Source organism: Electrophorus electricus, chromosome 24, assembly GCF_013358815.1.
Source record: "Electrophorus electricus isolate fEleEle1 chromosome 24, fEleEle1.pri, whole genome shotgun sequence".
NCBI classification, from domain to species: Eukaryota; Metazoa; Chordata; class Actinopteri; order Gymnotiformes; family Gymnotidae; genus Electrophorus; species Electrophorus electricus.
In genome coordinates this window covers 514607-585473 of record NC_049558.1, presented here as the reverse complement: position 1 = coordinate 585473, position 70867 = coordinate 514607, and the positions used below count along the sequence as shown (strand labels likewise).

At 44.8% G+C, this 70867-nt stretch overlaps 4 protein-coding genes and 1 long non-coding RNA gene across 9 annotated transcripts; 2 read left to right on the top strand and 3 right to left on the bottom strand.

Moving 5' to 3' along the window:
* The first annotated feature begins 13316 nt into the window (after positions 1 to 13316).
* Positions 13317 to 28254, top strand: LOC113572317 (solute carrier family 41 member 3). 5 transcript variants are annotated; one of them, XM_035522375.1, is made up of 11 exons: positions 13317 to 13388; positions 14744 to 15041; positions 20410 to 20517; positions 20656 to 20727; positions 21253 to 21397; positions 21812 to 21958; positions 22325 to 22469; positions 23081 to 23160; positions 26160 to 26294; positions 26483 to 26631; positions 26890 to 28254. In XM_035522375.1, exons 2-11 carry the CDS (start codon positions 14769 to 14771, stop codon positions 27061 to 27063), a joined length of 1428 nt encoding a protein of 475 aa, XP_035378268.1. In that variant the 5' UTR covers positions 13317 to 13388; positions 14744 to 14768; the 3' UTR covers positions 27064 to 28254. The 5 variants fall into 5 exon arrangements, with proteins under 5 accessions (XP_035378268.1, XP_035378267.1, XP_035378265.1 ...); XM_035522374.1 differs by lacking the exon at positions 13317 to 13388 and adding an exon at positions 13787 to 13973; XM_035522372.1 differs by lacking the exon at positions 13317 to 13388 and adding an exon at positions 13985 to 14124 and having other exon boundaries at positions 14779 to 15041.
* On the bottom strand, positions 27074 to 42161 carry si:ch211-236h17.3 (carbohydrate sulfotransferase 11). Its single transcript, XM_027001737.2, has 3 exons — positions 41662 to 42161; positions 32234 to 32316; positions 27074 to 30619 (listed from the first exon to the last, which is right to left on the bottom strand). The coding sequence occupies exons 1-3, from the start codon at positions 41753 to 41755 to the stop codon at positions 29774 to 29776; spliced, it is 1023 nt and encodes a 340-aa protein (XP_026857538.2). The 5' UTR covers positions 41756 to 42161; the 3' UTR covers positions 27074 to 29773.
* A 10528-nt stretch (positions 42162 to 52689) lies between these two features.
* Positions 52690 to 56343, bottom strand: ndnl2 (necdin-like 2). The gene is made up of 11 exons (XM_027001790.2): positions 56301 to 56343; positions 56106 to 56186; positions 55733 to 55843; positions 55160 to 55223; positions 54775 to 54854; positions 54588 to 54682; positions 54421 to 54500; positions 54260 to 54302; positions 53965 to 54027; positions 53271 to 53385; positions 52690 to 52932 (listed from the first exon to the last, which is right to left on the bottom strand). Exons 2-11 carry the CDS (start codon positions 56151 to 56153, stop codon positions 52858 to 52860), a joined length of 774 nt encoding a protein of 257 aa, XP_026857591.1. The 5' UTR covers positions 56154 to 56186; positions 56301 to 56343; the 3' UTR covers positions 52690 to 52857.
* Positions 56344 to 58503: 2160 nt separating this feature from the next.
* Positions 58504 to 60203, bottom strand: LOC113572338 (DNA-binding protein inhibitor ID-1). Its single transcript, XM_027001791.2, has 2 exons — positions 59675 to 60203; positions 58504 to 59458 (listed from the first exon to the last, which is right to left on the bottom strand). The coding sequence occupies exons 1-2, from the start codon at positions 60032 to 60034 to the stop codon at positions 59423 to 59425; spliced, it is 396 nt and encodes a 131-aa protein (XP_026857592.1). The 5' UTR covers positions 60035 to 60203; the 3' UTR covers positions 58504 to 59422.
* A 2390-nt stretch (positions 60204 to 62593) lies between these two features.
* Positions 62594 to 64781, top strand: LOC118240717. Its single transcript, XR_004775596.1, has 2 exons — positions 62594 to 63111; positions 64514 to 64781. It is a non-coding gene; the product is annotated as an uncharacterized LOC118240717 (long non-coding RNA).
* Positions 64782 to 70867: the final 6086 nt, after the last annotated feature.

Here is a 70867-nt window from a genome sequence, read left to right as displayed (position 1 = left end):
GGGTAAAAAGTATTTTTATTCAAATCATACTGTGATATATGCAAAAGTATACCTTAAAGTACTAAAACCGGTTATAATAATCCTAACTTACACCAAGGAAAATATCATTTCCTCTAGGAAGGAAAAAAAAAGCATTTTAATGTTCCACACATTATGCCCACACTAAAAATGACTTCTTAAATTACTATGGAGTCTCTTAGACTACATATGTATTGCAGTTTTATTTCACGGATGTCATATGAGAGAAGCTAAACTGCTACTCAGTCATCTTCTTTGATATACAGATTTTTTCCACTCTGAACTTTGTAACAGGGATCTGAATGGCCATTGCAGAGTTGTGGATATGAAAAGAGAATATTGTCTGTGAAGAAGAATAAAGAAAAGAACCAGTGAGAGTAGAATAGGAGACTGGCAACTCTGAACACTTACAGTGCAAAAAGTGTCCCAGAAGAATGTCCACGGAGTGAGGAAAACCAATGATCACACACACGCACGCACACTCACTCATACACGCACGCATGCACGCACACACACACGCACACTCATACACACACACACACACACACACACACACACACACACACACACACACACACATACACACACGCACACTCACACACACACACATTCACACGCACACACAATCACACTCACACACACACACACACACTCACACACACAGACACACACACACACGCACTCACACTCGCACACGCACACACACTCACGCACACACATACGCACGCACACTCATACACACACACACACACACTCACACACACACAGATATACACACATGCGCAAACACACATGGAAATATACACAAGAATAAACAAACACACACACTCGCTCATGCACACACATACGTGAATTTCAGCTTGCTTGCTTTCTCAAACACCAGTTCGTTTGTAGAGGAATCTGGAAACTGTCCAAATGTACAGCACTCAGGTTTCAAGGCCAAGGCAGAGCGGCAAGAAGACAAGTGAAGGAGAAAAAACATTATATCCCCCAGGAGACACAATCCATCACACAGATGACTGAACCAGTGAAAGCATGAACAAGCAAACACGCATAATCGATGATGTTAACTAACTAACCAGCTAATGAACACAGAACAAGGATGCTTTGGAGTCACTGAACAGGATCTAAAGCTTTTTAGCCCTCATTCTTCACAGCAGAAATGACACACAGTGTTGCCCAGAGGTCAGGGAATCTCACCAAACCCTCTAAACCCTATAAACAGAGAAAACCCATTATATTGTAATCATCTGCCACATTACGCTACAAAGGAATTGTTTTTCTATTACAAAACCAATGCATGTCATATATAAGATGAAATCCCTAACAAATTATAATCATAAAAACTTCTATGTGTTATCACATGACCTACTTTATATGGCTTTAATGGTATGTTGCAGTACAAGCTATTCAGACAAGATATTTATTGACTGGATATGTTACAGAATCAAATCAGATTTGGGTTTTTTTGTCCATGGTATATCCTGTTCGGTATGTTTTTTAGTATTGGCCTAGTCATGTGTGTACAATATAGGCCACTGGGATGCAGTGTGGACCTGGTTAACAGTGAGGTCATGGGTGCTCATAACCAGTGGTGTCTCCTGTTTCTGCAACTACACTGTCCTCTCTGTGTCTGTAAGAGTCATTTTTACATTTACATTTACATTTACGGAATTTAGCAGATGCTGTTATCCAGTGCAACTTACAAAAGTGCTTTGTCATTTAATCATAGAATATATCCTAGTACAGTACAGTAGGTTAGAATCAGACATATGAATGAACTAGAATACTGTAGAATACAGGGATGAATGCTGATACGTAGAAGTACAAACTACATAAGGTCTATCTCAAACAATGATAAGTGCTATAAACAATAAGTGCTAGAGTTTATTAACCAACATAAACAGTGCCCTACAATAAGTACTAATTTAGTCAGTTAATATGGGAGCAGTGTCAGTTGTCCTTTAAATATTCTGCAAATAGATGAGTCTTCAGTCTGCATTTGAAGACTGCAAGGGACTCTGCTGTCTGGACAGCAAGTGGGAGTTCATTCCACCATCTGGGAGCCAGGACAGAAAATAGTCTCCATGCTTGTCATCCATGAGACCTGAAGCAAGGTATTTCAAGCCGAGCTGTACTTGAGGTTCGAAGTACTCGAGGTACGGATCGGGTTTTGACCTTTGACCTCATGTATGAAGAGGCTGGTCCATTTTTGGCATTGTAGTCATGGCTTCAGAGGACGCACACTCATTATCATACATCACCAAGCATCAGAAAACTAATTTAGCAGAATAAGCATTTGGAAAGGGTAACTGTTCGAATATAAATAATTATTTTTAATGTAGCCTGAACAGCTAAGAGTGTGCTATTGTAATTATGGTAAATGCACAGAAGCATAGCTTTCACAAGTGTAAAAAACCCTCTATGTTCACTATGCACTATGCACAAGGATTTCAATATCGATGCACTGCTCACGCAAGTCAATTTGACAGAAAAATGTCAAAACTTTCATTTTAGGCCAGTTTCTTAAATAGTTTGTAACCCCCCCTCCTCCCTACCCCACCACTCAAAGGTCCAAGACTCCCAAATCCACTCAAAGCTCTAATGATGGAATCCTTCTCTCTTCTTCTATGCACTTGGCTGTAGTTGTCCACCACTCAGATCTGGCACGCTGCACACGTGAGAGTTTTTTTACGCCTCTGGGCCCTGCCATGCAGCGTTTATGAAGCCGTTGAGGCCTTTAGAGAACTAATGAATAACATCTGTTACTTTTCCTCCTCTAAGCAGAAACATTTACAATTTTGAGGCTTGCAGCCTCTTTTGGAAGACGATAATCTAGCCTCTAAGAGCTCAGGAAGCCATTTGATCTTTTTATTTGTTTCCTTTTTGTCTCTTGCTTCCATACTTAATTTCCTCCTGTCCTCTGCCAATACAAGTGACATTGGCTGACGTCTTCAGCTTAATGGAGGGTTTTGCCTACGTAGAAAACCTATTTCAGACATACAGCATGTTTGAACTGAACTCTGCGGGTGTGTTAATTGCTTTAATAACATGCTACTTTTTATTTCAGCTGTTTTCTGCTCAAATGCCTCTACATTCTGTATTTTCCTTCATGCTGTAGCCTTGGATGTAACACTTACGCTGTTTAGTCCATTGCTGACATGAGTCGGATTCCAGTTCTAAATTTGCTTACTTGTGGCTTATTTTGTCATTGTTTTTAAGTGCTAATCAAATTTTGGACATTTTGCAGTCTGGTTTTAGAACTGGTCACAGTACTAAAACTGCACTCTTAAGAGTGACAAATTCTGTACTACTTGCAGCTGATGCTGGGTGTGGAGTAGTTCTTATTTTACTGGGTTTAAGTGCTGTCTTTGATATCATGGATCATGCCTTATTAACTGAACACATGGAACACTGTGCGGGTATTAAAGAGACAGCATTGAAATGGTTTATGGAATGGAATAGAGCTTTTTCGGTGAAAGTTGGCAAATGCTTTTCTCCATCTGCTACAGCTAGTTTTGGGGTTCCCCAAGGATCAATTGTGGGATCAATTTTGTTTTCTCTATATGTTGCCTCTGGGGCAAATCATTAGGAAGCATAACCTATCATCTCCTTGCTATACTGATGATACTCAGATTATTCCTCTGGGGTTTTTGTTTCTTCACAGTTAGAGTATTGCAACTTTGTAATTTATTAAAGGAAGCCAATCATTCATGTTAAGTCTGCAATTGGTGCAAAATGCTGCAACACATCTACTTAGTGGCCACCAGTTCATTATATATATATATGTATGTCACGGAATGCTCGCCTCCCCCAAGTCACGTGGTTGGGCCCGTCATGTACAGCGGGACCTTAGAAGACAGTAAACTGATCATAAACGGACTCAGAAAGTCAGCAACAATACTCACATACTCAGAGTATAACCTGAGATTGAGCAGAGTATGACAAAGAGTGAGCAGGGTATGACAAAGAGTGAGCAGAGTATGACAAAGAGTGAGCAGAGTAGAACCAGAGATTGAGCTCACTACAAAAGGGACACTGTGCAGCTCTTCTAATCAAGCTCATTTATTGAGGTTACCAGTAGAGAACTAACAACTATTTACAGTCCTGGGTGAAAGATGAACATATCCAAACATTTAGTGACTCCAGCAATCAGTCCAGTAGCAGCACCAGAGAGAAGCCTGACACACCACACACCAGTACTGTGCTTTTATACATGTAACCCTGCCCTCAATTAGGATCTGGGTCTCACCATTCTACAAGAATGAATTCAATTTTTTCTATGGTAAAAGCCTTTCAATATTGACCACACATACCATTATATCACCATAGTTTCTTTAAACACTGTTAACAGGTAAGTATTTTCTCAAGTATTTTAACATTTCTTTCCTTAAAGGTTTCAATACCCCCCTCCAGGTGTCCTGTGGGTCCTTCTGGCCCATAGAAGGACTTTTCCCACACTCCTGTTCCTACAGGCAATCAATTACGTGAATAAATCTTTCATACATTAGTATGCATATCTCAACATGTATGCAGGCATTCAATGCCTTGACTTGACTGATGTCTTAAACTGTCTTGGTGGTGAGACAGGTTGATGTCATCATGACACTGTGGCATTCAATCTAAGATGTACCGGTGTTTGGGGCCAAGTGTGTGCCAAGAAAACATTCCTTACAGCACTACACTACCACCATCCTAAACTGTTGACAAGACAGTTTGGGTCCATGGATTCAGGCCAGTTAAACCAATTTTTGATTCTGCCATTTGCATGTCACAGCAGGAATCAAGATTTCTCAGACTAGGCAGCAGTTTTCCAATTTTGGTTTATCCAGATTCGGTCAGCTTCTGCCCACTGTAGTCTCGGATTCCTGTACTTGGCTGACAGGAATGAAACCTATTGTAGTTGTCTGCTGACGTAGCCCATGCGCCTTAAGCTTCAATGTATTATGTGTTCTGAAATATTATTCTGTTTACTATGGCTGTATAAAGTGTTTATTTGAGTTTCTGTAGACTTCCTCTCAGCTGGAACAAAAAATGGTTATTTGAGATACCATAGACTTCCTGTCAGTTTGAACCAGCCTGGCCTTTCTGCTGACCTCTCTCAGCAACGAGGCATTTCCGCCCACAGAGCTGCTGTTTGCTGACCATTTTTTGGTTGTTGCACCATTCTGGCTGAATTCTGAGACAGATGCCTATGAAATCCAAGACATCAGGAGTTTGTGAAATACTCAAGCCAGCCTGTCTGCCACCAACAACATGCCATGGTCAGTCACTCAGATCACACCCCCCACTCTGATTTAGAATGTGAACCTTAACTGAAGTGATCAACCTGTTTTATCGACTGAGTTCATGTCACCTGATTAGCCGACTGGATACCTACACGGATGAGCAGGTATACAGGTGTTCTTAATATTGTGTCTGGTGATGTATAGTATATATATATATATATATATATATATATATATATATATATATATATATATATGGTATAGTGTGTGTGTGTGTGTGTGTGTGTGTGTGTGTGCGTGTATACTCTATAAAATATTTTTAAAAGCTGACATGTTATTTTGACTCTTAACATTGAAAATAGAGTGAGGCAATGTTAGCTAGTGAGGCAGTATTAACTAGTGAAGGCAGTATTATTATAGAGTGAGGCAGCATTAGCTAGTGAGGCAGTATTAGCTAGTGAGGCAGTATTAGCTAGTGAGGCAGTATTATTATAGAGTGAGGTAGTATTTGCTAGTGAGGCAGTATTATTATAAAGAGAGGCAGCATTAGCTAGTGATGTAGTATTTGCCAGTGAGGCAGTGTTATTATAGAGTGAGGCAGTATTTACTAGTGAGGCAGTATTAGCTAGTGAATTAGTATTTTTATTGAGTGAGGCGGTATTAGCTAGAGAGGCAGTATTATTATAGAGTGAGGCAGTATTTGCTAGTAAGGTAGTATTTGCTAGTGGGGCAGTATTTGCTAGTGAGGCAGCATTAGCTAGTTGTCTGACAATGTGAGCCTGAGGTGCCTTTCAAACATGCTGGCAAGTCCACAATTTACTGTCTGGGTAATAAGTAAAGGAAGTTCATCAGTAACAATGGCTGATGATCAGACGTGTTGTGTGAGCTGACCCACTGCTGCTGGGGTGGTGGCTGCATAACATTATTCACAGTCAGACTGGAGCAAATGATCTGCCTGTTGTTGACATACTCATTTTACTCATTACAGTGTAATCAGTCAAACTCATAGATGAGTGTTTATTTTTATGCTGTGATTTGGGTTCACTTGCTTGATTTGTGACAGAGACTCCATGTGATCTGCTTGGCCTCTGAGTCGACCGGCTTGATTGCTTACGTTTCTTAAGACTTGACATGACACTTCTTTGTGACGCTATGTGTGTTTCTAACTCCCACCTCTGCTGCCATTCTAAATTATTCTAAGCTTTAGCATAGACAAACATGTATTATGTTAACAGTTGTGAGACTCAACAAGGTCTTTTGGTTGGGTGTATAAATGGTACATTGTCATTGCAAATATTCATGTATGTCACAATACGACATCAGCACTGACCATCAGCATTCAGCAGCCATTTGACCCTGAATACTCAACAACCATTTCAAATTTTCCCTTTGATTGTCCACTTCACCAGGCTGCAACAGCTTTGGAGGGGACGTTGCATCAGAGTCATCAGATCTTTGGGTAAACGTCTTAAACACCATGACACAGTATCTGGTAGCAGGATGTTGCAAATAACAAGCCAGTGGAGGATATCATCTCCACTTTTACTTAACAGCTAGGACACGAGCCGCCCACCTGATGCAGGAACTGGCGTGGGGAGACCACCTTGATGAATGCTGGATATGGGAAGACCCAAAAGGGCACGTTATGTTGTATGTGCTGGGAGGGGTGTAAACACTACCACATGAGTAACATAAGCCCATGATGGAAGCCACATGTTGTGTGAGCAGAGAGCTGGCTGGCTGGCGGCTCTTGGACAGACACTGTGCTGTAATTTTGTTGTCCACCACTGATGGTTTGGCCCCATTACAGTTTGGCTGCAATTCTATTGAGTGAGAATGCAGGGTACATGAATCTAATGACTGTACACAATTTGTTGAACCCAAAGCCAAACCTAACATCATACTTAAAATAATAACCAAACACACACACACACACACACACACACACACACACACACACACACACACACACACACACACACACACACACACACACACACACGTATGTTTATGTGTGGCAAAACTGTACAATTCTTGAATCTACCATCAGTATGTAAACAGTTTTTGGTATTAATGCAACTGACAGCACAGTATCCCAGTGTACAAATAAATGTTTTTTCTAAATGTTATTCTGAAATAATATCAGCTTGAGAGGTGTTTCACCCATACCACAACATAACATTCTGTGCACTGTGTACTGTGTGTAGGAGAACTTTTCTTTCACGGATGAATGACCTCCATCTGAAATGCTGTTTCTCTGGATACCTTATGTACTTTACTGCAGTTTTGACTACCAATACATCTTTTACTTCAATACACTGGACGCACGTAAAAGCTTTTAGTCGCCCAATATGTAAAGCTAGTCAGCTGGAACTCTCAGTCAGCCGGAGGTCCTGTCACCAGTGTGGTTAGTTTTTTGCGCAGAGGTAATGACTGGGAGGAAACACTTATGTAACAGGTGGAGAATGGCTCCAGATACACTGTGCTCTGGGAATGTTCTCCGGTTTCACAGTATCAGAGTGTGACTGTGCTGCTTCCAAGAAGGCCTGTAACCAATACCGCAGTGTACTCTAATGCCATAATGACTTTAGCAAATCGCGAGCAGACAACCCAGAGGCGCAATGCATTCACCCATTATCAGCATCCCAGTGTACATACTACTGCGTGTGTGTTTTCTTTTCACGCTTTGGCAAAACTTGAAAAAGTCCAGTAATAAATTCTTAGTACATGGTGTAATAAGATCATATTAATTTAAGAGTTCTAGAAGGAAAAAAAATCTTAAAATCAGCAAATTTTTAACACATGTAGCTCAGAAACACAAAGACATCATTTTTTATACAAGTAGCTGTTTTCACAAAGAAAGCAGGTTATCAGAGCAGACATTTCATAAGCAATCTGATAATGCAAGTCGCAAAGAAAACCGCACGAGATCTCACGGCGTGCCAATGACCAAGCACTCCAAGAAGACTTGTGTTGGAGTACTGATGTTTAGGAAGACAAACTCACTGTGGATCAACAGAGTGACATGGTGAAATCTCGTGGGTCACCCTATGAGCGTGTTTCAACAGGGTCAAAGCCACTGCGGCGTGTGTCATTGTCTTTTCCACCCGTGCGTTTAATCTCTGACTCTTGGTATGATTTGGTGATAGGCAAGCAGGTTTAATGAACAACAGGTTGGATGTGCTTTTCTGCTGGCCTTGGAGACTGCCCCGTTCCACAAGTCTAATAAACAGCCTGCCAATATACGATGATGATGGCAGTGTGTTAGATCAACTCTCCGTATAGATACATGTGTACTAACACAGGGCCTCTGCTTCATCTTCTATTTTGGTTGCTGTTCTTTTTGGATGAATAGAAATATCCCTGACTACAGCCACCCAGAGGGCTTGTGTTTCACTGCTCAAAGCAGCAAATGTTACGAAAACCCTTTTGTCATACACTGACATCATAAATTCTCATTATAGGTCTTAGTTTTTGTCATTTACTCACTTTACCTTTACATAACGGGTCCAGTGACAATTGAAACAAGCTCTTCCACACTACCATGTAAAAGTTTTGCCCCTGACGATTCAAAATCAAAAAGATGCAAACAGCGGATTTTTATTTTATTTTTTCTGTTGGAACACAACACTATGTGTCATCAGAAGATTTTAACGAAGCGCTACACCCTTGCAAAATGGTTCTGAATGGAACCATTTCAAAAAGCAAAACATCATCATCAGTGTGGTTGTTGGAGGTTTGGTAGAAGCAGGGGCTATGGACCGGAAGGAGAGGCGTGCAAGTTCGTAGTGGCACACCTACAGGTGTGAGTGCCTGGCACACCAAGAGACACAAGACTCTCTGAGAGGTTGTGAAATCCACTGTGTTCTGTCACGGCACACTTTAGCCCTTCCTTGGATTTTACACAGCATTACTGCTGACATAATAAGGAAAACAGGGAAAATCTGAACCTTTCAGTCAGTGTGTTTGTTTTTTAAAACAATAATAAATATAAATAAATCATTGTACTTACTGCATTACAGTCTCCTGTAATAGCAATGGACAGAAACAATAGAAACATTCAGTATTGGAGAATCAAATTTTGGTAATCATATATAATGACTACTTCCACAGAGTATCAACCACAGACCCCCAATAAACCATCCACAGGCATGGACAATAGCAAGACAAAATGGGAGATCAATCAACTCTATCTGATATAACGACAAAAAAAATCACACGACTAAGCATACAATGATGTTTGCACTGATGATGTCACCTCGATTGTTGATTAAATGTTTGCCACCAAAATATCAATCTCAGAGAACTCTACAACACCAAACCATCCCCATTGTTCGCTTAAGACCTGGGGGTCATATCTGGTTGGCATTTGCCTTCCTCCCAGGACCAAAGCAGGATCAGCACATTCAGAATTGCTGTGTGAAGAACTGAGGCTCAGGCTTGGGCATGGGTTTAGTGGATCAGTCTGGGATTCCTTCACCCAAAGATCATATGGTGTCAGCTCAGTGAGCGCTGGCAGGACGTTCTGCTGAAACGAGATGCCGCGAGTCAAAACGTGAATGACCAGCGTCTGTTCATTTCTGGACTGGGTGTCGCTTACACCATGTCATCAGCCATCATTACCTCCTGGACTACTGCCTTCCTCTCCAACACACAGACGTGAAGAGAAGCAAAGTGTTTATGTAGGATAAAGAAGGAGTGAGTGAACAGAGTGAAAGAGAGAATTAGCAAAGAGAGAGAGAGGGGCGGAAAGGGAGAGAGAGAGAGAGAGAGAGAGAGAGAGAGAGAGAGAGAGAGAGAGAGAGAGAGAGAGTTGGCACTGGAACCCAGTGCAGCTCGCTGGTCCTCATGTTATGTAATGGAATGTGCGGGAGGCCCCCTAGAACAGCTGCTGGTTCTGAGCATGCTCAGTGACACTCAGCATACTGTACAGCTGAAAAACATGGAAATGTGGTAGAAAACTGTACAGTCCTACACTGAACATGCTTCAAATTTACAAGTACAGAATCAGTAAAGTGTACAGAGGCTGGATTTACAAAAACATGGATATATGTTCTTGCTTTGAACCTTATTTTCCCAGCAGAAATCTTTATCTTAACTACAGCAGAATCAGACATACATGTGATCCAAGTTGACTGTCATATCAGAGTTTGCTGCCAGTTATTTATGAACTACTGCAGAAAAACAGGTCTTCACAGACTAGATCCTGTTTGGCAGACTGTTTGACAGAAGCAGTCATGTGCCAAAGTGATATTCATTCACAGGGAAGCCTGGCACAAGTCCGGGCAGAGCTACCCTTTGGGAGCACACACACACAAACCACACACACACACACACACACAAACCACACACACACACACACACACACACACACACACACACACACACACAAACCACACACACACACACACAAACCACACACAAACACAAACACACACACACACACACACACACACAAACCACACACACACACACACACAAACCACACACAAACACACACACACACACACACAAACCACACACACACACACAAACCACACACACACACACACACACACACACACAAACCACACACACACACAAACCACACACAAACCACACACACACACAAACACACACAGACACACACAAACCACACACACACACACTCAAACCACACACAAACACACACACACGCACACACACAAACCACACACACGCACACACAAACCACACACAAACACACACACACACGCACGCACACAAACCACACACACACACACACAAACCACACACAAACACACACACGCACGCACACACACAAACCACACACAAACACACACACACACACACACACAAACCACACACACACACACATAAACACACAAACCACACACACACAAACCATACACACATACACACACACAAACCACACACACACACACACAAACCACACACACACACCCAGACACACAGACAAAAAAGCCAGAGAAAGCAGTCAATAGAGCATTGCTTTTCATGTACTGCTGGGCTTTTAGGGGATATTCTACTATATTAACCAAGTTCTATCAATTTTCACCAGAGAGTGCTCAAGATCATAGCTGTGCTTTCAGTAATAATCTCTGTAACAATGCTTCTACCAAGGTTAGGGTTATCTACGTTCCTATAGTAGGGTTAGGGTTATCCACGTTCCTATACTAGGGTTAGGGTTATCTACGTTCATATACTAGGGTTAGGGTTATCTACGTTCCTATACCAGGGTTAGGGTTATCTACGTTCCTATACTAGGGTTAGGGTTATCTACATTCCTATACTAGGGTTAGGGTTATCTACGTTCCTATACCAGGGTTAGGGTTATCTACGTTCCTATACTAGGGTTAGGGTTATCTACGTTCCTATACCAGGGTTAGGGTTATCTACGTTCCTATACTAGGGTTAGGGTTATCTACGTTCCTATACCAGGGTTAGGGTTATCTACATTCCTATACCAGGGTTAGGGTTATCTATGTTCCTATACTAGGGTTAGGGTTATCTACGTGCCTATACCAGGGTTAGGGTTATCTACGTTCCTATACTAGGGTTAGGGTTATCTACGTTCCTATACTAGGGTTAGGGTTATGTACATCCTTCTACTATGGTTATGTATGTCCTGATGGGCCCAGATGTGCGTCCGGTGCTGTGCTTGGCCTGTATTAAGACACTGACTACTGCCATTTTGGGGAAAGGTTAGTGTTAGTGTTCTTCTTGACTCTTACCAGGTTTCTGGAAAAGACTGCAGTAGCCTGATACACAATTTGTAGCTTCTTCCTGGTTCTTACTGAACCAATCAGAGCTAAGCCATGCTGTCTGGTAGCTGTTAGAAGCATGCTTTGTGCTGGGCTTACATCTGTAACTTCTTTTGATGTGACAGTTTTATTAGGTAAGCCGGCACTGATGTGTGTGGTGGAAGCAATTAGGCATCGGATCTTTTCTGCAAAAACACACATAATGACAGGATGAACTTTCTGAGCAGTTAGAACAGGGTCACAAGACACTAGTCAACTTTTGCACCTCCGTCTTTGATGGAGCAACGCACCCTTACATGTGTGCATGTAAATGACACATACATATAACTGCAATGTGTTAGAGGAGGGTATCTTATATAAAAGGACATGATGCAGTGGGCTGCAGTAGACTGGATCCAGGGATGGTGCTGAATGAATGAATGAATGAATGAATGAATGGATTAATGAATGAATGAATGTATAATGGTGGCGTTCCACTGTGCGAGTACGCTCACAGAGGAGTGGAATCTAAATCTGTTATTTTTCAGGGTGACATTTTGTACATTTCCTATATTGTTTTATCATCTTTCCAAGTTTCATGTCTTTCCTAAAATAGAACCTACAATAGAAGACTTTTTATAGGGTTTGGAATGTGATTTCCAACAGCCATACAGCGTATTAACTAATTATCAATCTCACAGCCAATCAGAACAAGTAAACCATTTTTTTTTTTTTTTTTTTTTTCTGGTATGCTGAATCTATTTCTCTGTTTTATAAAATTTTATGCTGGAGCAGATTGTGTTTAATAATCACTTCTGTAAGGGTCTCCTTAGTACCACAGAACAAATACTGTAGGTTTCTACTGCCATCTAGTGGACGGTGCGAACCATTGCACCAGTCTGAGACATCCTTTAGCTATATTTGATGTTCAAGCAGGCTTAACACAGAGCAACAGTATAATTAGTGCAGACATGATCAGACCACAGTCAGTATAGACAGACACGTAAGGGATGTGCCCTGTAAGTATGAGGCACTCAGTAGTACCATCAACTGAACAACATATAAACAAAGGGCTGGAAAAAATCTGAAAGGAATTTGTGTGTTAGGGGGCTCTTTTTTTTTCTTTCTTGTTAAACATATAATACTATAACAACTCTGGCTGTTACTTGATCCTGTAAATGAAAACTTTCGAGAGTCCAAACGAGCATTAAAAGAGTTATTATACAACTATAGGCATCTATAGCACAACCCCAAGAAGCCCGCCTGGTAGAGACCAGTCAGGCAGGCCGGGGAGCTCCAGTCTGACAACGGGTTGAAATTTAAGATCCCCAGTCGCCTCCTCTCCCCTCCCCACTCAGACCCGTTATTCTGGGAGCTCGAGGTTGAGGCAGCTCCATAGGTAAGAAGCGTGCGCATTTTCTGCGGACGGAGTGGTATAGTTAATTAGCTCAATTTTTTTATTTGGTTTCAAGCATGATTTTTGTTGCTAGTTTTGGGGTTGCAGGGAATAGTTCAGTGTGGTGATTTAGTGTAAGATGGCAGCGTGCTGCATGGGCTGGTCTTTAAGGATCAGTGCTACTAAAGTCAGTGGGAATCCTCGACAGATCCCGAGGGGCTGTTCTTAGTCCTTAAGAAAATGTGATTTGCTTGCGCACGTCGTGTCTTCACGTTTTAAGCTTGCACGTGCAGAGAAATAAAAAGTCAAACCTAAACTACACCGTCATCACCTCCGCGCGCGACCCGCTGATGACAAAGATGCGCACGCGCAGGCCTACCCCCTTTCGAACAGTTACACAAAAAACATCAAGAACCGCAGATTCGTGTACTAAAAGACCTCCTGTCTCTTATATATTGCGGATGTGTAATAATTGATCAGTGATGTTTGTTGGTCGATTCACGTCTTCCCATAGCTCGCGAGAAAGAAAGCACGTGTTTAGTTTGTAGTAAAAATACCCGTGCTGCATTCTCGAGGCTATACACGGAAGTAAGTGCTGTGGTTCGCGCGATAGCTTCACACGTCTGCGCGCTTCTGCCGGTGATGGCCTGATGTTGGACGGCCACTTGGCCGTCGTGCTTTTAACTCATAATGAAGGCTAATCGTAATATAAGCACACATGCATCTGTGATGTTAAACGGTAGGATATTCTGTAGTACCTGAGTCTGCATGCTATCACACAGCCCCGTGTCTCTGTAGGGTTGATCACTGTAAGCGTTATGCGTAGTAAATTACAAAGCTTAAAGGCCACGTTAATCGTTATGTTTGTAGAATAGCTCCACTACATTACTGACTACCGGAGTCTAATGGGCCGCACGGCTGGTGACGCTGCCTGCTTCCCAAGTCATACTTTATTTAGTGAATCATGTTTATTTCGCAGTAGGCCTGGATGTGACTACTAAACGGTTAAGTCTGGTTGGTCACTGCTAAGCACGAGGTTATAGTACTGTAACGTAGCTACGAATCCAAAACGTTACTGATGTGCATCAGTCGGTAGGTACCGTGCTGGAGTAACGCAGGGTGCCATCAGCTTCAATAAGAGCAAGCCGTATCCATATCGGCTTATAACACGTTCTGTAATCGTAGCTTTATGCGTAATCAGGAGTCACTAACATCAGGTCAGTGTCTTGTGTGGTGAAGCCTTGGCAGCAGAGTAAGATGCACCTTAGATTAAGATAACTGGACTAAAAGATTAATTCGTAAGAACTAGAGAAGCCTGGACTACTGTTGCACAGCTGGCCGTGTTCCCTGTTGCCCAGGACAGGGAGCTAAAGGGGCGTCACCATGCCTGCAGATGAGGTCTACCAGAGGAAGGGTGGAGCGCACAAGAAGTCCAAGAAGGGCAGGGGCAAACGGCAGGTCAATGAGCGGGCCGGCCACCAGGAGGCGCTGCTGCCCCCTCTGCTCCCGATGCCAGCAAAGCCCGCGGAGGAGAAGAGAAGACCCTCGCGAGCCGAGGAGGAGTCGGTGCTGTCTGTCGGCCTGCAGGTGCTCTGCCCCTACCTGCTGGCCGGTGTGGGCCTGGTGCTGGCCGGCACGGCGCTGCACAGGGTGCAGGTGAGATGCCGCTCTGCTGCTCGAGAATATTGTTGTAACCCACACGCAAGAATATTGAACATGCTCTTCAGCTTTAGGTTCTAAAATGATGGTTTTAGAGTTCAGGTGTGTGTGTCGAACACACGTGTCTGCCAACTGGTGAACTGAACTGGTAGTGGTTGTAACATATGGCTGAGTTTACCCAGGGTTGATTGTCCAGTCAGTCAAATAGATTTGCTGTTTGTATAGAGTCTGTTCCTCACAACACTAACCAGAAACTGATTTGGTTGACTTGATCGCGCAAGAACATTTTTACTGTCTTTGTAGAAAAGTCTTAAAAGATTTGAGCAATGAAAAGCATGTGTCTATGAAACAGGAAGAGCACCTGAAATGCACTGTGCAATGGCTGTAATGTGGTGAGGGAGTGTCACACTCTTTGGCTTTCGGCTGCTTGTGGCTGGACACGTGCTTCTCTGGAGCTGCCACCCAGGACTCTGGGAGCTGTTCATTTCACTCTGCAGTGAACATATTATTTGATGCAAAGTAGATCAAGCAGGGGACCATAGGCTTTGTTCTAGATAAGAGAAGAGCAGTAAAATAATTCATTTCTATGCATCTGTTTAACATGTATTGATATGTTTTTATTTGCCATTCAAAGCACATTAAATAAAATAAAGAAACGATAGAAAATCACTGACCATCTGGCACATTAGATCAACTTTCCACTTAAAAGTGCTGAAGTCTGATTCACTGCCATTGAATCCTTTCTATTAAATAACTGATGTAGACTCTAGAACGGCTCGTATAACAGTGGTGAAACTGCGAGGTATTCATGTCACCTGTTCACTCCTATAACATGCATATGGAGCTGAACTACTAATGCAGGTTCCTCAACGCGCCGCGTGTCCGCTGTCAATCAGCGCTCTTGATTAGAGGAACCGCCCGTGTGAGTGTACAGGTTAGTGACGGACACCGAGCATGAGCTGCACGCGTTTGCATGGCTGTCTTTGGTCCTTGCGCGCTACCCAAGAGAACAGTTACAGAAATGAAAGCAACCATCTTCAAGAAAAACAGTTGATATTGTCTGAAGAATCACGATATAAAGAAAAATCGACTAATTTCGACAGAAGCAAGGAAAGGACTCAGCTGAAGTGCAGGCATAAATCGGTTAGCTTCTCCAGATCGCCTTCTCAGCATGCACGGCCCTGCAATTTGTCAAACTTTGCGAGAACATTGATAATGAGAACAGTGAGAATTAAATTTTCATGTAAACACAGTAACACTACACTGGTCGTTTGCCGCTTGTCCTTTTAGCTTTGTTTAAATTTTGGATCAAACATGGTCACAATTCTGTAAGAGATGAGGAATCCAGAAAGATGTTATTGTCCAGAAATACAATCTGGGTTGGTAGCGTGTGTGTGTAAAAGCCTCCTTCTGGACAGTCATACTCACATCCACAAACATGCCACTGAGTGAAGACAAGTCAGGGTATAGAAACAACAATGCTCCCACCTTGAATAGTTTCAAATCCAACCATTGTTTCTGAATCCATATCGGGCATTTACGTTGTTCAGCTGTTAAGAACACAAGTTTTGATGTGAACTCTGAAAATCCTTGAACTGCCACTTTAACCCTTAGCCCGTACCAAACAGTTCTGTCAGGGTCTTTTAAAGCCATCCGTGATTCAATTCACGTCTGCGGATCTGAGGGGCGTTGCATCCTGACATGGGCGTGTTACGGGCTCCAGCAGGAGGCGTGGTGTTGTGGAATGGTGGCGACACAGACTGCAGGGAGAAATTGCTGCGTCACTGTGATGTGCTCGTCTCAGGGCTCCCAGTCTCAGGCTGATGTCTCTCCATCGTGCTCTCTCTCTCTCTCTCTCATCACTCCCCCCTCCACTCTGCGTGGAATCGGTCCGTTTGCTGCCGATAAGACAGAGCTGCAGGTGGGCGGAGATATGCGCATCAGCATGGGCTGACACCTGGCAGGGGGCGGGGCAGGGCTGAGACCAAGCTCAGGACGTGAGGGACAGCCGGACACTAACCGCATATCCAGCAGAGGGAAGGCAATGAACGAAGAAGAGGATGAAGGATGAGGGATGAAGAGGAGCTTCAGTGTGGTTGTCAGGGGGTGGGGTGTGCTTATGTCACGTGGAGGGGGCAGGGCTGCAGGGAGGGAGGAAGGAGCTCAACATGTTTGTTACTACTCCTGACTCCCACACCTGGCGTGAGGCCAGAGCCTTTTGCAGTGGATGACTAGCTGTGAGTGTGTGTCAGGAGCCGGAGTGAAGTGTGTGTTGCGATGGTGGTGAGTCACGACACTGGTGACGAGGCAGGGACACCACGAGCGTGAGCACATACTCGTAACACACACACACACCTGCATCTCTATGGTAGAACGCTGACAAAAATAGATGTGCTGTCTTGATCCCGCAGCGGTTCGAGTAAGGCGGGTGTGTCGGGCTGTTGGGGAACTGCTCAGGACATTACCCCGTCTCACCAAACGCGCTCTGCCAGCGAGACACGTGCTAGTGGAGTGGAACCTGTCCAAAACGAGACAACTCTGGAGGATCTATTGACTGCCATGGACCGAGGGAAAGTGTATGTGGACGCTAAAGATATCCACTAGCTTGGACACATTTTCTGTTGTTTTTTGGGATGTTGAAAAGTAACGATTATGACCATGAAAAGTAGCTTTACCATTTCTCAAGTATCAACAAGTCATCTGTAGGACCTCTGTGTGGGACAGAGTGGAACAGACTGGCTTTTTAATGGTTTAGCGGGACAGGGCACAGAGCAGTCTGGGCTACGCAGCGTCCTGACATTGCTGATTTCCGTTCCTGCCCTGTGGAATACTAAGAAGGCAAAGATTAGGAGTTAATTTCTTCAGACTTCTGATGTCTTCTTATGTCATTTGAACCCTGTAAATCATTTTTATCCAACTGAAGTTTTGACATTCAGAATTCTTTGGTTATTTTTCACTGGGATTCAAGAATTTCCTGCTTCAGCATGAAGAGCCAGTCAGGGGGGCGCTGAAGCTCCATCTGTGGCATCCAGCAAGACTTCCAGGAACTGTCCCCTGACCCAGCAGACCTCTGAAAGGCACCTCGGCTGGTGGATGCAGGAGCAGAGATGGTGGTGACACAGTTGGAACTGGAGTTGTTCTACCAGGGGAAGAAGCTTCGAGGTTTCACCTGTAAGCTGACCCGGTCGGCATGTGGCTTCCTGCCCGAGAACTCCTGCCTCATTGCTGCTCAGGTCCTGGTCCCGTACCTGCTCTCTGGACTGGGCATGGTGGCAACTGGAATCCTCATGGATGCCATTCAAGTAGGACCACATCTCACAGTGGTCTGCATGTCTGTCGTTGAGTTAGTTGGCAGAATACTTGCTGAAATTGATGAGAAGTTGTAGCTCATTCTAAATCGTTACATTTTCACATGACCTTCCAAACAATGTTCATTCTTCATACTATTTTCATCTTTTACATATATTTTTTCATATATTGTAGTTTTTTATATATATTGCAGATTTTTTTGTTGTTTTTTTTTTTTTAAATCACACATCAGTTTATTTACAAGAGGTTTCCTTCTAAGGTCATGCTTGGTGAGCTTTGTGCAGTGCTTGTCTCCTGGGTCTCTCCAGCAGGTCACTTCCTTTTGTCACTGTTAACTGTGAATTTTCATTAAGTATTTAATTTCCAAGTGTTTTGATCTAATCACAGGTTGTCTAAAAAGTGTGTCTCAGCATCAGAAAAATGCTGCTGTCAGCATAACCCTTATTTGTTTTCTGCTTAATATCGTTTAAGAAGGTTGTTTTCCTGCTGCCTCATTACAATGCTAACAAGCCCAGCCAGGTTGCCTGTGTTCTCCCTGGTGCTTGGAGTCTGTGAGATAAGGCCAGGTGCCCTGGGTGCCAGTCTGAGCTGTTTAACTGATGGGGTGGGAGGGTTGAGAGATGGGCAGCATGCACTGATGAGCCAGTGTGTGAGTGCTGGTGATATAGTGAGCTGCACAGCCAAGCCAGCTTTCAGAATGAGGTTCTGACATGACAGCTGGGATGTCACACGGTTTATAAATACACACGCTATCTTACTAGGCACTGCGCCTGTCTGCTTATTTAAACACTGGCCTTATTTTTAGTTACTGGGTTGTGGGAGGACTCTCACCTGCTAACACTCTAAAAATGGCCGTGACTTACAGTGGATCGTTTTTGTTCACGTGTTTATTTTTTAAAATCTAACGTGTGGAATTGCTTTTCTGTCATCCACACACACTAGCACAAACATTGAAATGATTGCTAACTGTCGACATTTCAGCAGCTGCTAGACATGTGACTGACTGTGATGGTGATTTGTAATGTTCGAGGGTGATGACAGCTAGTGTTTCACATCTGACCATAAAAGCCGTGTAATGTATAAGGCAGTTTATGGCAGTTTATACACACTAACCTCATCCTCAGTAAATACTACTAAACTGAGAACCCTGGTACACTGGGACTGTTTCTGAATTTGTATATGGAAGGAAGGTTGCTGGTTCAAGCCGCAAGTTGGCAAGTTGCCACTGTTGGGCCTCTGAGCAAGAACCTTAACCCTCAATTGCTCAAGTTGTATTCAGTCATAATTTTAAGTTGCTTTGAATGAAAAAGTGTCAGCTAAATGCCACTGCATATTGGGAACACCCCACAAAACCTGCTGTCACAGAGCCGCTCCTGTACTGCAGAAGACGCATCCTGCTGTCATCTCTGGGCTGTCACGCACCACGGAAGGAAGAGGCTGTCGGTGGATAAAAAAACAAAAGTGAAAAACTTAATCGTTACTAATTACAATTATAAGAAAACAGAGCCTCATATTTCCATATTCACTGAGTATGTATGAATTTAATCCAAATAAGTTTGGGGTAGTTCATATTTTAAATGTGCCAGCTAACTGGCCTGACGTTTGAATGCCTTTGCACATACTTTATAGTGATGTTCCTAAATCACTCATACTTCAGAGATTAGTGAGGAGTGTATATACGCGTGAGAAAGTGAGCAGATTTCAGACACAGCGTAGGTGTTTTCTGTGTTTCAAACTCAATCAAAAGTTATCCACAATATTTGATGAGTTCTAAGCCACCAGTTGGCCTCTACAGGCTTCAGTGCACTAATCTTTTGTTTGTAAAAGTGGGTGTTTGTTTGTTTGTTTGGCTTTCTTTAGCACAGTGGCATTAGTGTATGTTTAATTACGTTGCTCTTAATAATTCAACATTACCTGTTCTACATTACACTTAACTCGTGTGTGTGTGTGTGTGTGTGTGTGTGTGTGTGTGTGTGTGTGTGTGTGTGTGTGTGTGTGTGTGTGTGTGTGTGTGTGTGTGTGTGTGTGTGTGTGTGTGTGTGTTTGTTTGTTTCAGCACTGGGACGTATTTAAAGTCATCACCGAGGTGTTTATCCTGGTGCCTGCTCTAGTCGGCCTAAAGGGAAATCTGGAGATGACCCTGGCCTCTCGCCTGTCCACTGCAGTAAGTCCTCTCTGTCCACTGCTTCACTTCTGTTGTTATTTCTCTCATGCTTCATGCCACAGCCAGTGCCTCATATCTGCTTAATGGACAAAAAAATGTTTTCCTGTTAACGGACACCTGCTTCTCCTTCTCCTGCAGGCGAACACCGGGCAGATGGATGAGCCCAGCCAGAAGTGGTTAATGGTGTCCAGTAACCTGGCCCTCATTCAGGTCCGCTTCCACTCACGGAACTGCAGTGTCTAAGAACGCGGTAACAGGAAGAAAATAAAGCGGCACTGGACTGTGTGCCTCTGAGATCCTTGACCCCCTCTACTGTGTCATGGAATTAATTTTGTATGGGCTGGAAACAGGAACTACTGTACCAGAAGCTCCTGGTTTATTACAGCATATAGTCTAGCAAGACATTTTCAAAGGAGTGACATTTATTAAACAGTTCATCATTGTTTTAGTAAATAAACTATTTAACGGTTACATTGTAACACTTCAGCATTCCAGCATTTACATTCCATGCTGACAAGCAGGAAGTGGGGTTTGTGCTCTGCTCGGGCTCGGAGAAGCTGTATGTGGCTCTTGACTTCAGCTTGGTCTTCACATCCTCTACCAGCACAGCCAGGCTTTGTTCTTCAAATAACAGAAAGGGTTGACACAGGCGAGCTGTATTAAATACCAATGCTCACCACTAGAGGGCTATCTGAGCCCAGGGCACACAAGGCTGAGCTGCTTCTTCCCCCCCAGGTGCAGGCCACCGTGGTGGGCTTCCTGGCGGCTCTGTCAGCCGTGGCCCTGGGCGCCGTGTCCAGGGGCGGCGTGGAGCTGGACCAGGCTGCTGTCCTCTGTGCAAGCAGCGTTGCCACTGCGTTCATCGCTGCGCTGTCGTTAGGTACCTGACGCACCTCCGCCTCCAGCCTCCAGTTTTAGCACGGCCTCAGGGGTGATCTGCTCTGGTCTGCACGCTTCTCCAACTCCCAGTACACCTGAACTCATAAAGCACTCAGTAATACGGTGATGAACTGGATCAAACATGCTAGAAACCAGGGCAGTGGGTCTGTAGAACTGAAGTTGAAGACTCCCTGCTGTGAGGTTGGGTTCTCTTACAGGGAAGGTTATATTCTGCCACTTTGGAGAGGTTTTGTAATTGTGTTTTTGTTGTGAAAGTATTTTTAGAACTCTTTCAAATAGCATGAAAGAAAATCTAAGCGGCATTAATTAAGTTTCATGCAAATCGGGATCCTGTTGGAGTAGCTTTTATGCACAGGGTATTGTATTTGTCGTCCTTTAAACCCTTCCTCTCCAGGTCTGGTGATGATCGGAGTGGTTATTGGCTCCAGGAGGGTGGGCATCAACCCGGACAACGTGGCCACCCCAGTCGCTGCCAGCCTGGGCGACCTCATCACCCTCTCCCTGCTGGCTGGTATCAGCAGTACGCTCTTTCAGTACAGAGGTACAGCCGCGGAAACCCATGGAACACGCCGGCGTAGTGACCGTGGGCCCAGCAGAGGGCGACAGGAGCATTTTGTGTCCATATCAGTGTTCTGTATCCATGGTTTCAGATGAGCAAACGAAATTAACCCCTTAGTGGTACCTGCCTATGCAGGCAGCCATTTTGGCAGTCAAACAGGCAGCTGCTTTGCATGTTCATCTGGGCTGTGGCTGAGATTAGCGTGTGATATGTTCTAGAGTGATGAAGCTATTCCACTCAGGTCAGCCTTCAAATTCCTGAGACACACATGTTTGAAACGTTAAAGTTTCTTCACTGGTGATGTGCTAAGGGTGTGTGTTTGAAAGCCACTGTATTGATTTTCTGTAGATATCTGGTACCTGGCTCCTCTGGTGTGTGTGTTCTTCCTCCTACTGATTCCACTGTGGGTGGTGATTGCCCGACGCAGTGCTCAGATCAGAGAAGTGCTGATATCTGGGTGGCAGCCTGTTATAGTTGCCATGTCCATTAGCAGGTATACACACACACACACACACACACACACACACACACCCATGTCAGAGGTTTGGATTTGACGCACTGGGGGTGCAGGGGAAGTCCACTGATTTCTCAAAATTTCTACATAGTTTACTTTTACTTTGAAGAAAAGAAAAATAGGTTTTCAGATGAATTGCTTAACTGTGATGGGAAGCAGAGCTCAGCAGGGTTTAGATGTTTTTTTATCCACCAGCAGTAAAGCTGCATATCTGTTTTGAGTTTTTATATGTAACATCGATCATATTGCGCATATACTAAATATTTAAAAAGTTTCCATTGTGTAATATTTTTCCTGTAAGCTCTGGATTCTGGTTGAGAGTACGCTACTCTACTGGCTGCTGCTTCTCACCAGTGTGTGGACTGGATGTAACAGCATTGTACAGTGTGTTGACTGTAAAGAGTCCTTGGGTACTGAGAAAGGCGCCATATAAGTGTAACTTCATATCATAACATTTCCTTACCAAATCTTCCTCTTTGCCCTGCAAGCAGTAGTTTGTACAGGATTGGCCTTTTTTGGAGAACAAGGCAGGATTCTCTGGATTGGTGTTCTGCCTGCCGCGGTGATGTGTTCTTTCTCTTGTTAATCAGCTTTGGTGGACTGATCCTTGATAAAACTGTCAGTGATCCCAACTATGAAGGCATGGCTGTCTTTACACCTGTGATTAACGGTGAGTGAATTATCATTGAATCAGAGACTGTGCAATGCATATTTATCTGAAATGCAGACTTAGAATGCAAACTTTCCCACGTGTTTTCTGTGGTGTCTAGTTAATTTTTACTTCAGTTGTGGTCTCGCGTAGGGCATAAACTTGCCTGACACTAGCCTATGTATGTGTGTTAGACGAACACAGATAAGAGAAACACTGAAGTGTCCTCGTCTCTCTGTCTCATGGTTGACACCCCCCCCCCCCCCCCCCCCCCCCCCGCTCTCTCTCGCGCGCTCTGTGGATGCAAAGGGATAGCAGGTCCTTGAGTCAAGACAGAAGCCTGGGGTTTAAAACTATAGTAGTGCAGCACCAAGTTTCTAGATCTCTGAGCGCCATGTCTGGTGTGAAACCACATGACCAGGTTTGGCAGCATCAAGACGGTTCTGACTACTTTCCCATAACAAGCCACATTTGTTCAATTCTGATTTTATCTCCCCTCATATTGGATTTGCTTGTTTTAATGGTTTACATTTATAAGCAGGACAGCTATCTGTGTGTAATATAAACACACATCTGTCCTCTTAAATGCCAAATGTGCACTTTAATGCAGTTTTGCGGTGACCTGCTTCATCAGCAACCATAGCGTTGTGTTTGTGAGGTGACTTGCAGTATTAAGAATGTGAAATGTATGCGTGGCCTTTTGCTCTGTTCGAGGTGAAAACGCGTCCGACACATCTTTAGCAGGCGCTGCTGTCCTCCACTCTTTTTTCGAACACTACAGTACTAATCACATCTGTGTAGGCAAAAGAACATGTGAATTCCGATCCGTCTGTTGTCATTCAACTCATGTCCCTGAATCGGATACGAATCCGATCTAGGACCACATACGAAAGCGACTCAAATCTGATTATAAAAGACCGTATTTAGGTGTTCACACAGCCCCGACACAATCACATCTGTCACAGTAAGGCAAAAAAATTGAATTTGAGTCACAGGTTGGTAACGTTGGGCTGTAGACAGCCTGGGATGTAAAGAACCGTTAGGGTCGGTTAGGTGGGGTGGGGTTAGGGTTGGCTAGGTTAGGGTTGGTTAGGGTACGGTTAGGGTACGGTTAGGGTTGGTTAGGTGGGGTGGGGTTAGGGTTGGCTAGGTTAGGGTTGGTTAGGGTACGGTTAGGTAGGTTAGGGTAGGATTAGGGTTGGGTTGGTTAGGTTAGGTGGGGTTAGGGTTGGTTAGGTATGGTGGGGTTGGGATTGGTTAGGTAGGGTTGGTTAGGTAGGGTAGGGTTAGGGTTGGTTAGGTAGGGTTAGGGTTGGTTAGGTAGGTTAGGGTAGGGTGGGTTAGTTAGGGTTGGTTAGGTTAGGGTTGGGTTGGTTAGGTGGGGTGGGGTTAGGGTTGGCTAGGTTAGGGTTGGTTAGGGTACGGTTAGGTAGGTTAGGGTAGAGTTGGTTTGGTTAGGTGGGGTGGGGTTAGGGTTGGTTAGGTATGGTGGGGTTGGGATTGGATAGGTATGGTGGGGTTGGGATTGGATAGGTATGGTGGGGTTGGGATTGGATAGGTATGGTGGGGTTGGGATTGGTTAGGTAGGGTTGGGTTGGGTAGGTGGGGTGGGGTTAGGGTTGGCTAGGTTAGGGTTTGTTAGGGTACGGTTAGGGTTGGTTAGGTGGGGTGGGGTTAGGGTTGGCTAGGTTAGGGTTGGTTAGGGTACGGTTAGGTAGGTTAGGGTAGGGTTGGTTTGGTTAGGTGGGGTGGGGTTAGGGTTGGTTAGGTATGGTGGGGTTGGGATTGGATAGGTATGGTGGGGTTGGGATTGGATAGGTATGGTGGGGTTGGGATTGGTTAGGTATGGTGGGGTTGGGATTGGTTAGGTAGGGTTATGGTTGGTTAGGTAGGTAAGGGTAGGGTGGGTTAGTTAGGGTTGGTTAGGTTAGGGTAGGGTTGGTTAGGTTAGGGTAGGGTTGGTTAGGTTAGGGTAGGGTTGGTTAGGTTAGGGTTGGGTTGGTTAGGTGGGGTGGGGTTAGGGTTGGTTAGGGTTGGGTTGGTTAGGTATGGTGGGGTTGGGATTGGTTAGGTAGGGTTGGGGTTGGTTAGGTAGGTTAGGGTTGGTTAGGTAGGGTAGGTTAGGGTAGGGGTAGGGTTGGTTAGTTAGGGTAGGGTTAGGGTGGGTTAGTTAAGGTTGGTTAGGTTAGCGTAGGGGTAGGGTTGGTTAGGTTAGGGTTAAGGTGGGTTAATTAGGGTAGGGTTGGTTAGGTTAGCGTAGGGTTGGTTAGGTTAGGGTTAAGGTGGGTTAGTTAGGGTAGGGTTAGGGTGGGTTAGTTAAGGTTGGTTAGGGTAGGGTTGGTTAGGTTAGCATAGGGGTAGGGTTGGTTAGGTTAGGGTTAAGGTGGGTTAGTTAGGGTAGGGTTGGTTAGGGTCAGGCTAGGCTTCCCCTGTTTGTTCAGCTATGATTTTCCACGCTCACTACTTGGTTCCTCTACCACAATGACTCAGCAAAATGCAGCATAGTGAGAGATTGCAGAGAAGAGCGGAACAAAGGGTATTACGAGAATCAGGTTTACACTCACACAAAAATAGACTTTCTGATTTGGGTTAAAATTAGATGGAAATAAACACCCATTTTTACAGCTCACTTGGAAAGGCAAATAGTCTCAAATGAGAACTGTGTTGTGACTGAGGGGGGCGTTATTTTGATAGCTGTGAGGAGGGCTGTGCTCACGGAGAGGACAGCTAGAGGCACTTTCTGAAAAACTGCTTCTGCCAGCTTCACTTCAATGCCACCAAAAACATGGAAAAGCTCTAAATCCTTAATTTCATATTGTGGTGGAGAAGAAGAATGTAGGAGAAAAACGTGTGAACGTGAGTCCCATGAGAAGTACTTGTCAGGAAATAACCCATATTTTAGGATCTATCTAATCTTTCTGTCTGTCTCTCTCACACACACATACACTGAAATGGAGTGAATGTGAAAAGTGGAATGGTAGTGAGTGATTCATCAGTGAAGGTGGTGCTTGTTCCTTCAGGTGTTGGAGGGAACCTGGTGGCTATCCAGGCTAGCCGGCTCTCCACCTACCTGCACTACTGGGCTGTGCCAGGAATCTTGCCCCACAGGATGAGGCAGGACTGGCCAAACCCCTGCAACACCTTCTGGTCTTCAGGTCAGACTCCTTTTTGAACTCAGTCCAAGTTCAGCAAAACATGAAAGTGCAGTTAAGTGCTGAGCATTCTGGGTAAGATTTGAACCTAACTGAGAAACTGTTCATCTCCAGACAATGTTTCATTAAACAGTCCTGTTTGGAAATGAAACATGGAAATGAGGGCCATTTGATTGCGTTTGTGGCCTCAGGAGTGAACTCCAAGTCGGCGAGAGTGCTGTTTCTGCTGGTGGTGCCCGGTCATCTGGTATTCCTGTTTGCCATCAGGGCTCTGCAGGGTGGAGATGTAACCATTACACTGACCTTCACCTGCTGTTACCTGTGTGCTGCTCTGCTCCAGGTTTGTGAACACACACACAGTATGGGAAGCCTTTCCCTCTGTAACAATACAAACGTGCCAGATGAGCAGGTCTGAAGGTGGGAATTCCAACACATTCCAAAAACACACGACTGAAGTGAAGATTTCCACATTCTGGTGGTTTTCTCCTCGTCTATCGGCATGCAGAGTAACTCCAAGGTCTTGTCACCAAGGTGTTGACCAGCTGAGCGGCTGCTGCTACTGGATCCACTGATGATTGCTGCGTGCTTCCTCCCACAGGTGGGTCTTCTGCTCTACATGGCAGACCTGATCGTGCGTCTGACGTGGCGGAGAGGTCTGGACCCTGATAACTTCTCCATTCCCTACCTGACCGCTCTGGGAGATCTACTGGGAACTGGATTCCTCGCATTGTGCTTTCGCCTGGTCACAATTCTGGAGGGGCTCAGTCACTGAGCTGCTAACCTCCCCCCCCACACACACACACAGGCATCTAAGAACCCATTATTACACATGACATGCTCCTTTTACACAAGTTGACAGTGAATACTAACGTGCCACCACTCACCCCCAGGGACTGGGTTTTTTCTCATAGTAGGCACCTCAGTGCACCCACAAGCACTTAACCCCAACTGACTCTTGATCCTGTGGTAGCCTGGAGGTCAAATAAACGGGTCCGGGTCAGGAAAGATAGGCACCACTGAACCCGTGATTACCAGGACAAGAGATCGAACAAGAATTGAGGTCCTGGAAGTTATAGACAGTGGACTAAAAGGTCTCTATTAAACTCACACTGTCATAACTGACCTATGGATATGTTCTCCTGTGGCTTCTTCTTCAGGGAAGTGATGGAAAAACACCTTTACACACATTTACGTGCACAAATTACACACACCTTTACACACACCTTCATCTAAAAGGCTACATAATCCAGGGCTTCTCGGTCATCCAAGATGAGCTGTATCCAGTTGTCATCCCAGATGTTAAATGGGCTTGAATGTGCTTAAAGCTGGAAGAACTTCAGAGGATGGAAAGGTTTTCCACATGTTTGCGGCAAGCTGTGTTCAGTCATCTCTTTCTCTTCGGAGTGTTTTGGGTCTGTGACTGAATGGGTGCTTCCACACTCCAGCATGACCAGATTAAAAGACTCAGCTGTGACGAATCTCTCGGCTGTTGGTTTGAATTACAGTAAGGAGACGTGTTCAAGGAAGAGATTTGGAGTTTCCTGCTAAAAAGGTCAACAATAATGAAGACAAACATTCAGGTGATTTGCTGAATATTTTTGTTATTGACATGCCTTTGAGTGAGTTTGTCTCACTGGTTTTGGAAAGTGTTGTCTTTAATGCTGGAACCATGAAGCCACCATCCAGGTACAAATCTTTTTAATGTAATAAGAATGTGTTCTTAACTGGAACGTTCCATTCTCAAACCTTAGATATGACACTTTTATTTAAAACTCTAACTTGAGTGGGAAAACCCCATCGTGTTTTATACAGTTCACTTGCTGCATTTTAACAAGGTTTCAGTCATTTCAATGTTTAATTTATTTCTGTACATGATACATTATTTCACAAACAGAGATCACACTGATCATGTAGCCTGGCATGTTTCCCCTGTCCCTTAATAAAGACGAGCACAGACCACAAACCAGAAGCTTGCTCTCTCACTTTAAAATCAGCCACGAATCAAAACCAGAGGACGGGTCGTTCTGCCCAGAACACAGTGGCCTTCACAGTTTAACAGTACCGAAGTAGGTTCTCAGCTTGTGTGCAAAATATGCAAGTTCTTTTAAAAATGGCATGTGTTGTTGCAGACTCTGTCGCAGGGCTGACCATCCGCTGGCATTTGAAATGGTCCAAACCAATTAACTAATGTAAATTATTTGTCATGTGGAGGTTAAGTGGCTTTTCTTTTCAGTGGGTAGAGGAAGATTGCATGTGGACATCCGGAAAGACAAACTACCTTAGCCATAGACCTCAGAGTTGTGCTGGCAGAGCCATTTATGTTCCCAAAAGCACATAAGAGAAAGAGAGGTGAAAGGTCAAATGTACATGGAAAAGATACTGTACGCGTACCCAGTGTGATGAGGCATATTACCAGGAATTTGCCCAGGTTTCACTGTAATACTGGCTAAGTGTTTGGCGTTTCAGACACATTTCAACATCAAAATTAATTTCCAGAAGTTTAGGCAATCATGAATATAAAGTACAATCTGTAAATCCAGTGGAGTCTATCATTCAGAAGCTGACTGATCTCACAGATGTTATCCAGTTACTTTGTAATATTTCTCTTTTGTGACTGAATAATCAAAATCGATCCTGTTTTGAAGGTAGTCTGTTTGAGAGCTCATGAGCCTGATCCTTCTGTGTTCGGTAGCTGTTTCTTCTGGCCTGTAGTGACGGGTACCTGGGTTGCTCTTCAGCCTAGTTTCCTAGCTTAACAAGGAGGCCAGTGATGGGCGCCTCCTGGGCCCTAACCACAGTTATGCACTGGTTACATAGCTGACTGCTTAATAAAGAGGCAGTCAGAAGGCCAGCGTGTACCGAGGGACGGCTCAGGAGCACGCCCTGTACCGTCCTGTACCTGTCCTGTACCGTCCTGTACCACAGCTCATCTGAATCCTCTCTAGTCGTGAGCTCATTTCAGACTCCAGAGGGAGATCTGTACCAGTACAAGTGTGAAAAACTAGTCACATTTTGTTTTTATGAAATAAAGATTCACAGCACTGAGTAAAACTTTGCTGAACTCAGTTTGAGAGCAACGTACATCGTTTACAATAAATATTTGAGCAAAACCATAAATATAAAACGTGGGACGCATATAAATGAGGGCATATGAAAACTCTGCATTTGCCAGCTAATGAAGAATCCTGCTTCACTTAGACAATGTTCAGAGTACAAAGGCACATATCTGGGAGTTGGCACTTAACACAGATGCATTATGGGAAGGCTCGGGAGCAGTAGAGCCTTGGCAGTAGTAACCGGTTGTCAGCGGTTTCACCTGTGGGGGGGCGTGGCTTTCTCTGTGACATTCTCTCTCACGAGCAGAACTTCAACCTCTGCTCGCCAGCTCCCGGACCGAGACTTCCAGAGGGCTCGAGCCAGCAGCGCAGAAGCCCCCTCGGGTTGGACTGAGACAGAGGAGCGAGTGGCCACGCGGAAGCCCCTCATCTCAGCTTTAAGTACGCTGGCACTGAGTAGTTAAAGAGCAGGAAGTCCATTCGATAAAGATTGTAGAGCTTCCTCTGGTAGAAAGGGCTGATGTTATTAAAGAACTTGGCAGTCATGTCACCTGTGGTCCTCGTGCTCTTGGAGATGGCGGGGAACTGTACCTCTCGGTCGGCGCTGGCCAGCTTCAGGACATAATGTGCGTCCTGGGCCAGGGTCTCGTACTTGCCCACCACGTCGTAGTGGATGAGGCAGGGGTGGCAGAGTGAGTGCACCCGCTCCCAGTGCTCGTTGAAAGGCTCCTCCCTCTGTGTGCGCGGGTCCACCAGGTAGTAGACGAACTCCTCGAAGGCGACGTCGTTGCCCCGCTCCAGAGCTTCGGGCTGCGGGTCAGCCCGGTGCCGCCGGATGATCCTGGTCCCGTAGCGCTTGTGGAAGGCCGTATTGTAGCTGCGCGTGAACTTGTTACGGTACGCTGACACCAGCCTCTCGAAGGGCTCACGCACAAAGATGAACTTCAGGTAGGAACGCAGACGGCGGTTGATCTCGGGCGGAGGATAGTCGGCCAGCGAGCGCAGACGGCCCGCCACGTGCGCTTCGTTAGCGGGGATGGCCATTGGATCGTGGTAGCGCCCGTCACCCGTCAGGACCATCATCACTCGCTTCCAGTTGGTGCAGGCCACCTTGGGCACGTAGCAGTAGAGCAGGCTGTGCTCGTCATCCACCACCAGGTGGCGCAGGTCCTCGGGGGTGAGGACGCGACGCTTGCGCGTGTGCGAGCGGCAGGCTGCCTCCAGCAGCTCACGCCTCCCCTGCAGAGTGGCCTGCACTGCAGCCTGATCCGTCTGAGGAGAGGAGCGGAGAGGAGAAATTGGTTCAGCTAACATGAAGAACTGGCACTAGGTTGGTTGCCAATCTCATACAAGTTAGTGGAGAACACCTGACAGTGCACAGCAGTTTTCTTGAACTGTGTACTCCATGTACTCCTTGAACAGACTCGTTCAGGTAGCTAAACCGCTCTTTCCTTCTGCGGTCTTGTTGTTGAGTCTAGCAGCAGTTTTCAAGGACAAAAACAGCAAATCAAATCAGCACACTCAGGCCAGGGTTAAACGCTAGCTGTGTGTCTGCTCACACTGGGCTAATGCACCCGCACTTTAGTCTAAAGGGTCTCAAGGGCTTGACACAACAGACACATCAAAGTCTCTCTTTATCTAGGGGCAGGCCACAAGTGAAGAGACACTCGATGTGAGACGTGTGGTGAGATATGAGATCCGATCAATTTTTCTGGAGCGACCTTATGAAAAACAGTGTCAGGTTCATGAGAAGCTCCTGTTTGTTCTTGATTTTCCAGTATGTTTTTTTTTTTTAACAGCTCAAGATACAGCTGGTGTTTTTAAGAACACGCCTCATTCGTGCGAGTTACAGTATTTTAATGCTACAATTATGAGACTAAAGCAAGACGTTCTAACCGAGGCATGGCGAAGGTGACACCGCTCATGTGATCTAGATTCTCTCCAGATTTAACCCACTGCATAACCAAGATCTGATAGCAGCGCAATCCAGGCCAATTAACCACGGGATCTTCAGACTGGATCTCAGTGTGGCCATGATACAGCTGGGCAGAATCTTCGACTGTTAATAAGAACCGAAGTGACCAGATGTGCCTGGACACAAATACATCTGTGTAAAAACAACTTTTCGCCCCTCGTTAGTGTAAATACTCTAAATCATGTTTGGCACAGCACACCTTAAAATTCTAACAAGGGGGAAGAGAAACGATAGGATTGAGGATTTTTGTAACAATCCCAGCAAGATGTGCACACCTTATCACAAATACGATTTTTACCAAGTCTACTCATGCCAGTAATTATCTGCTCAAACAGTATCAGTCTGTTTATTTCTAATTGCATTGTGTGTGTAAAACAGAAATGCCCTTTTAGTATGTGTGTAAATCCATGGAGAGGTGGGATTCCACCAGGGCAGAATTCCAGGCGCTGTGGTGAAGTCATGTATCTGCTCTAATTTTCTGCGTTCCCGTTTGATTTCACCTATCTGATGATATTGGCATCCTGGAGTGGGTGGTGGGTAGAGCTGCTTCTGGACTGTGGGGTAGACTGTGATTTTAGTTGCTAAGGAACTTCCCCATCTGCAGGACAGCCCCTCTGTTTCTGGAGGCCTGGGGAATGTCTTGCTTCTTAGCCTAAAACCAGAGCTGCACCCTCCACCGCTCCACATCAACCCCATCCACAGAACTCCAGACCATTCCGGCAGAAGATTGTGACTGATTACAGTTCATTGTAATTCCAGAACAGAATAACGTCATAAACAGATTGTCGAAATATTAAATTACGACAATACCGTACGTGGAACATTAACTTTCTACAGTTATATAAACCCAATTTATTGCACCACTAGTTGGAGCAGCAGTGCTAGTGTATCTGAGACACAGAGATGGTCACCTGATCCCCATCATAGAGCGTCTGAAGAGGACTTCTCCTGGTCTTGCTTGGCAGTCTGGTCCTTGCTGAGAGCTGCATCGTACCTACGACACACAAGGGCCAAGAATCAAGCATGATGGTCTCTTGTTAAGAAATCATTCTGAGGAATGTTTTAGACTTTTATTCTAACTTTTGCTTTAGCGTAGGTTTGAGCACGTCTCTGTTTATGTTTCTAAAACATAAGACACTCAAACCTTTAACTCTTAAAAACTACAAGAGATTTTTGTCAGATTCAGTAAAAAACATAAGAATCATGTAGGTTTTATCTGTTGGGAGAAGTTACTTCCAGTGTTGCAGAGTGAAAGTGCCTCTGAAAGAGAGAAGGCTAAGGAACAGGGATAACTCAGAGTGGATGTCAGACGGTTTAAACAGGACTGGCCTTGGCTGGTTATTACTGCCTCCTCCACTCTCCTCCCCATGGTGATCAGTCATAAAATTCCCGCTTTAAATGGATATTTTCTGTAGGATCACAGTGTTCGCTGTCCTGTAATTCATGTCCCTTCCCCCTTACAGCCTTTCCCTCTCAGCACACACACACACACACACACACACACACACACACGCACACGCACATATATAAACACAACCCTGGCTAGAGACCTGCCAATGCTGGGGGCCTGGCAAGCAGTAGTGTAAGTGATTAGTTTTGCACATGTGCCAGCAAATTCAAAGAAATTGCTTTAATACACACACCGAGGGGGGCGGGGGGTAGAGAAGAGAAGAGAAGCAACACAAAAGCAAAAGTTATAAGAGGGGGTTGGGCAAAAGGCCAAAAAGAAGAAGAACAGCAGTAATGAGGCAAACAAAAAAGTGAGGAGGGGGGAGTGGGGGAGTGATGGGGGGGGAGTGGGGGAGTGATGGGGGAGTGGGGGAGAGTGTGGGGGAGTGGGGGAGAGTGTGAGGGGGAGTGGGGGAGAGTGATGGGGGAGTGGAGTGATGGGGGAGTGGGGGAGAGTGATGGGGGGAGTGGGGGAGAGTGATGGGGGAGTGGAGTGATGGGGGGAGAGTGGGGGAGAGTGATGGGGGAGTGGGGGAGAGTGTGAGGGGGGAGTGATGGGGGAAGTGGGGTAGAGTGGTGGGGGGAGTGGGGGAGAGGGATGGGGGAGTGGGGGAGAGTGATGGGGGAGTGGGGGAGAGTGTGAGGGGGGAGTGATGGGGGAGTGGGGGAGAGTGATGGGGGAGTGGGGGAGAGTGTGAGGGGGAGTGATGGGGGAGTGGGGGAGAGTGATGGGGGAGTGGGGGAGAGTGTGAGGGGGGAGTGATGGGGGAGTGGGGGAGAGTGATGGGGGAGTGGGGGAGAGTGTGAGGGGGGAGTGATGGGGGAGTGGGGGAGAGTGATGGGGGAGTGGAGTGATGTGGGGGAGAGTGATGGGGGAGTGGGGGAGAGTGATGGGGGGAGTGGGGGAGAGTGATGGGGGAGTGGAGTGATGGGGGGAGAGTGGGGGAGAGTGATGGGGGAGTGGGGGAGAGTGTGAGGGGGGAGTGATGGGGGAAGTGGGGTAGAGTGGTGGGGGGAGTGGGGGAGAGGGATGGGGGAGTGGGGGAGAGTGTGAGGGGGAGTGGGGGAGAGTGTGAGGGGGGAGTGATGGGGGAGTGGGGGAGAGTGATGGGGGAGTGGGGGAGAGTGTGAGGGGGGAGTGATGGGGGAGTGGGGGAGAGTGATGGGGGAGTGGAGTGATGGGGGAGTGGGGGAGAGTGATGGGGGAGTGGAGTGATGGGGGAGAGTGGGGGAGAGTGATGGGGGAGTGGGGGAGAGTGTGAGGGGGGAGTGATGGGGGAAGTGGGGTAGAGTGGTGGGGGGAGTGGCGGAGAGTGTGAGGGGGGAGTGATGGGTAGAGTGATGGGGGGATTGGGGGAGGGATGTGATGGGGGAGTGGGGGAGAGTGAGGTGGGGGGTGTGAGGGGGTAGAGTGCTGGGGGGAGTGGGGGAGAGTGAGGGGGGAGTGGGGGAGAGTGTGGGTGGGTAGAGTGATGTGGGGGAGAGTGTGAGAGGGAGTGGGGGAGAGTGTGAGGGGGAGAGTGGGTGGGGGGGTGGGGGAGAGTGTGAGGGGGAGTGATGGGGGAGTGGGGGAGAGTGTGAGGGGGAGAGTGGGTGGGGGGGGTGGGGGAGGGAGAGTGCGGGGGGGGGGGGGGGGGGTGACATCACTGTTTTATCTGCTGTAGATTTTCACCAGACTGGTGACCTGTGTCACTGCAAGCATTATTATAACCTGCTACTGTGGTGGCTATAAAAACCTAAACCTTTTTTTTAAAGCATCTCAGGTTTCTACAGCCAAAATCAATGAAATAATGATGCATTCATACTGTTGAACTGACTCTTTCAAATGGTTCATCTGAATGCGTCAAATGTCTAATTCAGTCGTTTCAGTTTCACCCAGGCGGTGGGTGTCGGTAAATCAGTTCATGTAAAACTGCTTCTCTGGCTGTCTTGCGACTGAACAGGCTATGTTTTACCTTCTGACCATTCTGAATTTCAACATTGCACTATAATTTCATGCACAGCTGGTATGTTCACAGTTTATGGCTACAGTTTAAGCATAAATAAAATGTTCACGAACATCCTGGACTATTCTGTGCTTTTCTCTCTTTACAGAGTTCTTTACAGGCAGTTTGAAAGAACTATTTGTTCACGAGTTGGACATAATTACAGTGAGAGGTCAAGACCCGAGACCTTGACCTTCCTCTTCAGCTTTTAAACATCATACATCTTTATAAAGGGGGGTAACTTAACCCTGATCAAATATACTCAGGAATTTATTCGATCATGACGTCACCAGTGAGTTGATTTGTGAAAATTCACAATTAAAGAAATATGAAAATCCAGATAAAAAAATATGACTATCAAATCGATAAAACCCTCTAAAAACTATGAAGAACCCCAAATAAATGTCAGTCTGCCTCGCCCTACTCATCTGAGTGTGCGTGAATTAGATTTCAGAGGAGGTAGAGCAGCGGAACCTGCTTTGGTCTCGATCTGTTTCACAACCACAAAATGACACCAATGACAAACTTCCGTTTACGACTCTCAGTTTGTCACAAGATATACCAGACAGAAGGAGATGAACAGAACGTACTTAGGCAGGACGAGAAAAAAGAGCGTTGGGCACTACCACTAACCACAGCGATACGAGCAGGCATGCCTGAGAGCCTGGAGAACAGACTAACTTCCACACGCAGAAATATACAACACTGCCATTAGTGTAACAGCTTTCAAAGTGCTCAAGCCAAGGACGCAAGAATATCAAGAAAAACTCAGCATCTGAATTCAGTCCCTGTGGGGCTTTTCCCAGCGCAGGCCGGCGTACCTAGAAGGTGGCCTAACAATGAAGGCTTTTTCAGACTTCATCAGTATGCATGAGGACGGGGCTTCCCCCAGTCTGCCGGGGCCCAGCAGCACCAACAAAAGCAATTTGCTGGACTGGCGCAGTGGCTTGTGGCCATTTACACTGGTGATGGCCTACTGAGCAGGAGCACACACCAGCAGGCCTCCTCTGGTGTCTGTACCCATGCTAAGGACAGGAAGCCCTCCTTTAGCACAGAAACAGATTGCCTTCTAATGTCCAGCAGCTTTCGTGCGTGTGTGTGTGTGTGTTCTACTCCTGAGCTCATGAGTGTTACATTAACCCTAAAACCCTCAGCCAGCACTTCAATTGCTCTTATACTGTTCACGTGTATGACTTTAGGGGCAAACAGAGTGGTGTGATTTAAATAACAGATCATGTTTCTCTGGGAACATAAACAGTCGCATAGAAGTGAAAATAGTAAAGGAAGGCACAGCAGTCCCACTTCCTGTACTGGTCCAAAGGAATACAACACACAGTCATCTATTCAAACAAATCAGACTAATGCCATGATCCACAATCGAACAAAGCAGACTAAGTTCAAAGTTCAAAGTTTATTTGTCACATACATAGTCATACACAGCATAACTGGAAGTGAAATGCTTTTGGTGACTGCTCTGCCCGTAGCCGAGGAGAGATTCGTAAAATACACAGAACAAGGAAATGGATGCGGATTAACGAATAAATGTCCAGTCTAACAGTCCAGACTAATGCTGTTATCCACAATTTAAGCAGAAATGTAAGGTGTTTGTTTGAGTTTGTATCAGTTACACATAAGATCACAACCTATGTGCACACATGAGTGTCAGGAACTGAGTCTAAAACACTGGATTCTTAAATGCCTTAAATCACCAAAACCCACCAAAACTCAACACCTCCGCCTGATCCGATGAGGATGAAGAGTACAAGCAAAGCGGCGACCTATTCCTCTCTGACGTGCCCGCTTCCTTGAGCTGACAACATTCTGGACGTTAGGTTAAAAAGCAACACTTGCTGTTACTTGGTTTCAGTTTGAATGACAGAAATAATGGTTACATTCTTAAAACATCCAATTTGCAGTCTCAAGCCCCATTTTATACTATAGGATTTAAGTGATCAAAGCTTGTACCTCAAGTTAGCATTACACGAGGTTTCCAAAACGTCACAAACATACTGACCCTTATAGACACACTGTCCATTCCTCAAATTGTACAACTATAAAGTGAAATCCATTTTCCAAGTATTTTGGTATGACCACAGATGACAAGCTTTCATTTACAGCACATGGTTACGAGCAGGACTTGTTTACAAATAGAAGTCAGCACACAAGTCAGTTGAATGGTTTGCATCTTTGTTACACCAACAGCCAACCTAAAAAAGACCCTTTATATAATCACCACCAATAATAATAAGAATGTACTCTAGACATATTAAGGAAGTTTGGATAGTTTCTGGGGAACATCAGGCGGATCAGGATTCATTCTCGAGCACTACAGCTTAATGGGCTGGTATAAAACAGGCTTTAGTGTTATACATAAATCAACACAAAGTGTGGAATGTTCCTAAATCAGAGATTAGGCTAGCATTACCTCTGCCTTAGAGCAGGACAACTTATTGTGCCTGTACCTACAGAAGGAATACAGTTGTTTCTGTAATGGCTGATACCACGTGCACATGGAGTACAGCTATGTGCACTTATGTGTCAGAAACAGCTAAGGTGATAAAGTCTGTGTCAGACTGCCAAACACAGCAGAGATCATTTATCATGAAAAGTACTAAATGTAGTGAAATTTCAACTCTATAATCGATTAAAACTGCTCCCATCCTGGAAACACATGAGAGAAAGAGAGAGAAACCAAACAAAACCAAAACAAAACAAAAATGTTCCAAAACACAAGATTAAAAAGCAACCTGTGGAAGTCTACTATCCAACTATGTGTCATTGCTTGGGAATCAGGACATCCCTACATGACTACTAGGTCTGATAGCGTTATGTAAATTGCCGTGAGGAGAGAGAGATCTCTCAATACAGGATCACACTCCACTACACATCCACTATAAAACCTCCTGGCATCAACAACAGTTACTGATAGTGCCATAATCAACACTAATATACAGAAACAGTATCAGTTACAGCATGACTCTATGTGCAGAGCAGTAACCATCTGTCCCAGCATGCTTCAGTGGACAGTGTAAGGATTAATGTCTGCATCAGACTTTTTCCACTTCGAGTCGACATTACAGTTTTTCCTCCCCTCTTTCTGCTCTTTGTAAAAGAGATTTTAGCCATTTTGGACGTAATCCACTGCATCTGTAGCATATGATGCACAGTCTTCTCTTGACATTTCCCTGTACTGAAACAAGAATGGAAAACCCAGGGACTCAACACACACTACATGGAAACCAAAGGACAATTGTTTAATTTCTGCACCATTTATGCAAAACCTTTTTAGAACATATTTGCATGAATGCTTTCATTTGTGTATATTGGTATAATTCCTTTTTTCAGGGATGGGGCTACTTTTCCAGAAAGCAACTCAACATAAACATGGATCTTACTGATTACACCTGGATGCCACTAAATCGCAGGTGAAAGTTAAGGAGTTAGAACTGCTCTGTAGTGTTGCTCCAGTGTTTAAAATTGTATAAATAAAGCAATGAAAGAATAGCTTTGTTAAAAACAGATTGTTAGCATGTTTTGAACTTATGCTGTTTAGTCACATATTTTAGATATTTACTAATGAAATTCAGCAAGTGCCTTTAGGTTTAGTGTTTCATGTTTCGAGTCAACTGGTAAAGCAAATGAAATTATTAATCACGGTAATTAACCAAATGTGACAAATACAGTGTACAGAAATGTTGAAAAGGCTGAAAAATTCTGTAGTGTTTTTTTAAGAATGTTTTTCCATTTTCAGTAGTATTCTTATGTCACTAAGCTCTCATGAACAAAGTATACTGTAGATCATAGTTATTTCCCCAAAATGCAAAAAATCTGCTGTCACTCTTTAAGACTGTTGCATATTATATTGCTACAATATATGTGTGTTGTGCCTATTTTATTCCTTTCTAACATACTAAATATGTGCAGCTTTATTACAGTCAGCACTGTAGCATAGCAGTGCATAAGCAAGATTTTCTCTTCCTAACTCATCAGTATAAACATGTATGTAAGTAGATCACTGCTGTATCAGCTCACATAAGCTTCAGTAAAGCATGCTTCTGTTCACGTGTGTCATCTGAGAGTGAATGGCAGGTGGTGAAGCGTCTGTAAAACAGACTCACACGGCAGGCAGTGAGCGTCTGAAAGGGGCGTGGTCTGTAAAACAGACTCACACGGCAGGCAGTGAGCGTCTGAAAGGATGCAGTCATTCTATGACAACGTTGTTCCACAGCAAACCTCAGACCTGCTTAGTCAGCAGCCTGCTCACTTTACCAGAAGCGAAGGTGAGCCGACACTCTTCAGTCACACTTCATACTCCACACAAATATCAATAGGTGCAGAGAAACAGCATGTGGTGGAGGTAGAAGCCCCCATGTATTTACCAGCTGTTTTGAGGTTGCTTTTTTCAGAGTAATAGAGAGAGTGAGTGTGTATGTGTTTGTGTGTGTGTTGGATGGGAGGAGTGCATGTAGTTTATGATCTATATTGAAATTTTATTGGTTGTACCACATGTCTGCTGTATGCCTTTCGTGGTTTTATGTCGGCCTCCTTCAGAGTAAAAAGATTCACATTAAACACAAGACAGACACCCTTATTTTCTGAACAGTCACAACTTTCACAAAAAAGTCCGAAGCGTATGAAAAGAGATAAATATGAAAGGCCTGTGATAGACCTACGTAGCTCGTTTGTATGATCTGAGAGGCAAAGCATGTCAAGATGACGCAAGAAAACAGCACGAGCTGAAGGCTTAGCACCAGCTCACAGAGTTCTGTACGCATGGTGATGTTGCTCTTTATTTTGCTACCTACTGCTGTAAGCACAGTGTGAGGGCACATGTTAGACCTTAAGACAGGTACACTTGCTTTGTTTAGTCGAACCAACCATCTCCATCCTAGCAACCACTCTGTACAGGGGTCAGGAAGGGATTTTCTCAGGCATCAAGGTTTTAGGATAAAACCAAATGGCACAGGAATAAGGACCGTCTCATTATTCCTCAGACGTTTGAGAAAAATGAGACGTCAGATCTTGTTTCTTAACCATCATGTGTCAGTTCTAGGAAGAGCTGAGGTCTTGGTTCTAAAGCAATGACGTGCAGCCACAGTGAGTTTGGTCTGTTACGCGTCTCCATGGCTCAACAGCTGCAGCCTTCGGGGTTTTTTTTTCCACCATTCGTCATACTGCTTGATTGTGCAAAGCTGATTCCTATCCTCATTAAGTAGGTGAGCTCATTACTTAAAGCACAGGAGGAGTGATGAGTCTGTCTGCACCCTGGTGTGCTCAGCAGAGCCCTACCACCCTGCAGGGGCAAAAAAGCAGGACAGGGCACACGTGTGTAGACATAGTCTGAACAAAACCAAGAGAAGGTCACTCTCCAGCACAAACAAGCCCGAACACACATACTCCAAGGCATGAGAAGAGCTCTCCACAATACCCTGAAGAAAGCTGCCATTAAACCTTTGATCATCATGTCTTGTGTCCTTTACCTCAAGAAGTAAGTCATCAGCCAGTCTGTCAAAACTCCTTGGAACTGATGAGTGTGACCTGCAGAGTGGCGTACTAACTGCCGCTGAACACGAGTATTTATAAGTCAAAGTTCTGAGGTGTAGCTGAGGTGGGAAGGTGAAGACAGCAGATGACCGTTTTACATCTATCACACTTCTCCAGTTGATGGTTTTTCATGGTTTACATGTCTGCCAGGGTGTCACGCCAGGTGTTTGCTACTGGGAATGACCCACAAACATCAGGTCTGTGTCATGTGGCCATATAGACTTTAGGTCATGTTTAAGAGATGACGTTAGTGACGTCTCTCCCTTTCTCACTTTTTGTCTGTTGAACCTGTGCTATCCATGTAACTCCCCAAACTTCTCACTGTCAGCAGATGATACAGTTTGAAGGCTTCTGGAATTTACCTGGAAATTTCCAAACATATCAGTCACTTTCTTCTGCTTTTGTTCCACATCCGATTTGTAGTTCCTATTCTTGGTTCATCTTATAGCCTAACTGTTTCAGACAGGATGTAGACACAACATCCACTCAGGTCTCCAGCGTGAGTCACCTTTTGAACTGAAGCTCTAAGCATGTTTTTGTCTTTGTGTGTGTGTGTGTGTGTGTGTGTGTGTGTGTGTGTGTTTTGTTAAATTCACATACTACTTATATGAGGTTTTAAATAGCCATCAAATTATTTAAATATTGTACTCCTTCTTTCCCAATAATCTCTGGAAACACTCAGCTACATAAGAGTCCTGTGAAGCAGTATCAATAAATAAATAAATAAAAGAAAAGGGAAAAAAAGGAGAAATTGTTCCAGCCCGTCCTGATCAGAAACTTGTCAAAGTGAAGCAGTAACTTCACAACTCGGTCCACTAGTGAGGCGTGAGAGAACCCTGTGGAGAACCCGAGCCACGTTTGTCTCCACCGTCCCTACTCCCGCGAGGAGCGTACATCTACCAGGCTGCACTGGGGTTTGTGCGAGCGTCAATGTACGATATGGCTGGACGGCGCCATGAATCGACCTGTTTGGGTAAGATGTTGTTAAGCAACAGTTTTTCGTAAGAAACTAACACGGGCTGTTGGTTCAGCCACTTCCCAACTGCATCCACCGCACGAAACGGAAACGGTTGAACATACGTGGCGGCAGTAAATGGAACTATACCGTGCTCACTGAATCACGAGCAGTGTGAGCAGAAAGACACGGAACCTTATTCTCCCTTCGCCGACTGGCCCATGCACCCCTACGTGTCCCGTGCATTACTGTATACGTTAATCAGAAAGTGCTGCTGACCGGTTCTACGTAAGTGGCTTTACGGTCCATTTTGGCCATGAGAAAGTTCTACAGCGTGATCTTAAATACACCAGAACCCTCTTTATTTACAACGACGGCAAACCTACCTACAGTCGGTAAAACTCACCTGATCTTGAGTTGTTTTGGAAATATAAGATAAGGATGAAGAAGGATCCGACGCATGTGGCCAGAAACATCCGACCAACTTTGGGCTTCATCATTCTGGGTTCGTGCGGACGGAGCCGAGTACCGCCCGGCTCACGCGAGGATACTTGCGCGCTTCGTTGCAAAAGCAGAATCTGCACGCATGACTTTTAAAAGCCTCCGTCCCGGAGGAGAGAAAGCTGCACTTTCCATTAGTAAACTAACTAACGTCGTCACATCAGGTTAAACCACCAAAGCCCTGGTGGAAGAGACGAGTTACTGGCCTCCCGTTACACGCGCGGCATAGTCGCAATCCTCCAGTGGGTGACGTTTTATGTCTTTACGTGGTAGTGCCGTCCGTCGCGCGCTGTGAGTCCGTCCTGCCTGGGCGCTGTCGCTCCAAACATGGAGGGCGTGCAATCAAAGTTTAGACCATGACGTCACACCCACCCGCAGCGCAGGTCAACCGCGAGGACCCTCGCGCTTACAACCGGAACGTGAGCTCCGCATGCGTACAAGAGCTGTTTCATCACCGTGGACCAAGACGTACCCCGTCAGTCCCTTACGCTTTAAGAGTGTAACAGTACACACGAACCTCCCAGTTTCCCTGCTTACGACCCCGGTGCTGAAGCGCCGAGGAGTAAGAACATATGACCATCAGATTTAATTAGTGACACAAACGGGGAAAGTGTGCGATTACTGACATCTGGCGGCTCACTCAGCAGACTCGGACCGGGCACTTTTCGTCTCGTGCTATGTACGGAGAATATTGCACCTATATTCGTGGGCGCATGTGGCCATAAGGGACGTTATGTACGTGAGATGAACATAAGAGAAGTCGTATTGCAATCTGCTGAAACATCGATAGTGGTGACACAAAGTCAGTCCACATTGGCCGTCAAAATGACTGAACATGGCTACGAACATGGCAGTGTTCTCAGCATCTACACGGACACGTCGAACCGGAGAATCTTTCGACCTGTTGTGTTTACCGAAGCCACGTGGGACAGTGCTCAACGACCGCCTCTCCGTGTGTGGGGGGGCACGTGCCGCTACAAACCGAGAGTAACGGTGTTGAATTCACTGATGGCTAATCTGCTTTTACGCAGTAGATGCACGAGGGGCATACGCAACGTATAAAGTGTGTTATAAAATGTGTGAGTGTAGCAGTAGTGTGTGGAAGCTCTGGCGCAGCCTGCCACAAACACTTCTAACAAAACCCTTGAAGTCCCAGAGTCTGAAACCCATATGAGCTGAGCACTCCTGTGATCCAAGCGCTTTGGCTCAAAATGTCAGGCACTCCTTAGGTGTCCATTCATATATGGATTAAAGTTTAATGTTGTGACACTGGAGCTGGTGTGGAATGTAATGTCATTTTATTCCATTTTGGATCTGAACAGCCAGAACGGTCAGCTGTACGTAATCTCTGCGGCTGGGCACTAGTGTGGTGTGTGTGGTGTGTGTGGTGTGACTGGTGGAGCCAGTACTGAAGTCTAGACACTTCCAGCACACCTCTACCTCTGCTCTACTGGGCCGAACACATCCTCGCCCTCACACCGTCTGCACGCACACACACACATACACACACACACACACATACCACACACACACACATACCACACACACTCACACAATCACTCACTCACTCACTCACTCACTCTCACTCAGCGCAGCGGTTCTTGGTCCAGCCAGGCATTAGCACTTTCATGTGTTTTTATACAACCAGACTGATTCTTCACTCTTTCAGTTCTCTTTGGTCTGATCAGAACAATCATTTGGAATTTGATTATCATCTGCACTCATTTACTTTGTTAATTACAAATCTATAACTATTACTCCATAAAGCCCTTTTAATCCAAGATATTTATATATGGAACAGCCCAGACCCTCCCGGGTTCATTTATAGGCTCCAATAAAAAAAAAGAAAAAAAAAAGCTAGGGTTGTATTGTATTGAAAAATACCTGTTTATTAAATGTGCTTCTTTACAATAACTCTGAGGATTTAAAGAATGACAGTGTAATGGATACATCACTGCACTGATGTCATGAGAAGTTATTTATTAACTACTATATATGAACTATTGTATTGTCCTACCACAGCTGTTTTGTCCAGTGTCACAACAGGATCCTTGTGAGCTACGTTAGGCTAAGTTCATGTGGCTGTACTCAGTAACACTCTAGAACAGAACTCTACAATGAAAGATTTTTAACCCATTTTGTTTGTTTGTTAATTTTTCTTAATTGTTCATCTATGGTATAACTGTGCTGTGCTTTAAATACCATTGTTCCACAACACCTTACCTGTGCATGTAATGTTTAGCTGGGATTGAGTTTGGGAAAGCATTGGATCACAGCGTAGTGGCAGTTGGGAGCCCCGGGGAAGAATCATACATATGAAACAGACATTCGCTGGCGTTGCTTTAAGTGTTTTTCCACCTGTGTTACAGTTTATTAATGCATTACTCTTATAACTCACGTTTGTGTGGGTAAGTGAACTAAGAGCATCCCTCTCGCCACCTCTCCAACCCTCCACCTCTCTCTGCTCCATCAGAGCACGCCAGCCATTCTTCTGGCCTGCAGTAAGATCTGAGATGATCACGTCCATCTGTTCACATTAGAAGGATTGTATTTATTCCGATAATGAAGCTTAGCATCCCTTTCCACTCTCCCGCTCCTTCCAAACCTCCCTGCATTCCCTCCCCTCACCACCATCTCTCCTGTCTGTCCTTTGGCAGGCAGCTCACAGATCCCAGCCTCTTCCTCCTCCTCCGCACCCCACTGGTGAGCTCTTCAGTGACCTTTTCGAATGGAAATTTCCCCTCCTGCCATCTGTCAACCCCCTGTTCCACTATGCCCTGCTCCACAAACACCTCTGTTTGCTCCTGTTTTGACTTTCATTCTCTTTTCCTGTCCCCCTCCTCGTGTTCCCTGGCCCAGGTCTCCGCTGGGGGACGTCTCGGTGGCATGCAGGCGTTTGGCATCTGTTCTGCCTCATCTGTAGTCCTGCTTCTGCCTACTGGAGATGCTGGGATCTGTCGTACCACCTGTTCAGTGTCGGGCAGAATTTTCTTCTCAGCCCCCACCTGTGCAACGTTGGGCTCTGCGCAAGTCATGGATGAATGATTGGACAAAGAGTCATAGTTTATTACACCTTCAACCGTTAAGCAAGTGTAAAAACCGGCCCTGAAACCCAGGGTGATTTTATATAATATACCCCAGGGTGATTTCATAAAATCACATCACCCAGGGTAATTTAATATAAATTATCATATAAATTATCATATAAATTTCATATAAATTTCATATAAATTCCCGCCATACCAACTCCCTGGCAAAGAAGGCTCGTCAGCGTCTTTACCACCTCAGACGCCTAAGAGACTTCAGACTGCCCTCCAAGGTACTGTGGAACGTCTACACCTGCACTATTGAGAGCATCCTCATGGGGAACATCACAGTCTGGTTTGGGAATAGCACCAAGCAGGACAGACAAGCACTCCAAAGGGTAGTGCGTTCAGCAGAGCGCATCACTTACACGGAACTTCCTGACCTGTAGACCATCTACTACAAGCAGTGCCAGACCAAGGCCAGGAGGATTGTGAAGGACCCCACCCATCCCAACAATAGGCTCTTCTCTCTGTTGAGGTCAGGGAAGTGCTTTCGCTCCCTGAAGACCAAGACAGAGAGACTGAAGAGGAGCTTCTTCCCACAGGCCATTCGGACCCTGAATCAGGGAAACTGATAAACTGTGGGGACCACCACCACCATGTAACATAACTGTATATATATTCAATAACTGCATATGTATTCAATTACCACCATGTAACATAAAAACTGTAAATATGTCTTTTTACAAACTGGATCTGTACATTCTGTACATATATATATACACAACCATATACATTGTACATTGTGTATATAAACAATGTACATATATTGTACCTACATTGTTAATATATTTTTGTACATATATAGAATATCTATATTTCTCTATGCACCCGTTTTCTTTTTCCTCAGTTTGGACTGAGCACTCTCAACCATTTCACTGCGAGTTATACTGTGTATGACTATGTATGTGACAAATAAACCAAACTTGAAACTTGAAATTTGATATAATATACCCCAGGGTGATCTCATAAAATCACATCACCCAAGGTAATTTCATATAATCTCATAACCTAGGGTATTCTCATCCTCCATGTTTGTGTATCTAACCAGTGATTTGAAAATATTACCTTTCCCCAGGATGAGACTGTTTGCAGACTGGTGTAGGCTGTTAGTGGGCGTAGGCTGGTAGTAGGTGTAGACTGGTAGTGGGCATAGGCTGGTTAGTGGGTGTAGGCTTGTAGTGGGCGTAGACTGGTAGTGGGTGTAGGCTGGTTAATGGGTGTAGGCTGGTAGTGGGTGTAGGCTGGTAGTGGGCTTAGGCTGGTTAGTGGGCGTAGGCTGGTATTGGGCGTAGGTTGTAGTGGGCATAGGCTGGTAGTGGGTGTAGGCTGGTAGTTGGTGTAGGTTGGTAGTGGGCGTAGGCTGGTTAGTAGATGTAGGCTGGTAGTGGGTGTAGGCTGGTAGTTGGTGTAGGTTGGTAGTGGGCGTAGGCTGGTTAGTAGATGTAGGCTGGTAGTGGGTGTAGGCTGGTAGTGGGCGTAGGCTGGTTAGTAGATGTAGGCTGGTAGTGGGTGTAGGCTGGTAGTATTGTTCCCTGTGTCATCGTGGCCCGTGCTGGGTGCAGTGTTTTTTTTCTAGGACTGCACTTTTTGATTTGTTGGACCTGACTGAGAGACACTCTCTACTTTCCTCATATTCCCCTTTTCCTGACACACAGAATGCAGTTTGTAATGTTACTAATCCAACATCTCATCTTCTTATGCCCAGCGCTAAAACTTGTTGTCTTTTTTGTGGTGAACAGTTAATGATAGCAGTGATTGTTTTCCACCAAAGGTATCTTTCCAGACATTATTGAACAAAAATTCAAGCCTCCTGTGAACTGTGAAGCATAACTCATGACACTGCTGTTTTCCCTGGCTTTGATGTGATTAGATTGGCTGAGCTTGAGGCGTCTCTGTGACTCAGCTCCCCTGACAGCACACAGATCCTCTTCACGCAGACCGTTGCTTGAACCCCTTTTATCTCTGCCACACAGCAATCAATGCCCTGGGGTGAACCACGGCCTTCTGTCCTCTTCTGACCTCCGCCAGCGGGCCTCGGACCGTGATCTGAGGTGACCAAGGGGCAGCTGGGCGCTGGCCAGACGGGCTTTAGCTGGAACGCTTGCCTGGGCTCTGGAGACAGGAGAGGGGGCTGGCAACCCACTGCTTCTCCTGGGACTCTGAAGCACAGAAGAACAGCCTGCTTTGTTCTGAATTTGACTTTCACTGAGTTCACAGGGGACAGAAAACATTAGATTTCACAAGCAGTAATAGAGGAAGAGCATGTGCACACCAGGAAGGGCTTTGAATTTGTGTGGCTGTTACTCAGGCTGTGCGTTTGTGTAGCTGTTACTCAGGCTGTGCGTTTGTGTAGCTGTTACTCAGGCTGTGCGTTTGTGTGGCTGTTACTCTCAGGCTGTGCGTTTGTGTAGCTGTTACTCAGGCTGTGCGTTTGTGTGGCTGTTACTCTCAGGCTGTGCGTTTGTGTGGCTGTTACTCTCAGGCTGTGCGTTTGTGTAGCTGTTACTCTCAGGCTGTGCGTTTGTGTGGCTGTTACTCTCAGGCTGTGCGTTTGTGTGGCTGTTACTCTCAGGCTGTGCGTTTGTTTAGCTGTTACTCTCAGGCTGTGCGTTTGTGTGGCTGTTACTCTCAGGCTGTGCGTTTGTGTGGCTGTTACTCTCAGGCTGTGCATTTGTGTGGCTGTTACTCTCAGGCTGTGCATTTGTGTGGCTGTTACTCTCAGGCTGTGCGTTTGTGTAGCTTCTCACAATAAGTTGTTGTGAAAAGAAAGATTTAGAGTGGTACATTTTTGGGGGTTTTGGTAATCTCTCTCCAGGGAAGTTTTTCTGCTCTTCTCATCTGTCCTGTAACCATTAAGGAAGGAAAATGCAGTCTCAGTCATAATTGTAAGTTGCTTTGGATAAAAGTGTCAGCTAGATGCCATAAATGTAAATGCCAGTACAAATCTCATGCCAGATGGTTTTCACTTGTCATTAACTGGGATGAGGAAAAAATAGCTTTGAAATGTTCAGCAAGTGATTGTAAAGGAGAAGTGACAGCTAGTAAGTGGCTGAGTTCAGTGCTGGGCTGGCGCAGGGTGGAGGTGGAGGGGATGGAACTGGGTGGAGGGCCAGAGAGGGCCAGCACTGGACTGAAGCTCCTGTACACACTGTACACGGCTCTGGGACTGCTGGCTTATATCAGTGTAGTACTGATAGAGTTGTAAATTAGACATATATAAGCTGTGGTCCACGTCAGCTTCCTCCATAGCACTTCAGCCACAGCCTCTGCTGAAAGGAGAAGGGTCCAGTAATGTCCCGTACTTGGTGTGACTCCTGCAGCGCGTAACAGACTCACAGTCACATGCACCCCTTCAGATTACAATATTACAATATAGTCATAGAAATGATTATTTAGACACAAAAGCTTTCATAGATACAGAGGTCATTTTAATCTTGGATTTTTATTGCCACCAACCTATAAATTGTCAAATGTGTAAACCAAAATCTTATTTACAAGAGACATGAATCTCCATAACAGATTGACGGTTTTTTCATATGCGGTAGTTTTCCATGGTGACTGATCCCAACATTTCCTGTTATCATAATTCAAGAGAGGATTTTCATAAATAAAAGATTATGTAAACAAACAAACAAACAAGTGAAAAAAAATCAACATGGCAATTTTGCATTTTTCTCAGTAGTTAAGGTATTAGACTAGGGTCAGGGTAAGGGTTAGGGTTAGAGTTAGAGTTACGGTTCTTGTTGGGATTAGAGTTGGGGTTGGGTTAGGGTTGGGGTTAGGGTTAGAGTGAGTGTTGGGGATAGAGTTGGGGTTAGGGTTAGAGTGAGTGTTGGGGATAGAGTTGGGGTTGGGTTATGGTTGGGGTTGGGATTAGGGTTAGGTTAGGGTGGGGTTAAGGTTAAGGTTAGAGTTAGTGTTGTGGTTAGAGTTAGGGTTGGGTTAGTTAGAGTTAGTGTTGGGGTTAGGGTTGGGTTAGTGTTGGTGTTGGGGTTAGGTTAGGGTTAGGGTTAGAGTTAGTGTTAGTGTTGGGTTATGGTTGGCGTTGGGATTAGGGTTAGGGTTATTGTTGGGGTTAGAGTTAGTGTTGGGGTTAGGGTTGGGTTAGGGTTGGGGTTAGGGTTAGAGTTAGTGTTGGGGTTGGGGTTAGAGTTGGGGTTGGGTTAGGGTTGGGGTTAGGGTGGGGGTTAGGGTTGGGGTTAGGGTTAGAGTTAGTGTTGGGGTTAGAGTTGGGGTGGGGTTAAGGTTGGGAGCTGGTGCTGGGGTTAGGTTAGAGTTAGAGTTAGAGCTGGGGTTAGGGTTAGGGTTACAGTTAGTGTTGGGGTTAGGGTTGGGGTTGGGGTTAGAAAAGAGCTCCAGGGGTTTCTTCCTGTGGAGTGCATTTGTGGGAGTGGGATGCTGACTAGCCTGGTGTAGCAGGGCGAGACTGAGCTCCAGAGACCTACCTCTACAGGACTCGTAACACCCAGGAACAACAGCTCCACCTGAATCACAATGATTCATACAGAGTAATATACCTAATATACATGTTTAAAACATTTATGGAAACAGCTGCTGACTTTGGGCTACAGCACTTATTGTATACATTACACCTAACTTACACAACAAATTAACAAAGGACAGATGAGATGATTTAACTACTAATTTTCCATAAACCTCTGAACAAGCTGAACCTTTTATAGTGAGACAACCTGGGAAACACATGTAAGGTGACGTCCACTAGGACAAAATTCAACCAGGATACAATTTGGGCAGTTAGGCTTAACTGTGATTTTCTGTGGTGGGCTTTTTTTCAGATAAACTACACCATGATCGAAACCAGAAGGTGAAAACACTTTGCTCACTACTCTATTGTTTGTAGCATTAGACAGAGACTTAAACACAGACTCTGCGTTAGACACAGTCCCTTTTCAGTAGCAAACTCATGCTGTGAAGGATTACAGGGTCCTTGTGTGCTGTGTAATGTTCAGGTTCCATACAGCTATGTCCATAAACTATAAGCTTCCATTCTGTAGAAGACGTAAAAAAGCATCAATCAGTGTAGCAATTTATATGGCAACTCAGGACACCAAATATTAAACATGAAATAAGTGAAATGCAAATTATATTATATGCCCATGATTTAAAAAAGCATGCTACAATACAGTTATTCAAATTGATTGCATAATAGTGTATAAAAAAATGTCATAATATTTTCAAGAGTTAAAAATAACTCTGGACCTCAAAGCTTCATGTGATTTTTCAACAAATCAGGAAAAACTCAAATTATGAAAGCACCTATTAATCAATCACATAGAACCAAAAAGAAGTTTGAATGTAAATGAACATCATGCTAAGTGTTTACTTCCTGGCCGTCATCCCACAGAACTTGAAGGTGGAAGAGTCTGCACACACAAGCCCTTCCAGTGTAGAAAGCCCACACTGGAACTACCCTACCTTGGGACCTGCAGCCTGCACAAACCACCCAGTCTCACCCAGACAGCACTACACATTCAAAGAGTGAGTGAGCAGATCCCTTCCATCTAGCAAAAGTAAAGTATTGTCCATCACCAGATGACAACCCAAGGGTCATCCACCTCTCTGGTGCTAGTTTGAAGTGACAGGAAAAGTCTTTAAATGAAAAATTCCCCATTTCTGTCTTTCATAGCAGTTTAAATTAGCTGGAATGGCATTTAGAAAAGGCAATCGCTCAGTTTTTAACACAGGCTCTTCCCTCTCTTCAGCACTGGCAGTAGTGACGCAGAGAACTGTATTAATAAGAGAGCGAGAGCGAGAGAGAGAGAGAGAGAGAGAGAGAGAGAGAGAGAGAGAGAGAGAGAGAGAGAGAGAGAGAGAGAGAGAGTGCTCCAAGATACATGGCAAACTGTCAGTGCTGCCAAGACCACAGTATTGTATTGGCACACACTGCATTCATCTAAGACAAACACTGTAATGTTAACAAGCATGGCTCCACTACTGTGTCACGGACACATGGAGCAGGAGACCCAACTCATTCCAGACACAGATCTGCACCACCCACCCCTGGTACACCCCAACCCTGAGCCCCTGCCATGTGCCAGGCTCAGCTTGCCCACTGGAGGCATACTGGCACATCCAGCCTGCAGGCCAATGCAGGGCAGCTAGACCTTCACAAGCCTCATTCACCTGGTCAGTTATCAGGCCTTCATAAATGTAGCCAGGTGTGTTGGGGAAAGACTCCACCTGAATAGTGAGCACTTCCAGTAGGGTCAGACACATTATTTTCTTGTATTGTTCTCATATTTACATTTATTGTATTCAGCTGGCACTTTTAGCAACTTACAATTGTTACTGAATATAACTTGAGTAATTGAGGGTTAAGGGTCTCACCACATATTCCAACAGCGGCAACTTGGCAGTGGTGGGACTTCAAGTGGTAACCTTCTACCACTGCACATTTGTTTAACAAGAAATTAAATGAATCAGTGAAATACATGTTACCTAAATAAACACAAGACATAATCAGGACATGATATACTGACTTACCTAAGCACAAAGCTGGACACGACGCAAACTGTTGGAATTTGTGTCTGTATTTTCTCATAACTCCAGTACTGTAAAATAAATAAATAAAAATTAATTAATTAAAACGATATTCAAATGATACTTGGAAAAGACAAACTCTTTGCTGGTGGGCTGAAAAGGATATTAGACAAACTGAGGTGGAAACTTCGCGCTGTACAGAGTCATCCAAAAACAAATGTGATAACCCACGAGTGTTTGTTGTGGGCAACGGACCAGCTTAAGCCTCCGGTATAAGTTTCGCCTTCTGCCATTGTAGATCACTAGAAAACACTCAGTTAACAGACTGAAAACTCACCGCAGTCACCACACACCAGACGTTTCGCGTTTCATTTGACACCCAGCTACAATCATGTGATCTGTTGCTTTACAGCACACGGGGAGAGATCAATTAAACGGAAAGGTTGTGACTCTTAAACTTGCCGTCTTTGATCTGGGTTCATTGTTTAGTCTAAAACTCCTCAGTGGTCGCATTAATACTAGTCAGGAGTTACCTGCACAAGGTGCTCCCATCATTTGGTGAAGTTGTTTAGCAACAGATGTGGTTAAATTCACGCTTTCAGGCCAATGATGCATGAGCGACTCAAATGAGAAGTAGAAGCCCTGAGGTGCGTCGACATTTCATGGCAGCAGACGGCCAGAAACACTGTTAAGAAACATCACGGACGCGAGATATGGTGGTTACAATCCTTGCCCAGAAGACGGCGATCGTGCAACGCGCGTGGAAAGGAAAACTCGTGGGATTTTAGTTCCTCTGTCCCACTCGAAATAATCAAGTTGCTTAAAGCCTTTTAACCGAGTAACCGCCGATTTTAAACATACGTTACAGTAACTATTCTCATACATGTGACACTGATTCTAACCTGCGTACTGATGACTGTTGTGCACGTGTCGGATGGCGTCAGACTATTATATATATATTACTATATTATATATTACCCCACCCACTCACCGAGCCCTCAAAGAAACCTGTGGAAGTTGCTCCCTCGTTTATTTTAAATTAAATTTATAACGTAGCTATTCAAATATGTCAAATGAAATGCAATCAGCAGAAATGTATGAGAATGAACAATATTTTTTTATTCAAACAGACAATAAAATACACAAAGGACTACATATGTGCAGAGCTTGTTTTTTTAAATAAAACAATCTGCTGCTTTAAGATGCTGTTTTTCTTCCTGTGACAACCGTAGTTCAGAGGTCTAGTTTACAGCCAGATTTACAATTTTATTTAGATGTGGGAGCTGTTTTCTGACACGTGACCTTTTACAGATCAGGAATGCAGATGTTTTACAGATCTCTGCATCCACTCTCCCACCATAAGAATCACTTGTTAGAAGAAACTGTGGTTTCCTCCAACATCTTTGTTTTCTCGCTCTCTCTCTCACACACACACACACACACACACACACCTACACAACCACCTATGCACCACCCCCCACACACACACCCCTGCATCTCATTCTTTTCCACTATCTTGGGTTGCTTTCAACAGAAGCTGCTTCCCTGTATTGTTGTGTCCAGGTTTGAGGTTCCTCGTTGTGTAGCTGCAAACAGAAGAAAAATAACCTTCATCAAACATCAAACTGTCCCCAGTAATGCTAAAGAGAACCAGAAACATCAGCACCATTTTAAATATAAGGCTTCTTTGAGTTCCACCATGGCACTAGTTGCACTCAAATGTTCAAGTAAGATATGTGTACTATTCTATATATGAACAGTGTACTTTCTCCTTTCATGTTCCTACAATTAGTTTGTTTTGACTGAAGTGATTATAAAACATTATTTCCAAATCGTGCTATCAATAGACAGGTCATGAGGATTGTTACTCCCATTCAAACATATTCTTAAAAATCAGTCATTCCTATAGCGGAGATCAACAAACCTCCCCAATGAACTGGAGCAGTTTCATCTTGGACACCTCCTGCTCTGCCCGGGCTCCCCAGCGGAACTCATGCTCCAGCGGCTCTGTGTGAGGGATCCGCACGTACTCCAGGTACCTACACCACACAGCAGGTTCAGTGACGCTGGACATCAGCTCCATCAAACACACCATCCACCTATCTCGTTTCAAACGTGACCCATAATACACCGACTTGGACAGATTATGTAACATAAGACTAAATGTTTGGAGCCCTTAGCAGTTTGGATTGGTGGTCTTGTGAATCTTGCTTTTCTCATAGGGCTCCATGGTTCTCTATGGTGTGATATAAACCAGCTGCCCATGGTCTGAGGGACACCAGCTCTGAACACACCAACCTGGGCTGGGCTTGAACCCGCGACCCTGCAGCTGTTGCTCCTGCAGGTGTAACCACCTGAGCTACTGCGAGCTTTGAGAACGGGACACTGCAGGGATGCTGAGGTCATATTCACCTACCCTAGTAGCTCTGGACACTCAAAACGCTGCAGTGGTGCAAGACTTAAATTGGAAAGAAACTAACCCAGATGAAGAAAACGTTTCTGTACATATAAACCTAAAGGTCGATACAGAACTGCAGCATGTGCATCAGTAACTGCACACTCCACTGCACTGAAATCCAAGCAACAAACACGCTTCATACCCATCTCAGTCCACTCACTTTTGCCTAACAAACACATCGGTGACCAACTTCTTTACATCACCAAACTCTTCATGCTTCACCCTGTAAGTAGAAATTCATATAACTGTCAGACACAGGAACTGTTCATTTGTCTGGGCAAATCTTCCTCCACTATTCTCTTTATGTATATACTGTATTGTATAATTAATTATCTGCTGTATTTTTCTACCTGTTCTTCTTTTCTGATTGCCACATCCTTGTATGTGAAAACATACTTGGCTAATAAACAAATTCTGATAGTGACTAAAAACATTTTCAATATTAAGTGTCTTACCCTTCATACACTCTCAGTTTCTTCAGTGTATTCCACACTAGAACTAGCATAGAAAAACATTTGGGAGCAACTGAATTACATTTCTGTACTAATTCCTAGTTTTTTGTTATTTAAGCTCTATTATGTACCAAGAAAATCAAAGTATGCATAGATGTACACACTTTCCTTAACTGTGCCTCCTTTCATGAAGATAAGGCTGAGAATCACAAACAGTAATCCAGTCTTGGGGCTGCCTGGACACCTAATAAACAGGCCGGATACAGTTACAATTCAGTTCGCCACACCTCAATTCACCAAACTCAGATGAGTGATGTCACTACCAACTCACATGCTGATTGGCTCCCCAGGAAGAGGATGCAGCTTGTTTACCAAGATATAAACATGATTCTTAGAGTCTATCTCCACCAGGTTCAACCCAAAGACCTGTTGGGGGGTGGGGGAGGGCATGTCATCACAGAATGGCACCATCTGCAGTGGACTTTATGGCATCTTTGAAATACAACATTAAGCATAACCTGCTCAAAGGTTTGGCCAGCCCTCCTTATGATGCCTGGGTACTGGCCTTTATATTCCTTTACCACATGTTTGACGACATCTAAAGAAAAATACGTTTTGAGACATGATTTGTTAAACACCATGCTGAGTTATATGGGCATGTTTCTAAGCAGGACATTCTCATTGCAAAACACGGCAATATCCCCTGCACTACACTGCACTGTTTACATTTCACTCCGTCTGCACTCTCTTATTGTTCACGGTTTCTTCATTCTTACTGTTACACTGTTTATGCATTGCTGGCCTGTGAATAATGAAATGGACAGAATGGAAGAGTGGAGGTAAGTCTTCCAATATACAGCATGCAAAAAGTGTGAAGACCTTCATTAAGGAAGCACCACCCACCTGCCCTACGGATGGGTATTTTCTTCTGGTCTTTTATGAGAATAAACTGCACCACCTCAGCCACCTTAAAATAACAAAAATATTAAGTTACAGTACAGAAGAAGAAAAAAAACACTTTAAAAAACACTCTATGAAAATTAATAACCATATTAATAACCATAAGCATATATACAAACAGTCTGGAATATGGTAGCAGTGGACTTAACAATGCTACAGGAAGAAAAACAAAACAAAACAAAACAAAAGAGCCTGGACTTCTGTTTTCTGTCTTACTTTTAACCTTCTTTTTTAAGGTTCATCAAGCAAAAAAAAAGAAAAAGAAAAAAAAAAGCATTACCTGCATTTTTAAGTACCCCAGGGCATAAATACATAATGCATATTTTTACTATGCAATAGCAAGGCTACTGTCCCTAGTGTTAAAATACAAAGCTTATTGGACACTGCACAGATTACCACCTTCATCTAGATAGCTGATGCTGAGTTAAATGAGGAACCACATTAATGATAGACTTAGCTCGTCATTTCACGTAGAAATTACAGATGGCATATACCGATCTTAATTAGTTGGGTTACCTTTTGCTCTATCTGTTGGGGCGTGAAGCTGCACCTTGCTCGCTGGACCTGCGATGAGCTGGGCTGCGAGGACACGTCGGGCTCATCGTCGTCCAGTATAACCTGGGAGCGCTAGGAAGGGGCGGAAAACAGAAACGTCAGTCATGCTTCGGTCCGTCTCCCTTTTTCCTTTATCACTAAGGAGAAAACAGCATATTCCCAGCAAGCACAAAAGCAGCTGTAACACGGGGTCCGTTTTAGAGCTCAGCTCACTTACACTAAGGCGCACGGAATCATGCACACGCAGCCGTTAGCATATGTAGCTAGTTTATGAACAACGCCAGACAGGTGTATAAGGTATAAAGTGGCGCGTGGTCACATTACGCGGTCGTACCCCGGGCCTGCTCCTCCGCGCGCCCGAGCCCGCGCTCCTCTGGGACATCTCCACGCTCGGTGAGCTCAGACACTGTCGCAGCTGTTAAGATGTTAGACCGTTAAATGTTACTCACGATTACTCCTCTGAGTCAATACAAACTACATCACGGGGTGCTTAATAACGATATCAGATCGCTAGATTAAAGACTAATACCACTAAAAGACTCTCGGTGTTCTTCCGCGTGTGGTCACGTGTGGTCAATGGCTCCTCCAATTGGTTAAAATGTGTGCGCGCTTGACGTCACAGCTTGCCGTGACAATGCGCATGCGTTGTCGGAGGGAGCCTCGTGGGGGAAACATTCCGCAAGTTTATCCGGGATGGGAAATTTGAAACAGATTTAACATCAGATGTCAACACCACCCAATTTCAGTAGTCTTCTACCCGGAGAAAGTCCAGATAGACAGCAAAGCTAAACTCGATTGGACTCAGTGTCCGTTTATGTCCCCAAAATGGTCCACAGTGGCCACCTGTGTCCTACACCTACGGTAGTGATATGGTCATTTTGTGACTAGTGGTAGCTAAGTGGTTAAGGTACTTGCCTTGTACTGGTTCAAGTCCCACCATTGCCAAGTTGCTACTGTTGGGCCCCTGAGCAAGACCCTTAACCCTCAGTTACTTAAGTTGTAGTCATAATTGTAAGTCGCTTTGGATAAAAGTGTCAGCTAAATGCTGTAAATGTAAGATTACACCTGTCTGCTACACCTACGGTAGTGGGATGGTCATCCTACATCTGTCTCCTACACCTGACTGAGCAGGGCGGCTACGGTAGTCGTTATGGTCATCCAGACAACTAACATTAGCTGACATTGCGATCAACATGCTCAGGTCTATAACCTACTAGATTGCTTATTATTAAGGCTGCTATTATCAGTTTCGTTCTGGTTCTGTATTAATCAGCGTTAATCGCAGTTATCTAGCTGGCTAAATGTTCATGTAAACCCAGATTACAGTCAGAGTGTAAATTCTACAGTAACACTTGTGTTGGGGGTGGGGGATCAACTTTTTTTCAATATCTGAATCTACATAGCTAGCTAGCTAACTAACAATCTAAACTAATATCTGAAGAATTGTATTGCAATTTTTAACAATTCAGATCTTAAGAGATCTTATTAACCTTTCTATTCACCGGACGCAAAATGTCTGCTGCACACAGTGAACACCATCGGAACCCGTCCGGTCCCGGTGGAGCCCTCCTGTCGATAGCTGTAAATGTGGCGTCGTTTGGCTCCGTTTGCGACTTACAATCATGTAAACCTTTAAACCACAACGCGACATCTTTCTTTGACATATTTTAAATTTTAGTTTAAAACCAATAAAAGAAACGTGTGCAATGCGAATCAATGGAGCGTGCAAGTGTTCCCCCGACACTGTGTGTCTATTCAGGGTTTCTTTACTCCTGTATTATGATTCCCACTACAAGGGAAACGTTACATGAAAACATTTAAACGTTCAGTCTCACACGCCTGTGGTCCTGTGGTGACTCAGTTCTGTTTCATTCCGAATAAAGCCACACAGTGGCAGTGCAGGATTTAATAGTGGCCTGTACTTTCTAAGCGGCAATTACAAATCATTCAGACTGCCCGTTTAAAAGATTTGTTAAAGCGCTTTAACTTTTCACATTTTGCTTTTATACGTGCATTTTCTCTCTCTCTCCGACCTACCATCTCTGCAACGTGTTTAGTAAGAGAATATAAGCCATTCTTAACTTATTAACTGTGTGAGATATTAACTTATTTAAATGTGATTGTATCCAGTTTATATCGGACGTCAGCCAATAGGTGTATAACATGGCATTTTATAGCCCATCCCACACATTTTAAATCTCAGCATTTCGGCAACTGGACTAATGACAGATGACCTTTTTTTCACAAGCAAACACGCTTCGGCAATGGGGAGGTTATTTCCGCCCAGCATAAATGAGCCTCTGGTCCGTGGCGCAGTGTGTGTGTGTGTGTGCCAGGGGCAGGGAAGGGCAGCGCAGCAGACCGAGCGGCGCCGCCGCACACCTGGAGACGTTCGGGTTAAACAGCTCCACATCCCCGCGCACAGCTGACTGAAACATTAACAAATAGTCATCCGCGAGCCAAGCTACAGATGGGCCGGGATCGCAGCCAAGAAAAAGGCTCTAATGGTGGTGTGCTGAGCAACTCCCTCTCTCCCTCACACACACACACAGAAAAAGGCTCTAACGGTGGTGTGCTGAGCACCTCCCCCCCCCCCCCACACACAGCTGAGTAGTGATTTTTTTATTTATTTATTTATTTTTAAACACGGTAGTTGAAACAAGCGTATCGCATGCAGATGTAGTATGTACCCTTTGGATTAAGAAATTAACAATTGGAATTCCTACTTGGTCTTACATTTGAATATATTTTATACTGATATGTAATGTTTGGTATCTTGTAGGTTATAACCCCAAATAAGAGCTCTTGCTTGCTTCTTCCTTGCATTATTCTTATTCTTCTGTAAGTCGATCCACCTGATATGTATCAGTTTAGTGCATGGAACATCCCCAGGCACGTGGTCTAGTTCATGAGTTGGTTGGTTAATTAAATTTTGCTTTAATGAGCCTAACGAAACAGAATATTCCTGCAACATTCCTTTGTAAGAAACATGGAATGAATTAAGTATTGAAAGACAGGATTTCTTTCTCCTGGTGTTGTTGCAGTCTCATATCACATTTATAAACACGCTTGGTAAAACTTAGTTAACCTAAATGGAAAAGTTTGTCTTAAGTCTTTAAGAAAACAAAATTGGCTACATGGTCTACATAAAGAACTCAATACATAAATACGACAGATACAACCAGTTTTTTTTCCCCAAAATACTATCTGTATTAATAAAAACACTATTTACATACATTGTAATACAACATGAATGCGGACATCTTAAGGCATTGTAATATACAATACAAATATAACTCAGAAATCTGAGAACCGACTTTTGTTTACAAAAAATAAATTTCTCTATGTGTACATTATAAAAAAATACAAAAGAGAACAGAAACGTTTAAGGTATAGTCAGTCGACGTGGTCTTCAATAACATCTAATACAGACAGCATAATACTATGACGCTGTTTCACCGCCTGCCCGGAGGCCTGGCGGGACTAACCGGACCTTCGTATGCTGACGCATCAGGCACGACACAGTCCACGGTGATCGAGCAACGCGTGCCACGCGCGGAATGGGGGCTGCCGCGCTCTCGGCGTCTTCTGCGCGTGACGCACTGGATCCTCACCGACGGCTTTACTGACGAGTCCGTGCGGTCCTGGATCTCAACGGCACAGGATTCGGTCATCTGAGCAGCCGTTCTGGAGAGAGAGAGAGAGAGAGAGAGAGAGAGAGAGAGAGAGAGAGAGAGAGAGAGAGAGAGAGAGAGGATACATCAAAGAAAAGTCTTGCATGTTTTTTTTTGTTTTGTTTTTTTTATTTAAACCTGCAGCGTTGTTTGTAAAACCCAAGAAACATTACGCGCACGTTGTTAAAGCAGCTGCCGTGGAGTGGTGATGCCGCAGACAGGCACGTACCTCCACCGAGATGCTGCTGAGCTCCGCGTTCAGCGTTGTAAGGGGTGTGCGCGTGCCGGTTGTCCCCTGCTGCCGGTTAATTCCCGGGGAGGCGAGTTCCACCTGCAGGTCCCGGATGTAATCGATTACGTGCTGCAGGATCTCCATTTTACTGGCCTTCTTGTTGGGTGGCAAGGTAGGCACGAGCTCCTTCAGCTTGCTGTAACAGCTGTTCATGTCCTGCAGGAACGCGCTCATCTGGTCGTCCAGAAGGGGAATCTTGCACTTGGAGATGGCGAGGCTCTGGTCGGACAGACAGCGCACCACGTCCTCGCCGCCAGCCTTGCTCTTCAGCGCGCACGTAGGTCCAACAACTTTCATCTTGTGTACGATAAGAGATCTTCACGAGGAAAAAGCCGCAGCTTGGTGTAACCCGCGCGCAGTCAGCTGCCGTGTTTCGTTAGGCTGGTGCGCAGTAGGAGACTAGTTCCGTTCGCGGAAGGAAGCAGAACGCAGCCGGAGGCTCTGTCAGCTAGAGCGCGTGGAGAAGCCGAGGCCCTATTTATTCAGTGGTGGGCTCGGGGGTGTGTCCCAGCGTGGTAAACTTTCAAAATCAGGGCCAATGGCAATCGAGCGCTTGCGGAATTGGCCGGACTACGAGGCAACTGTGCACCAATAGCGGCGCAGTCTGAGCTATCAGGGCTTCACGCTCGGTCAGGGATGGTGTTACAAATGGAAACGAACGTGGGAGTCCAGCTGCTCGTGCCTGGGGACTCCGCAGGTGTAGTGATGCGCGGGCTGAGAAAACAAGTAGGGCGTCTACAGACAGAACGCTGCAGTCACTGCGTGAAAAGCCTTTTAATTAGTGTTTTTACAGCGTCATAACTGCGAGCTTCTCTCGGCAGCTTAAAAAGAGACATTATCGAATAGTTTAAGATCTTCGGGTGCTGTGCTGTAAAAAAAAAAGCGTTCGCTTTGGGTGTGATGTGATTTTTTGATCATTTGTTTCGTTTTTGTTTCGTTTTGTTTATTAGATGCAGTGATCAGTTTTGAGATAAAATCTGAAAGGAGAATGGTGTGAATGCAGTGAGGTTAAGCACGCCATCTTGGCAAAGATTATTCTTGAACTAGCGTGTTTTGGCTTTAATGTTGCTGCAACAGAATAAAAATGCGTTGCGCTATTATGGTCATTGAAAGTTTAACGAGGTTTTAGTTGTGATGCGATTAGCACGGTAAGTCGCCTCATCGCACATCTGCTGTGCAGCCTGCGATGCTTGGACGAAATTCCAGAGCGCAGCCTGCGCTGGCCTTCAATAAAACAAATCACAGATCCGCCTTACAATAAAGTAGGCCACAATGAATAGGGTTACCGATGCTTTCACATGCTCCCACTGTGTGTGTGTGTGTGAAATAGCAAGGATCTGCCTCGAATCTTTCCCCAGATTGTCCAAACAGGCTGAAGCAGACTGGCAGGCGCCAGGGCCGTGACGTCACCCATTCATACAACCCCTGACGCCTGTCAGCCTGGCGCCGCGCGGGCGGTGTCCATGGAGACCGCAAACAACGGGCTCGCGCACTCCCCCTTCCTTCACCTGCACAGCGCAAACCCTGAGAACGCGCTAGCTGCCGGGAGCGGCATTCATTTATCACGTTAAACCACTCTTCCAACAGATTACTGGCCCGCACACCTGCAAAACGCTTTTGTTGTTTAACTTGCTCGATCGACTTCTGAAGAGCAGCGAAAGAAAAGAGTTGCTAAAGGAGGCTCTAATGTCACGGATCTCTTTGGCGAATGTCTTCAGACTGGAGTACCTGCTGTGATACTCAACAAGGCAAATTCCGTCACTCACCTGGTCACACCGGATCTGTTTTGGAGTGTGTTATCTAGTTAGCCTAGTTAGACTCTTAATGCAGTAGCCTTTAAAGTTTTTGTTTTTAATCAAAATGAATGATGTTACTAAGCAGTGTTTTGTTATTGTTATTGTATATGTCTTCATTAAGACGTTAAAATATAGTTTATTAAATTAAAATATTGTGTTTATTACATAATAGAATCAGCCAGGATACTTTAAAAAAAATTGTATAACCTTGTTTATACCGGACCTTTTTATACCGGACCTATATATGACATCTACATTATAGATGTCATATATAAGACTAAGTGGGTTTTTTAAATTATTTGAATTTCCTGGAACTGAAATATAAGTCCTGCTTGTGGTATTTGTAGTGATCAAACAATGGAGCAGAATTCTGTGTTACTGCAGACGCAGTCCCCTCGCACTCTGCCATCTCCACACATGCCTAACACTTCTGCTTTTCAGTGACATCTTCTGAGTCTGGTCAGAAGACACTGAAGCATGTGGGTGAAAGAGGCTGAGGGGGAGGGGGCCCTGTGTTGAAGCCATGGGAAGTGGATTCCAGCTTGTGGGAGAGATGACTGACTGGAGCCGTGGAGTCTGGAGCTCCCCTTACAGCTCCTGTCTTACTTTTGTTCTGAGGCTATCAGAGCTTCCTACTGACAGTAACAATAACTCCACACAGCTGGGCCCTTTCATCTTGTTTACAGCACATCAAGCCGAGCGGGAGGGAGGGAGGATGGCATGTAAAAGAAAGTGAAACATATTAGCTCCTGATTTTAACTGCCAGGGAGGATATGGGAACCACACACACACACATTCACACAGACACACACACACACATTCACACACACACACAGACACACACACACACAGACACACACATACACTCACACACACACAGACACACACGTTCACACACACATACACACACACACACACACATACACACACACACTCTCACACACACACAGACACACGTTCACACACACATACACACACACTCACATACATACACGTACACACACAGACACACACTGACACACACACTCTCTCACACACACACACACACACACACACACACACACACACTAGTAAAAGTATTCATCTTCCACCTTGGGCAGAGAGCAGATGCACACTTCCCTACACCTGCAGGAGCACTGTTTCAATGGCCTCCCCACATATTCCCACCCCTTTTAACACACTTTCCTTTTTCTGTGGAAAAGGGGAAGTTTATTTGCCGAGGAATACCCGTTTTATCGGTGCAGAGGAAAGCACGGGAGGAAGACTTCAGGAAACACAGCATTGTGCGGCAGCACAGCGATAAGGAGAAAGAACATTCCATAAATGTTTTGCTGCCTCATTCTGACAGTATGAGCAACACGTGCTGCTGTGCTTTAAAAGTGCTGCGCTGGTGCTGTGGACTCGTGGTCATTGCCTGGCAACTGAGGTAGAAAGAAGGAGCGTGTCAGATGCAGCCCACCAGGTCAGGATATAGCCCCGGTTTCCTGGGCCTGACCTTACCTGCTCAACTGATAAACAGCACCTGGATGAAGGTGTGTCTGCCCTGCAGAGGCAGCCGCACAGGCCCAGCCAGATCAGGTGAATCATTAGCAAGCATTAATAATGCTCTGCGGCCTATTTTGGCTGTTTTTTGATACCTCAAATGCAGACTGGATTCTGTGTACTTCATAAAAGTGGGTCAGATGAACGTATGAAAAGATTAATTAACATTAAACATATTTTAGTTGTAACAAATACAATATACAATTGTATCTTTGCAATTCTGTTGATTTCAGACAAGACTTTTGACTCAAAGCCTTGCATGGCTTGCAGTTATGGTAGACTGCTAGGTTTTGCTTGTCCTTCTCTAGAACATGCAGATTTTGTGGCCCGGGGAGAGCTCTGATTCCTGGTTTCGTGTACAGTTATGAGCTCAGGAATGTCACCACACAGCGCTTTTGTGGATGGGATTTCTTCAGTTGCTTGACACAGTTGGGCTGCCAGTTCGTGAAGAAACCCCCGTTATGTCTTGGCTCTGCATCCCTCTCCTGGCAGAGGGAGGTAGCTGTGGGTGTCTACAAGGATACCATGAAATGTGCTAACTGGTTATGCTATTCCAGCTGTAAAATAAATAAGCAATATCATTATTTAAATATAATAGTGGAATGAACTTCTGCTTGTCCGGACAGCAGAGTCCCTTGCAGTCTTCAAACGCAGACTAAATGACCTCTGACCCTGCTCCTATGTTGACTAACTAAACTGGTACTTATTGTAGGATGTTGTTTACTACACTTTGTTGACTAACATATTCTAGTACTTGTTTATTGCACTTATTGTTGTCTAACATAGTGCTTATGAATTTTGCACATCTAGGCGTCAGCATTGTATGTATTTCTACAGTATTCTAGTTCATTGGTATGTTGGACTCTAACCTACTGTACTGTACTAGGATGTATTCTATGAGTAAATGACAAAGCACTTTTGTAAGTCTCTCTGGATAAGAGCACCTGCCAAATGCCATAACTGTAAATGTAAATTATACAAATAAATCAAACTTTTCCCATGAAAATCCACTCATATGGATTTACATGCATAGCATATATGCATGTAAGTTTTTTTCTGTCAGTCTCTAGCTGCAATTGTCTGGCAGTGATATGCTCTCAGAGGGCTTGTTTCTAGAGGCTGGTAGAGAGAATGATAGAAAAAAAACATTTCTTTAGAGAGCTATATTATACAAATAGAGTTAACTGACAGATGGTAATTGTCAGTTCATCCATACAGATTCAGTGCAAGCAATTATGTTATTGTAATCTGATACTGCACAGTTGATTTGTAAGAGGGCCTTGGTAACTAACTGAAACTGAGCCAGGTGTATTAGGCTAGTGCATGGAAGACGCTAATCTTGGCAGTACTGTGACCTTTCAAAGTAGGACTTGTGTAAGTCCACATTAGTGTTTGCTGTTCACAAGTGCTAACTCGTAACCACCTGATCTGTGTGCAGTTGCAGTGGCAGTGATGTGAGATGGCTTACTGGCCTAGCCTTAGAGATGGGATAGCACAGATTCTCTCCTGAGAAGCTACACAATCATTTAACATGTCGCACCCAAAGGAGGAGAGAGAAGCCCTACTCAGCTAAAAATACTGTTACCTCAGCATGACACTGTCCAGTGACAGCATAGGAAGGCTTTCGGGGGGCTCCACACCGCAGGTGCTTCTGCTTGAATTGTGTTCTGTGATTTCTGATGTAATAAAGACAACTTTTCTGCTCATGCTTGCTGCTTCTTTTCAGGGGGGCTTCCCCACCTGCCCCACACTGTAAACATGCTACAGGAGTGAGTGAAATTACTTCACGCCTCACATTTGTGCATTCATGAACTCCTGAGTTTTTAATGACAGCTATCTTTACACATCAGAGATCACCCGCTACATTCCAGACAGAAGACAGAAGAGAAATTAGGAGGTTGGACAAACCTTGAACAAATATAGCATGTTTGTAGTAAATTCTAATGCTCAGGGACTCATTTAACTAGCATGCTAAAAATTCTCATCTTTATCAGTCAATGTCCACTATAACTTAAGAAATGGTGTATTTAACAATTAAATAAGCAAAGCAGATCTTTCTGATCTTTTTGAACTCTAGCAGCAGGCTATACCTCAGAGGGCCCGGGATTGGCTGTGGTGTAGTGGGGCGGGGTTGATGTGTAGAGGGGGCGGGGTTGTGGTATAGAGGGGCAGGGCCATGCAGTAACCTGCCTGGACTGCACTGTGGCTCTGAGGGGGAGCAGCAGTGGTTGGAATGGGAAAGGCATTGTGCTTGTCACTTAGCTTGGGGTCAGCAGACCGTGGCTGAGCAGACAGAGAGGGAGAGAGAGAAGATCTATGTGACAGATACTCCCCCTTCCAGGCTGCTTCAATAGGAAGAGGTTTGAATCGAAGGAAGGGTAATATGTCAAACCTGCGCTAATAGGAACATCAATAACTGTCGCTAACAGAATGACTATTCTTTTTTTTTCTTTAACTGGTTAACAGATATGCCAAACTCATAAGTCAGGTCCCACACTCTGTTTTGAATAAGTCTGCATAATTTGTGCTGAGTAGAAATACAAGTTGAACAGAAGTTGGACATGTTTAAGAGTAAAATACAGCATTACACTACTCACATTATTACACTGGTGAAGAAGAATGTTAATGCTAATCAAGATTGGAAGTTTTTTCTACAAGGTACATGAACATCTGCTTCAGATGTACTGACCATAGCTAATTCAAATTTCTATAAGTGCACAATTGCATTTGTCTTTGAAGCTGAACGATCATACAGAAATCCCCACTGGTTGAGAATGGCTTCACTCACAAGCTGAGCTGAAGTCGCGGTGTTTCCGGCAGGCGCTTGACAGACGACTCGCTAATGATGCTTCCCCTGAGGCCGAGCTTGGACCCTGTGACCTTTGTCCACCACCTCACTGCTGCCTCACTGGCAGGTTGAGCTCTGTTCAGCAGATCAGCGAGCCCCTGGTCCCTGGTGTAGAAGACCAGACTATCCCATCCATCCCAACCAGGAGCAAACACACACATACATACGTATGTGTGAATATACACACATATGCACGTACATGCACACACACATATGTGCATACACACATACACATGTACATACATACACACACACACACACACACACACACACACACACACACATTAGCCATAACAGTGCTGCTTGTTCTTATGCACCACACTACAGTGAGGCACAAAGTGCCAAAGTGAGGCACATTTAAATGATGAAATGAGGACCTCCTGTATTTGAGTTGGACATCTTTCTCTCTGGGACCTCATTTCCAGGCCAGGGGTGCAGTGACTCCCTTGTCCAGCAGGGACAGTGGTAGGACTCTGGGAGGGCAGTGTGGCAGGGTGCTTCCCCAGGTCTTCCTGCCCTGGAGTCCAAGTGGGACACACGTCCCCGGTAGAGACGCAGAGAGACAGAGAGAGGGACAGGGTCTCCTGAGACCAGCCCGGTTCCCACAAACCATCTCAAAGCTCTTTAGAACGTCTAATTAGCTCACCATCTGTTAGTGACACTGCACCAGTCGCTCACAGCCGTGTGCTGGGAGGCATGCGCATTGTACTTTGCAGGACTTTCCACTTCAGTGACAATTGCCTGGAGAAACTGAACGTGGGTGGGGGGAGGGGGCAGATTATGGTGGGGGAGGAGGCATGGATGAACAGGGGGCTATTTTAGGATGAGGGGGTGACACTGTTGGACACTTTTAGCTTGTAGCAAATCTAGTACAGCCTCAATCCCTTTGTGTTGGTGCGGGTGTGTGTGAGTGTGTGTCCAAAAATTCCAGCTGATCCCACGCAAAAACTAGTTCTCTGAATGCAGATCCTTAGCCCAGAATAGAACATGGCAGTATAAGTAACTGCATGACTCAACATTTAAAAAAAGAAACATTATCATGAAGTAATATTCGCTCCCAACACCACAACATCCCCTTCGCAGAATCAGCAGTTAGTATCAGCAGCTGTGTGATGTCACAGGCAAACAAAGTGGCTTTGATATGGAACCAGCATGTCCTTGGTTGGCAGCTTGGCTTCATCTACAGCTCTGTCAGTACTTACGGAAGCTGAAGAACACTGAAGCTCACTGTTAGAGACACGTGTTAGAGAAAGTAATGCACATCTGTGTAGTGATGAAAACTCGGTCAGTTCCCCGTCATTGTGCCTCTCAAGTAGTGAGAGTAGTGTGTGCGTGTGTGTGTGTGTGTGTGTGTGTCTGTGTGTGTGTGTGTAAGTGTGTGTCACTGGGGAGCAGAGCTCTAACACACAGTGCTCTGATGCTAGTGAAAGAGGCTGAGAAAGAGCTGTTCAAGTAATAATGATCCCTCTGACATCTCAATCTAAATTGTGTGTGTGTGTCTGAGGACTGCTAATGAGAGCCCATTTGTAAATCCAATTTGTAAATTAACTGTTTTGTTGATCATCACTCCACACCTAAATTAATGAAGTCCTTCAGGAGATAAAACAGAAGAAATGGGAAAAGCATCAACACTGAGATCAACCAGGTCTGATCTACCAGGTCTGATCTACTAGGTCTGATCTACCAGGTTTGTGTGAGATAGCACCGAGGCTGTTCTGGCCCGTTACTGGCACACAAGTGTGTTTGTGCTGGCAGACTTGCCCGCGTTGCTGAACAGCCCATCAGAGCCAAGCTGGCGAGCCACAGGCTCCGACAGGGAAAGGCAACTGAGTGAAATCAAATAGGATCCAAACCATTAAGGCCTTCATCGGACGCCCAGAGAGCCAAAGCCAAAAGCCAACGGGCTTTTGAGGAAACATTCTGCCTGCTGACCCAAGAATGTTAAAGAATTTACAGAAAGACAATGACTAAGGCTTCATACGCTTTCTATAAGAACAAGGTCTCAAATTAGCCTCCCCAGTGGCTTCTTCTCCGTTCTGGGGGGTGGTAAGGGGTGTGTGCCTGTGTGTGCATGTGCGCGCGTGTGTGTGTGCGTGTGTGTGCGCGTGTGTGTGTGTGGGGAGAGGCTAACAGCTGTGCACAGCTGGATAACGCGACCCCCCCCCCCACCCCGTGCTCCACAGCATGACAACCTCCCAGTCAGAGATTTAGAGCCTAACAGCAGCTACAACATCTGTCACCTAGTCTGTGGGCTCAGGCAGGGCGAGAAAGGGGGCTCTGAATAAGAACAGACGTTAAGATAATGGCAGGAGTTAAAAACAGGGTCAGAGAGAACCAGGAGGCAGAGCCAGTGACAAAAGACAAATATAGGGAAAGAGTGAAGCAGATCAGAACACACTGCCACTGGGAGCTTCTCTCCCACCACTTTAACATTCACCCCCCACACACACATCCTTCACTTACGCATCAGTTTTCAGTACTGTAGCTTCAAGTTTAAAAATTGTGTGTGTAATCATTTGTAACAGTGTGGCATTATGATACCTGCAATCAGTCTGTCCAGTTTCCCACAAAAATATCAGCATGGCTCTGTTGAATGTGTAGTCAGTAACATTCACGTTTCACTTCATGTGTAGTGCCAGAGCCCCACACAAGCTCTTACAGTGTCTCATACGCTTGAACAACACAACAAGTCAACTAGAAATCGTCGATTCTGACTTACTTTCCCACGACTGTTAGATACAAGGTCCAAAGTGCTGTCACTTCTTAGTTCATTCTCCTTTTGTAATCACACACACTTGCACTCAAACTTGTGTATTATGCAAACATCTTTATTCAGGCTGACCTGCATAGCTCACATATTTTACACATCATCCATTTACACAGCTGGGCACACATACACATGTACATGGACATGACCTCATCCAACCTTCCAATGGTCTTCATCTCCTCCTATTTAACATTAGACTTTAACTCACTCAGTACTAGCTGTTTAAAAACTGAGCTTTAGGCATGTTTTCATGTAAAGCTGTTCCTGTACACAGACCTAACACCTGGTACTCTCCTAGCATGTGTTAGTCCTTTACTCCTAGCATGTGTTAGTCTTTTACTCCTAGCGTGTGTTAGTTCTTTACTCCTAGCGTGTGTTAATCCTTTACTCCTAGCGTGTGTTAGTCCTTTACTCCTAGCGTGTGTTAGTCCTTTACTCCTAGCGTGTGTTAGTCCTTTACTCCTAGCGTGTGTTAATCCTTTACTCTTAGCGTGTGTTAGTCCTTTACTCCTAGCGTGTGTTAGTCCTTTACTCCTAGCGTGTGTTAGTCCTTTACTCCTAGCGTGTGTTAATCCTTTACTCCTAGGGTGTGTTAGTCCTTTACTCTTAGCGTGTGTTAGTCCTTTACTCCTAGCGTGTGTTAGTCCTTTACTCCTAGCGTGTGTTAATCCATTACTCCTAGCGTGTGTTAGTCCTTTACTCCTAGCGTGTGTTAATCCTTTACTCTTAGCGTGTGTTAGTCCTTTACTCCTAACGTGTGTTAGTCCTTTACTCCTAGCGTGTGTTAATCCTTTACTCCTAGCGTGTGTTAGTCCTTTACTCCTAGCGTGTGTTAGTCCTTTACTCCTAGCGTGTGTTAGTCCTTTACTCCTAGCATGTGTTAGTCCTTTACTCCTAGCGTGTGTTAGTTCTTTACTCCTAGTGTGTTAGTCCTTTACTCCTAGCGTGTGTTAGTCCTTGCGTGTGTTAATCCTTTACTCCTAGCGTGTTAGTCCTTTACTCCTAGCGTGTGTTAGTCCTTTACTCCTAGCATGTGTTAGTCCTTTACTCCTAGCGTGTGTTAGTCCTTTACTCCTAGCATGTGTTAATCCTTTACTCTTAGCGTGTGTTAGTCCTTTACCCCTAGCGTGTGTTAGTCCTTTACTCCTAGCGTGTGTTAGTCCTTTACTCCTAGCGTGTGTTAATCCATTACTCCTAGCGTGTGTTAGTCCTTTACTCCTAGCGTGTGTTAATCCTTTACTCTTAGCGTGTGTTAGTCCTTTACTCCTAACGTGTGTTAGTCCTTTACTCCTAGTGTGTGTTAATCCTTTACTCCTAGCGTGTGTTAGTCCTTTACTCCTAGCGTGTGTTAATCCTTTACTCCTAGCATGTGTTAGTCCTTTACTCCTAGCGTGTGTTAATCCTTTACTCTTAGCGTGTGTTAGTCCTTTACTCCTAACGCGTGTTAATCGTTTACTCCTAGCGTGTGTTAATCCTTTACTCCTAGCGTGTGTTAGTCCTTTACTCCTAGCATGTGTTAGTCCTTTACTCCTAGCGTGTGTTAATTCTTTATTCCTAGCGTGTGTTAGTCCTTTACTCCTAGCGTGTGTTAGTCCTTTACTCCTAGCGTGTGTTAATCCTTTACTCCTAGCGTGTGTTAGTCCTTTACTCCTAGCGTGTGTTAATCGTTTACTCCTAGCATGTATTAGTCCTTTACTCCTAGCGTGTGTTAGTTCTTTGCTCCTAGCGTGTGTTAGTCCTTTACTCCTAGCGTGTGTTAGTCCTTTACTCCTAGCGTGTGTTAGTCCTTGCGTGTGTTAATCCTTTACTCCTAGCGTGTTAGTCCTTTACTCCTAGCGTGTGTTAGTCCTTTACTCCTAGCATGTGTTAGTCCTTTACTCCTAGCATGTGTTAGTCCTTTACTCCTAGCGTGTGTTAGTCCTTTACTCCTAGCATGTGTTAATCCTTTACTCTTAGCGTGTGTTAGTCCTTTACTCCTAGCGTGTGTTAGTCCTTTACTCCTAGCGTGTGTTAATCCTTTACTCTTAGCGTGTGTTAGTCCTTTACTCCTAGTGTGTGTTAATCCTTTACTCCTAGCGTGTGTTAGTCCTTTACTCCTAGCGTGTGTTAATCCTTTACTCCTAGCATGTGTTAGTCCTTTACTCCTAGCGTGTGTTAATCCTTTACTCTTAGCGTGT

Excerpts from the sequence above, each read along its gene's own strand:
- LOC113572317 (XM_035522372.1), top strand. The coding sequence starts at position 14,076 with ATGAAGGCTAATCGTAATATAAGCACACATGCATCTGTGATGTTAAAC. Across the intron at positions 20,518-20,655 it reads CCTCTCGCCTGTCCACTGCA|GCGAACACCGGGCAGATGGA; the intron begins GTAAGTCCTCTC and ends CTTCTCCTGCAG. Across the intron at positions 22,470-23,080 it reads GTTGCCATGTCCATTAGCAG|CTTTGGTGGACTGATCCTTG; the intron begins GTATACACACAC and ends CTTGTTAATCAG.
- si:ch211-236h17.3 (XM_027001737.2), bottom strand. The coding sequence starts at position 41,755 with ATGATGAAGCCCAAAGTTGGTCGGATGTTTCTGGCCACATGCGTCGGA. Across the intron at positions 32,317-41,661 it reads CCAAAACAACTCAAGATCAG|GTACGATGCAGCTCTCAGCA; the intron begins GTGAGTTTTACC and ends TGTGTGTCGTAG. Across the intron at positions 30,620-32,233 it reads CGCTCTATGATGGGGATCAG|ACGGATCAGGCTGCAGTGCA; the intron begins GTGACCATCTCT and ends TCCTCTCCTCAG.
- ndnl2 (XM_027001790.2), bottom strand. The coding sequence starts at position 56,153 with ATGTCCCAGAGGAGCGCGGGCTCGGGCGCGCGGAGGAGCAGGCCCGGG. Across the intron at positions 54,855-55,159 it reads AATACCCATCCGTAGGGCAG|ATGTCGTCAAACATGTGGTA; the intron begins GTGGGTGGTGCT and ends ATTTTTCTTTAG. Across the intron at positions 52,933-53,270 it reads TGCTCCAGTTCATTGGGGAG|CTACACAACGAGGAACCTCA; the intron begins GTTTGTTGATCT and ends TTCTGTTTGCAG.
- LOC113572338 (XM_027001791.2), bottom strand. The coding sequence starts at position 60,034 with ATGAAAGTTGTTGGACCTACGTGCGCGCTGAAGAGCAAGGCTGGCGGC. Across the intron at positions 59,459-59,674 it reads TCAGCAGCATCTCGGTGGAG|AACGGCTGCTCAGATGACCG; the intron begins GTACGTGCCTGT and ends CTCTCTCTCCAG.